Source organism: Schistocerca nitens, unplaced genomic scaffold (genome assembly GCF_023898315.1).
Source record: "Schistocerca nitens isolate TAMUIC-IGC-003100 unplaced genomic scaffold, iqSchNite1.1 HiC_scaffold_375, whole genome shotgun sequence".
Taxonomy (NCBI): Eukaryota; Metazoa; Arthropoda; class Insecta; order Orthoptera; family Acrididae; genus Schistocerca; species Schistocerca nitens.
Window position 1 is genome coordinate 2,618,127 of NW_026045909.1, and position 72,089 is coordinate 2,690,215.

Here is a 72,089-nt window from a genome sequence, read left to right on the forward strand (position 1 = left end):
TCAAGAAACTCACCATTCTTAAGGGGAGAAATTAGAAATGTGGGTAAGTACGGGCCAACATGTGCAACACACTACTTCAGTATTCTGTGAGATACTCCCACCATATCATGAGAGTCCTTAGTCTTCAGTGATTGAAACAATAATTAATCTCTCCCTTGTCAGTACTACAGAGGAATATTTTAGACAATAGTCTCGGAAAGGCATTTTCCAAGCTAGTTATATGACTCTCTTAGAAACAAAGTTTTTATTAAAATTCATTAGCAATGCTCAGAAAGTGATTATTAAATACTGTACATATATCTGAGTTAACAGTGACAGAAATATTTTTACTACGAACTGACTTTTTACAGTCGACCTTTTGCTGCTGACCAGACACTTTCTTTGAGACTGGTCGTATAGTTTTAATTTCATCGTATGAATTAGCTGTTCTATCTGCGTACCACATACTATTTGCCTTCCTAATAACATTTTAAGCACCTTACAGTACTGTTTGTAATGTGATACTGTAGATTGCTTGTGACTACTTCTAACATTTTCATATCAATCCCACTTTGTTCTACATGATATCCTCATCCCACTAGTCAGCCATCCAGACTGCCTATTACTGCTAGTACCTCGTTTAGAACTTTCTAATGGAAATCAACACTCAAAGAGCGTGACAAATGTGTTAAGGAAAGCATTATATTTGTCATCTTTGTTATCAGCACTACAACATCAGGCCACTCTTGTTCCTTGACGAGGTTTAAAAAACTGTCTATTGCCATTGGATCAAATTTATTACATAGTTTGTAATTACATGTTACATTTGTTTGGGTTCACAAACCGTTTGTGTTAAAATTTATGCATCGTGGTCTTTTACTAACAGAATGCCCATCTAGTAATGAAAAATGAATAAAAATATTATCTATGGCTGTGCTACGGTTCCCGTGCTCCCTGGTTGGAGAAAACATAGCTGCATCAGATCATGTGAATTTAGATCTTCCAATATCCTTTTTCTTGCACATTCACATACAAAATTAATACTGAAGTCACTACATGTAAATAAGTTCTGGTGCTTCCCATAAAGTGAAATAAGAAGCCTCTCTAGCTTGAGAAGGACTGCTCTGAAGTCAGAACTATGGGACCTATGAATAACAACAATTACAAGTTTAGTTTCATTAAATTCAACCTTCTGATATCGCCTCGTAGATCATATAATGGCGTGGACCAACAAGTCTGTAGAATTACTGAATGGGGGACTCGATTTATTTGCCGAAAATTAAACATAAGTAGTTGTCACAGTCTTTTTTGCAGACTGATTGTATTTTTCCACTATCGCCTCAATGAAACGACGTCTACCGTCTGCTGTACCTACGACGGAGCCTTTGCGATGATTCAATTTCATGTACCTACAAATTATTTCAGCCATATATTTGTATGGGTTTATTGACTTATTTTAGTCAAACGAATGTGCACCTTATGTAAAGAGCAGAATTACACGTTTATAAATATTTTAAGTAAGTTTTCAGTCTGTGTACCACTTTGAAATCTCATTAAAACCTAGGTCAATAGTTGTGTTTTTTCAGATCGTAATCAACTGTAGCAAAATCCTGCAAGTTCATAGCAGTATCTGATTCATGCTCTTCTTAATGAATGTCAGACTTACATTAGGATAACGATATCATTAGTTGCAATACTTTTGATTTCTTATGGTGCAAGTTCGTTATCGATATTTACTGAATACTTCTAGTTTCACTTTCGTAATTTTAGACACAGCAACTACAGCTCTGTCTTGTTACTTTCGGAATAATATTTGCGCAATTATATATTCGCTCACTAAAAGACTATGGTAATTGATTTTATCCTGTGATAATGGGACACACATGATTAATAATTAAAGTGAAACAATATTCATGAAGTTTTAACCCTTGTAATCGATACCCGCTTCCAATGTACTTTACCGAAATACAGTTTTAACGATTTGATTAATTGCATGTCATCTGGGTTCAACATTTGTACCGAGCGAGGTGGCGCAGTAGTTAGCACATCCGGGATGATGACTCTTCAATCCGCGTTCTGCCATCCTGATTTAGATCTTCCGTGATTTCCCTGAATCTCTTCAGGCAAGTGCCAGGATGGTTCTTTGAAAGGGCACGGCCGATTTCCTTCCCCTTCCTTCGGTAATACGATGGGACTGATGACCTCGCTGTTTGGTCCCCTTCCGCAAATCAACCAGCCAACCAACTGGCAGGCGGACCAACATTTGTGCATGCAACCTTCGTAGAACACTGACAGTGACAGTAAAAAATTTGTGCGATATCAACGAAAGTTGGTAGGCGTGTTTCTGCATCCGAAAAATAATGTGTATGGAAATTTCGCTCCAGTCGCACCAGAGTGGTGCTGGTGGCGCCACTATGAGGATGTGAATCAGGTTTAATACACGCTGTAACGTTCCTGAGCGTTAGTTACCTTTGAAATTTGACGTTCTGGGTTGATGTTAGTCAAGTATGCCTTCAAGGCGACAAAGACGCGATTTTCAGCAACTCACTGAGTGTGAACGAGGTCGTGTAATAGGGCTACGAGAAGCTGGCTGTTCCTTCTGCGATTCTGCAGACAGACTTGACAGTAATGTAGCTACTGTACATGATCGCTGGCAGCGGTGGTCGCGTGAATGTGCGGTCGCAGGAAAATCGTGTTCGGCGTATGGCCCTGGCGCGTCGTACTGCAGCTGCAGCAGCAGCAGCCAGAGCACATTTGACACCACAGTGGCACAACGAACTATTCCAAATCGATTACTTCAGGGTCAGATCCGAGCCAGAAGGCCTGTAGCGTGCATTTTATTGGCCCCAAACAATCGCCGTTTGCGACTTTAGTGGTATCAAGTGGGAACTCTTTGGAGGGCACGGTGGAGGTCTGTTGTGTCTTCTGAGGAAATCTCGTTCCGCTTCGGTGACAGTGACGGCCGTGCTTTGGCTAGAAGGAGAACAGTTGAGGGCCTGCACCCAACCTATCGGCATGCTATAAACACTGGACATACACCTGGAGTTGTGTTCTGGTAATGCGATTTCGTATGACAGCATAAGCACTTTTGTCGTTATCCCACGCACCCTGACCCCAAATTTGTACGTCGTTCTTGTGATTTGACATATTGTGCCGACAGTCACGAACAGCATTTCAGTGATCGTTTTCCAAGAGAATAACACTCGCCCGCATACCGCCGTTGTAATCCAATATGCTCTGCACAGTGCCGACATGTTGGTTTGACCTGTTCGATCACTATATCTGTCTCTAAAGAAGCACATATGGGGCTTCCTGAGACAACGACATCAGCGTCACCCACAAACAGTATCAGCCGTCCCTGTATTGACCGACTAAGTGCGAGAGGTTTTAAACTGACATCCGGCACCTAAACAACATAATGCCAGAACGTTTGCATACTTGCATTCAACATTCTGGCGGTCACAGTGGTTATTAATGGACCAAAACTTCACCTTTTCAATGGCTTATCTCATGTTTACATAAACCTGTGATCTTGCAACGTTAATCATTTAAATATATTATCAGAACAAGTGTATTCCCGAAATTTCATTACTCTACATTGATTACTTTTTGATTTGGCATTTTTTCCGTCAGTATGTAAGAAACTACTAGTTGAGTTATAACCTAGTATTGCCATGTCAGTTTATCAGGAAACATTTCAAATCTGGGATAATTAGTCATGTGTTAAATCACATTCAAAATTATTTTTGAAAATAGTCATTTCTTCGCTTTTCGTATCACTTAGTTGCTGGAAATTCTTGGAATGATTCTTAAAAATGTTCATCGCTGTTCGAATTACATAATCTTTATTGGATAAACTTATTAATTTTGCTGATGCGTCCCTGCATTTCCAGAGGTTATTTCGGTCATGCGACTACAAATCTACGAAAAATGTTTGTATTTCGTATTTAATTGCATGCGCGGCTGATTACGGCTTAGTTATTTAACTGTTCTAAAACTGGGAAACAGAGAGGTTAAACATATTTCCTTTTGAAGTCTTTATATTATATCGGATTTAATGTTGTTACACAATGCGATGACATTATCAACTGCGTGGCACAGCGCAGAATGCAGAGAAATGCTGGAGGCCGCATTTCCGCTTTAAACGTAATGAAAAAACTTTAAAATACCTCGTACGGTTGTCGACATATAACGTTATAAAAACAAAACGCATGTAGTACCATTACGCAGATACGTCTCACTTCCACCGGCAGGTAGAAATGTCATTGCCGTTGAAACCAAAGCGTTTCACATTTACGATGAAATGCAGTTCGGTACGAGCACTGAAAACTGCAGGTGTTTAGAAGTAACGGTAAATGCTTCTGTGCACTACGCTTGCATCACTCGTCTATTTGACCACGGCAGTGGCTCATATGCCCATTTGTGACAGTTGCAGCCAGATACGGTATGACTACCATAGGTATGTCAACTTAATCGACTCCTTAGTATTCAAGTACCCAACGCTTCACATCGTATTAGAAGTACCTTTCATCTCATCATAATTGCAACACTAGGTCTCATTTATCTAGGATTCTAGGTGTGCTCATCCATAAAACAAAAACGTTAAAAAAAAGGCGTATGGCCAGTCTTCTCTGTATTAACAGCAATGAACTTGCGTCCATATCTCCCAGACTCGCCTCTTTCTCTTCTCGTTTCTGACTGTCGCATCAGTTTATTTCCTCTCTTCCTTTTTTCGTGTTCTCATTACGTCCGTCTCGAGCTCCCATATCCTCTCTCACGTCCATTACTGCTAGTGCCTTCAGCATAAGCCCACCTGAATGTAATCTGCTTTTGTTGTTCTATTTTTCATGACAAGCAAACTCTTTCGCTTTTTCTTTTTATTACTAGACTACTAGACCTACTACTGCTTTCCCCTCTTTATGTCATAGTTACTTCTGAACTTTATTTCACATATTGTGGATAAGTTTCTTTATAGCACATGTGTCGTTATGTGAAGACAGTGTAAAATATTTAGAAAGTATATTTAAATGTAAGAATAGGCCTATGGCACTAATATTTCCAGGTTAATCAAATAAATAAACACATAAATGTACAGGAAATTGAGTAAATGTTTTCCAGTCGGAATAGTAAATGGTAAAACATAAAAAATATAAAAGCAATTCTGGTGCACCACACTTATGATGTTAACCACCCTCAAATCTGATCGCATTAAAACTGATTCATTTCGAAAAAATGGCTTCCGTCCTCAGACACATGCCATCTCAAGAATCAGAAAAACTTAACAAATAAGAAAGACAACTTGGTCTGAAAATTTAAAGCTCTTATGTACTGATTACTCTTTTTATTCCTTGAGGTATTCCACTTCTTGTGGCGGTCTGAGATGGTGGACGCTTTTTCAGCCCAAGTCAGTTTTAATGTGGTCGAGTTTTAAGGGAATATAAACTTATATGTGTGGCTCAGACAAATTATTCTGTTAAACTGTTAAATTACAACGGCGAATTCTCTTCCACCGACATGTCTACAAAAGTAACTAAATTAAAGTTTCCTTTCTTTTTCCTGTTGACAAATAGCTGTTTGAGTCAGTTCAGAGGTACACTTTGTTGTCAGTCAAAATAAAAAAAAAAGAAGCTGCGCACTTACGTTGTGTAGTAGGTAACCACGAACACTCGTAGTAGGAGTCATATAAACTACCCTCTGAAATTTGGTAACGCCCCGTGGGTGGAAAAGTCTTCAAAGAGACAACAAACCGATATAAAATCCTGGCATGCCTTAAACTATAAATGCAAGACAATCTAGGCCACGAAGTAAGTACTGTGCATACCAAAGGCACTTCGTACCGTCATACATCAACAAGACACATGAGAATTAATAGTGCGTATTTTCCACGCGGCCTTCTGGACGGCGAATGTTCATTAGAAAAGCAAGATAACGCATTAAAATCCTGTGGCAACCGGTGACGTGACTAGCTGTAACCCTTTTGTCCTCTGCACCTTTGGCAAACAGGCGGTGGATGTGGGGCATTTGTAACGAATACATATAGGTAGTATTTACTTTTGACCTAGCCATTACACGCATTACGTCTCGATAAATGGTTTATGGACCGTCATTAACATTTGAATGATTAGGAATAATGGAAAACTAAGAACGGTTTACTGAAACTCAACTGAACCGTTTTCTGGAACATTGCATGGTTTAAATGATGTTCTCACATCGATTATCTAAATATCACTCTGCAAGATAAATAAAGCTTTACATACTTTCAGAATTTTCAGTTACGAAATATTTATGAGAAACAGTGTAAGTCCTCCTAGTACTAACGTTCTTTCTTGTCAGAAGGGTGGCAGAGTGTGGAATAACGTTCTTCTTCCTAAATCAAACGCAAGAGAGAGGAGGAGAGACTGTCACGGATATGATAATCAAGCTGGAACGGCAATCAGTAAAACGTGTATTTCTTCTATGAATGCGAAAATATTTTATAGTCGTCAGCCTACAGAGGAAATAATGATCATGTTAATAAAATAAGAGAAATCAGAGCTCGTGCAGAGTAATTTAAGTGTTCATTTTTCTCACATGCTGTTACAGAATGGAGCGGCAGAGAAATAGTCTGAAGATGGTTCGAAGAACCCTCCGCCAGACACTTATGTGTGTTTTGCAGAGTAGTCATGTAGATGTAATCTTTTAAGAGCAACACTCCCCGATTTTGACCCGCGATTTGTTTTAATGGCCACGAATTATTTCTCACAGTTACTGAACTAAGCGATGACTTAAGGCACCGCTCTACTTTATCCTCTGTATTAATCGCACCTCGTCATGGTCAAGACAGACGAGCAACACCCAACGGTAAGTTATTAAAGCTTTTTCTCTCGTGGCGTAACTATACTTCCTCAGGGTTCCTCCAATGAATTTCGCCTACCATCTGCTTTCCCGACAATTACTTTTACGTGGTCGTTTCCTTTTAGATCGATCCTGACAGTAGGTCCCACATATTTTACGGTTGTTACTATTTCCCTTGATATCGGATATGGTGTAATCTACAAACAATCATACTTTCCACCTGTTCACGCGAACTTGCTACAGGACTTAGACAATACTTCTATATGATATGAAAAAAGGCAATTGCTCTAAATAAAGCAATGTGTACTATAAGAAATATGTTAAGTTTTGGTTACACTACAAATCATAGAAATTTAAAGGTTCTCGATTCAACTAAATACCAAAAGATTACAATTAAGAGCAACTTCAATTGAAACCATCACATAGAAAATGCTGTGGGGTAGGCAAATGAAAGATTGCGTTTTTGGCAGAACACTTAAGTTATGGAACAGAGATACTATGTCAGCTTTCAACAACACCCTTGTCAGTCACTTCTGGAGTGTTGCCGCATGGCATAGAATCCTTGTCAAATAGAACTGTGGGAAGACATCGATAAAGTTCAAAGAAGGGCTGCTCTTAGTTTTTAATATTGCGAAATAGGGTATACAGCGTATCATGGGTTTGATACGCGATTTGGTGTGGCTGTCATTAAATCAAAGTAGTTTTTCGTTGTGGCGAGAAATTTTCACAGAGCTTCAATCAGCAACTTTCTTCTCCGAATACGAATATACTTGATTGATCCCCACCTACAAGTTGAGAAATGACCATCATGATAAAACAACAAACATTAGATTAGTCTCAGGGTGGCTCTATGAAGTCTACCAAACACTTAAGTGGGGATTTCCGGGCAGAGATAGAAGTAGATACTTTACCTTTATCCAAGTGGTTCTCAACAGCTAGTCTCTGTGTCCAACGTCGGTCTTGCACATTGCTACAATTTGGCAGAGCTCCGACTTCAGCGAACAGTGTTGCTTAGCTTCCAACCAAACAAACCAAATATCATGTATGTAGTCAAATGGTACAGCCTTATGAAACTTTGCTGGGGTACTCCAAAAGATACGTATTACAGATTCGTTCGATAAAGGTGGACGTGCTGAATTTTATGTAAGTCTGCAGGCTTTCGTGGCCGTTGTCACTGAAGTTAAAATTTTCTGGGTTATTAGGTCACGTTATATTTCCTCTAAGATAATCGACGTTTCGACCTCTCTGCTGGGATCTTCCTCAGGATCTTCCGGTGTCCACTACTGCTAGAACACTGTATTCTATCAGTAGTTCTAGCAGTAGTTATCTCCCTCCGTATCTCATATACGAACACAGCAATTTCCTCTAAGATAATCGACGTTTCGACCTCTCTGCTGGGATCTTCCTCAGGATCTTCCGGTGTCCACTACTGCTAGAACACTGTATTCTATCAGTAGTTCTAGCAGTAGTTATCTCCCTCCGTATCTCATATACGAACACAGCAATGTGAATTTCACAAGACTTCTATTTGAGTACTCCATGCTCAGAGCGGTAGAAATAATTAAATTTTTGTCCATAATAATACGAAATATTGACATTAGCAATATATACCTGTAGTTACGTACAAACTTTTGAGAACCCTTCGTGACTGCGGAATCGACCCGCCCCTATTTCCACTCGCTTGTAACCATCCGTTGCTCCAGCGACCCACGATAAACTGCTACTAGAAGGGAAGGAAAACCTTTCACACAATTCGTATAGCATCATATAACAGCTGCGGATTTCGGGTGATGTAGGAAACAACAACTAGTCATTCACAAAGCTCATACACACGAGACAACAAACTCAATGGATCCCTCCAAATAGCCTGTTGGACCTCCTTTGCCCAACGTAGTGCAGAAACTCGACGTGGCATGGACTCAACAGTTCGTTGGAAGCCCTCTGCACAAATGCTAAACCACTCTGCCTCTATAGGCATCCGTTATTGCGAAAGTGTTGTACGAATTGATATCTCGATTATGTTGTTGTTCACTGACATGCGCGTTATCATCCATAAGAATTTGGCTGAAAATGATCTTCAGGTAGCCGAACATAAGCATTTCTGGTCGATGATCGGTTCAGTTGATGCCGGCACGGTAGCTCAGCGTGTTCGGTCAGAGGGTTAGCTGCCCCCTGTAATAAAAAAAAATGAGTAAAAAAAAGTGGTCAGCGCGATGGACTGTCAATCCTAACGGTCCGGGTTCGATTCCCGGATGGGTCGGAGATTTTCTCCGCTCAGGGACTGGGTGTTGTGTTGTCCTAATCATAATCATTTCATCCCCATCGAAGCGCAAGTCGCCGAAGTGGCGTCAAATCGAAAGACTTGCACCAGGCGAGCGGTCTACCCAACGGGAGGCCCTCGTCACACGCCATCATCACCCACGTAAATACATCCCAAACGATTATGGAGCCACCATCAGCTTGCACAGTACCTTCTGGACAACTTGGGTCCATGGCTGCGTGGGGTCTGCACCACACTCAAACCATATTATCAGCTCTTACCAACTGAAATCGAAACTCATCTGAGCAGGCCACGGTTCTCCAGTCGTCTAGGGTCCAACCGATACGGTCACGAACCCAGAAGAGGCGCGTCATGCGATGTCGTCTGCTGCCGTAGACCATAAACGCCAAATTTCGCCACATGTTCATATTTTTCCATTCCGCAAAACTTATCTCTGTTGTTGCTGCTGTGGTCTCCAGCTTGAAGACTGGTTTTGATGTAGCTCTCATTGCTAGATTTTCCTTGCAATATTCGATCTCGCCATAACTACTGCAGACTGCATCTAGTTTGTCTTGCTTACTATAATAAAGGATTAGTACTCCTTCCCCACTTCCCTCCATGACCAAACTGACGATTCCTTGATGCACACGATGCATACCATCAGCCCGTGAGGTAACGGGCGAGCTGTGGCGCCCTGGAAATATTCTGAGTTGGCGGCCACCGCTCGGGCTGTTCGGCAAACCGCGGCTCGTTAGCAACAGCTTGGTGCCGAACGTTAGCCGTGGTCCAGGCCTACCACGTGGCTGGGAATTGCTTGGTGATGCTGTGTGGATGAAGGCGACATCCTGCGAGTGCCAAAGATGGCGGACTTTGTGAAACCTTAATGGCAGACATTTCACAGTTCGTATAGAAATTAATAGTAGCCAGATGAATCATGATACCTCAAACAGAAACATGTACATTGCCATTATTTGCACTACGATTCTGATGGTGTAACCAGATTTTCAATATCTTTATTAGTTTAAAGTTTAGTATTCGACGATAAATTATACAAGTAACATCCAGCAACGAATTTCTAAAATCTAAACGGTTCATCCGATTTTATCGATCGACGTGTCTTTAGAAAGATATTAGTGTAAAACTAAATTGGTATAAATTATAGCCATGTAGCTTCAGTAGTACATGAGTTATTGGAGGTCAAAGTGGCCGATTATTATCGATCGCGTCAGGCCATAAGTACTCCACAGTTACACGAAAAAACGGTAGCAGCATGCTTATAAATATATTTATTCGTCTATGTATTTGTTTATATCCGATATATACTATTCATGAAAAAATTGGTCAGTTACTTACTGTGTGTTAGAAAGCACAGAGACAATAGCCTACTGGCTTACTTCTGTTCTATTCTTTTTATATATATTTATTTAATTTATTTATGCATTTAACATGTGTGTTAGAGCGTGTTTATGGTCCAACCATAGGAATATTTATTTAATTCCTATTTAAATGTGAATCCAATATTTCAGATGTGTTTCATTATGTTTGAGAGGTGCGTTGATCTGGAGACAGAGTGGGAGAGATCTAGCCAATCACAGCGCTCGTTAATGAGAGTGCGGCGCGAGGGCAGTACAGGATAGGACACGGGGGATTTCTGAACAGTGCAGCGCAGAGGATGGCCGCACGGGACACAGGGAGTTCTGGACAGTACGGCGCGACGGACGTACAGTCGCGGGAAAGACTTGGAGAGTGGAGCAGTTTTGCGCGTGGTAGCGGGAGATAGAAATATTTTGTATTGCCGACTTGCGCACTTGTGAGATTTCCGTGGCTTCTGCAGTGAAGACGTAGTATGCGTTTAGAAATTAAATCTCGCGAGCTATGTTGTTGTTCATAACTAATTACGTGAAGCAGGAATCTATTGTTTCCCTGTTATTCAGCTTATATTTTATTTAATTGCTGGACTATCGACACTATAAGTGTTTTGTAGTGATAAACGGCATTCTTGTAGGTACGTCTACTATTGTACTCATCACTTGAAGTCGTTAAGAATAGCACCTCCAGATTTTATTCAGTTGCAATCTTTCATTTATGAATTTCCATATAACATTTAAAATTCGCAATTGCCAAGTGATAGGAACCTTCGACCATTCGATTTATGCGTGTATTCATGTTCTATACTGTAGACTCAGCAGTATTTATCTTGTAATGCGGCAACTACGTATTCCAGCCCCTAGACAACGAAACCAGCCAAAACGTCTAATCTTTCATCTATGAGTAAGAGGGTACCTAGTTGAGGGCCACACCACATTCATCATCACCATTTCATTTATTATTTCAAAGCACATAAGCCGCTCTCTTCTTTTATTCACAGACTGCAATAACATTCATTTTTATCAGTTTGACTCATTGCCTCCTCATTAGTTACTCGATCTACCCATTTAATCCTAAGCATTCGCCTGTAATACCACATGCCACATGCTGCTGTTTTCCACCAGTTCATACTTCTCACTTCTGTATGAGGCTACACTCCAATGAAATACCTCCAGGAAAGCCTATATAATACTTAAACGAATATTAGGTATTACAAAATTCTCTTTTTCAGAAACGTTATTATTGTCTGACATCCTCTCGGATTTGGTCGTCGTCATTCATTCTTCTTCATAAATGGTAAAACTCTTCTAAGACTTTTAGCTTCTCATTTCATCATCTAATACCATCAGCATTGCTGATTTGGCCGGCCGAAGTGGCCGTGCGGTTAAAGGCGCTGCAGTCTGGAACCGCAAGACCGCTACGGTCGCAGGTTCGAATCCTGCCTCGGGCATGGATGTTTGTGATGTCCTTAGGTTAGTTAGGTTTAACTAGTTCTAAGTTCTAGGGGACTAATGACCTCAGCAGTTGAGTCCCATAGTGCTCAGAGCCATTTGAACCATTTTTTGCTTGATTTAGTTCGACTAAATTCTACCCTTATTTTAAATTTGTTTACACACATTTTATAACATGTATTCACGCTGTTAAGCTTACTACCCAAGCCCTTTGTAGTCTCTGACGAACCCATAGGCAAATATTTACGGTTTTATATCCTGTCCCTGAAATAAAACTCCTTTTCTTAATTTCTCTTTATTTTTCTTTATCCATCTTTACCTTCATGCTTTAAATATTATACTCTAATCCATATTATAAAAGTGTTCTCTAAAACTAGGCGCAGCATGACTTCATTACCAGCAAAGTTTCAGTGTCAGTTAACCGACGTGTTACTATGAATAAGAGGGCGAGTAAGGGTCAGACAAATATTGATGTTAAGTTAATTAGTACTGTTAAGTCTAAACTGAAAGAGCAACAAGCATTAATTGGGAAAACTGATAAGGGAAGTACCCTGGTAATATTACGTATCACTGAATATAGTGATAAAGTTAAACAGGTTTTTGAAAACAATACTATTTCACAACTAGACCAATATCCAAACAAACAGTTTGTTAAGCAAGTGAAAACTCAATTAGAGAGACGTCTCTCTTATTTGAAGACAAAATCTGCATGTTCCTCTAAGTAATGAACCCACATCCCACCTCTTTATGGGCACAACTAAACATTCATAAACCAAATGCCCCGATGAGCCCCATTGTTAATTATATAGGCAGTTCTAATTATAGACTGTGCAGTAAGTTAAATTTGATTTATGTCACTATGTGATACAGCGACAATTCTCGTCAAGAATAGTTGTGAGCTGTTTGGGGAATTGAGTATATTCAGATGTTAATTACATATGGGTGTCGCTAACCGCTGTAAATTTGTGCGTAAATGTTCCTGTAAATAAAGTTATTTATCTTGTAACACTGAATTTTGTTAAGTACAGATGTATGCCCATAGGTGAGACCTCACCTTGAAAGGAGAGTTTTTCAAGCAGCATTATGGGTTAGCAATGGGGTGTCGTCTGTTGGAAACGCTAGCTAATATTTTTATTAATCATTTGAAACAAACTTTTTTTACACAGCAGTAGCAGTTAAAGGATTTAATTATGTATTATTTTCACTATGTTGATGATACATTAATATTATTTACTGACAATGAAGAGCTAAAGAGAATTTTTGAGGCATTCAACAATCTACAACCCAATGAGCAGCTTACATATGAAAGTGAAGGAAACAATAAAATTAATTTTCTAGATATTACGTTACGAATAATAATGGAAATCACAAATTTGCAATTTATACGAAGGCAATAGCTACAGATGCAATTATTCCATATGATTCTGTTCATAATGACAGATATAAAACTTCTTTCTTTTACAGTTCTGTCAGAAGACTGACAAAGATTCCATTAGAAGTTGTCGAAAGAGAATGGGAAATCATGATTTAAGGATGTAGGGATCGATATTGAATTTCAGCCTGAATTAATTCAAATACACCCAAAGATCATTAAGAAACGTTCTGATTTACTACATCAGATTTCAATAGAGTGCTATTGAAAGAGACAGAAAATTTTTACCAGTATTACGTTGGTCCACTGTCAAATGATGCAGCACGTATTTCTAGCAAAATTAATGTCATTGTAGGATTTAGAAACAACACATCCACTGGGACAGTTCTATCCCTTACAGAAATGAGATACGTACAAAATAACCTGTGCCGACTGTGAATTCGTACATATAGGCCAAACTGGTAGAATTTTTAGAGAAAGATATAGAGAACGTATTTTCTTACATACTAGTAAACATTCGACGTCAAAGAATATTTAAAGGGAATGAAACGTACTGTCATAGGTATAGACGAGAATGTAAACATTCTGCTCTTCGTAGATAAATAAGGTAACACAGACATCATACAAGATTTTTAAATATGTATCCGTTCATACAAAAAACCTAACCTTTTTTCAACGAACAAACTATGTCTAAGAACATGCTGTTCTTTGACTGTTTTCGTAATTTCTTATTCACATACACCATAGTTTGTGCCTTGCAAGTTAGAATTACCCCGACATTGTAATCAGTACATATCGTTATTAATAATGTACAGGCAGACTGTAATCTCGATGTGTTGATCCAAACAGTATTGATGCGAACTATAACGAATTTCCACTTACTACTTTCCGTTGTTGGTTTGAGTTCTCCCCTTTTTGTCTTTCGTTCTTTTATCTAAATATTTCAGTTACGATATTCCCTGTACACGTTTTTGTTTTCGACTACTGATATCGATTGTGACATCTAAATTTACATCTACGTGATTACTCTGCTATTCAAAATAAAGTGCCTGGCAGAGGGTTCAATGAACCACCTTCAAGCTGTCTCTCTACCGTTCCACTCTCGAAGGTCACGCGGGAAAAACGAGCTCTTAAATTTTTCTGTACGAGCCCTGATTTCTGCTATTTTATCGTGATGATCATTTCTCCCTATGTAGGTGGGTGACAAAAGAATGTTTTCGCAATCGGAGAAGAAAACTGGTGATTGAAGTTTCACAAGAAGATTCCGTCTCAACTAAAAAAGGCTTCATTTTAATTATTGCCACTCCAATTCACGTATCATGTTCAAATGGTTCAAATGGCTCTGAGCACTTAACATCTGAGGTTATCAGTCCCCTAGAACTTAGAACTACTTAAACCCAACTAACCTAAGGACATCACACTCATCCATGCCCGAGGCAGGATTCGAACCTGCGACCGTAGCGGTCAGGCGGTTGCAGTCTGAAGCGCCTAGAACCGCCTAGAACCGCTCGGCCACACCGGCCGGGCACGTATCATGTCTGTGACACTATCTCCCCTATTTCGCGATAATAGAAAACGAGCTGCCCTTCTTTACACTTTTTCGATGTCATCCATCAGTCACACCTGGTGCGGATCCCACACCGCGCAGCAGTACTCCAGAATAGGGCGGACAAGCATGGTGTAAGCAGTCTCTTTGGTAGACCTGTTGCACCTTTTAAGTGTTATGCCAATGAATTGCAGTCTTTTGTTTGCTCTACCCACAATATTATCTATGTGATCGTTCCAATTTAGGTTATTTGTAATTGTAATCCACAAGTATTTAGCAGACTTTACAGCCTTCAGATTTGTGTGACTTATCGCGTAATCGAAATTCAGCTGATTTCTTTTAGTACTCGTGTGAATAACTTCACACTTTTCTTTATTCTGGGTCGGTTGCCACTTTTCGAACCTGAACCATACAGATATCTTCACTAAACTATTTTGAAAGTCGTTTTGATCATTTGATGTTTTTACAAGACAGCATCATCTGCAAACAATCTAAGACGGATACTCAGATTGTCTCCTATGTCGTTAATATAGATCACGAACAATAGAGGGACTATAACACTTCCTTGGGGAACCTCGAATATTACTTCCGTTTCACTCGATGACTTTCCGTCTATTATTACGGACTGTGACCTTTCTGACAGGAAATCATAAATCTAGTCGCACAACTGAGGCGATACTGCGTAGGCACGCAGTTACGTTAGAAGACGCTTGTGAGGAACGGTGTCAAAAGCCTTCTGGAAATCTAAAAACATGGAATCAATTTGACATCCCCTGTCGATAGCACCTATTACTTCGTCAGTATAAAGAGCTAGTTGTGTTTCACAAGAGTGATATTTTCTGAATCCGTGCTATGTGTCAATAAATCGATTTCTTCGAGGTACTTCATAATGTACGAATACAGTGTATGTTCCAAAACCATACTGCAAATCGACGTTAGTGATGTAGGCCTGTAATTCAGCAGATTACTCCTACTTCCCTTTTTGGGTATTGGTCTGACTTGAGCAATTTTCCAGTCTTTAGGTACAGATCTTTCTGTGAGCGAGTGGTTGTATACAATTGCTAAATATGGAGCTATTTTATCAGCATACTATGAGAGGAACCGGACTGGTATACAATCTGGACCGGAGGCCTTGCCTTTATTAAGTGATTTAAGCTGCTTTGTTACACCAGGGATATCTACTATGTATCTCATCTTGGCAGTTGTTCTTGATTGGAATTCAGAAATATTTACGTCATCTTCTTTGGTGAAGGAGTTTCGGAAAACCGTGTTTAATAACTCTGCTTTAGTGGCACTGTCATCAGTGACTTCACCGTTGTTATCGTGCAGTGAAGGTATTGATCGCGTCTTGCCACTGCTGTGCTTTATGAATTACCAGAATCTCTTTGGGTTTTGTGCCAGATTTCTAGACAGAATTTCATTGCAGAAATTATTAAAAGCATCTCCCATTGAAGTACGCACTATATTTCAAACTTCTGTAAAACTTTGCCAATCTTGGGGATTTTGCGTTCTTTTAAATTTGGCATGCTTTTTTCGTTGCTTCTGCAACAACGATCTGACCCGTTTTGTGTACCATGGGGGAACAGTACCATCAATAATTTATGTGGTATATATCTCTCAATTGCTGTCGATACTATCTCTTTGAATACATTCCACAACTTTTCTACACTTACATGATCGGAAGGAGTGAGGATTGTCTCTTAAAAAGGCGTTAAGAGCATTTTACTACTGTTACACTAATAGTTTTGATGCCGACCAACTTCTTTGAGTATTCGCTGACCCAAATTTTTGAACGTTCAATTTTGAATGTTTTTCCAGTCAGTTGATTGTTGATGGTTGGAGACAACGTTTTTTAGGTTACAGATACTTTCGGAATTATTCAGTGGTGGTTATTTGAGTTGCAACTTCTGGTATTTGTTTGGTCTGTGCCGTTCTGAAGGCAATCTGCGAAAACCAGTTATAGACGTCGGTCACTGACACATCGTATATATGGATGGTATTAACCCTCTTGGGGTCAGCTAACGTGCATTGCTCTGGGTTCTCGGTGTTTCTGTGGGCAATTTGCGTATGGGTGGGGAGGGCTTTCCTGTTTTGGCGTATGCTTTCTGGATGAAGCGTCGTAATTAATGGGGTTTCGGCTTTTTTCATCTTAGATGTACGTCGTTTGCAATTGTGGGTGTTGGGTGTCTACTACAATCTCTCTTGTGACTATGCGCTGCTGTAACCCTCACTATTCTCCGTTCCTCCTTCCGCCAACTACCTATTACAGGTCACGTTCCCGCCATTTTGCAACTGTTATAACATCGACTACCTACGTGCCTCTTACTCAATGTCATTGGTAGTTGGTTATTTCATGATACAATTGTTACTGGACTTGGTTTGGATTACCTGATTACGCTCGGTTTCGTACATGATAAATAGTTTGTAGCGTACTTTAGAGAGTTTTTCGGGTAATGATGTATGCTGACATGTACGTTGTTGGCACTGGCTTCTAGTTAGGTGGTAGGTCGAAGAACTGTGTGTGTTTGCCTTACAATTGTAACTGGGTAACTCTGAATGTCTCCTCTTTTACGTGTAATTATATTAGTCGTATGTGACACATTTAGTGGTTATGCTCCCATCTTCAATTTTGCATGGGTTTGCATTTACCCTCACTTACGTTCTGCTAGACATGACTTGTGGCACTGCCAGTGTTTCGTTGTAATATTGTATGTATTTTCAACTTATAAGATTGTTGTCACGTGTTCATAGTCATTACATTTTATTATGATTTAATTACTAGCATGTTGTTTGGCCGCCTCACTAGGCAATTAATAATGTGGTTTGTCTTTTACATGACATGTGTGACCAGTACGTTTCTTTTGAAGTTTTGATTGAGTGGATGTAATGGCTTATGGTTTTAATGTGTTTGAATGATTACGGTATGTTCTGATTACAGTAACTTATTCATAACCGTCTATAATAATTTTAAATTTTATTTCATTTTTGTTTCCATTTGTGTTTAATACATACATATGAGTACTTTTTGAGTGGTTTGCTAGTCAGGAAGCTTTTCTGATGCTTCATGAATATGAATAGATTGAAAAGAATCAGCCAGCCAGTTGCAAAACAAAGCCGTCAGATAATGTAATGTTCTACCATGCGATGTAACAATGTTCGGCGATAGCGATTGGGTCAGTACAAAGTGTACCCCGAAGAGGAAGGCAAGGGACAGACGCATGAGGGCGAAAGCCAAAAATGCGAAGAACCCCGCGACCACTCCTGAGATGGGGAGGTGCGAGAACCTATGGTGGCAACATATCGTTCCCAGCAGTCCCGTTTGCTCCGCCGGATTAACCGCCGAGCCCGGGCCCGCAGCCGTTTAAGGGCTTCCAGATCCTCTAGGGAAGGATGACGCCGGTTCGGTCCTGGATAGCTTCTGTAATCTCTGTTGTCCACCAAAAGACTGACTTACGCCTTAAGGTACTTGAAAAGCAGGGGACAGTGGCCTCGGCAGCAGAAACAGTGGCCATAGTGACCTCGTCCACTGACAAATCAATGTCACAAGGAAGCGGAGCAATGGCCATAGTAGCTGAGTTGTAGACTGCCCAATCAGCTCTACAAAGAGACCATTGTCGCAGCTGGTCAGGGGGTTGGGATTGAAGAAGAGAAACCAGGGTAGGAAAGTGGTCGCTGCCACAGAGGTCATCGTGGACCCTCCAACTGAGGTATGGAAGAAGACCTGGGCTACTAAGAGAGCGGTCAATGGCCGAGTATGTGCCATGAGTCAAGCGAAAATATGTGGGAGCACCAGTGTTAAGGAGGCAAATGTCCTGCTGTGCCAAGAGAGCCTCAACGTTCCTACACTGGCCCGAGATCTGGGCACCACCCCATAAAGGGTGGTGGGCATTTAAGTCCCCCAAAAGGAGGAATGGCGGGGGGAGTTGGGCGAACAGGGCAGCTAGGTCGGCAAGAGGGACAACTTCATCTGGTGGAAGGTAGAGGGAACAGATGGTAGGCTCCAGTCCTGCCCAGATTCTAACAGCCACAGCCTCGAGAGTTGTGTGAGGTGGCACTGGGGCACTAGGAACAGTTGCAAGAACATAAACACAGACACCGCCAGACACCCTGTCATTCTACACGGTTCTTTTAGTAACGCTGGTAGCCACAGAGAGAGGGCGTCCGCCGAACTGGAAACCAGGTTTCCTGTGGGGCCAGACAAGTGGCAGGAAAGCGGCACAAAAGCTGTTTCAACTCAGCAAGGTGGCGGAGAAAACCATGGCATTTCCATTGAAGGATAATGGTATCTGACTGTGAAGACATGAAAGAACCTGGGGGGGCGGGGGGGGGGGTAGGTTATGCCTTAGAAGCGCTCGCTGCCACTGATTGCGAAGTAGCCTGATCAACTTCCATAGGAGCTGCAGGTCGAGCAACATCTAGCTCCTGAGGGGACGCTAGATGCTCCACATCATCTTCAGGTGCAGTGGTGAACTCCATGTCTGTCTCTATGTGCTTCTCATTTTCTTCTATTTGGTAGGGTCCCATTTGTCCCTCAGTTTATCAGGCTGGGTGGGCTTTTCTGACCCAGGTTCAAGGACCGAGGAAGACCTGGAAGCCCTATGGCCCTCAGGTGGTGGCTTCTTCAGTTGGTGGCTTCTTCAGCCACTGGCTGACAACTGGAGGGGCAGTAACCGTGGAATGGAGGGCACCAAGCGATCCCTTCCACGCGAGGGGAGCCTGGCTGGCACTTCTCTGGCTCAGAGGTGGGAACTGAAGTCCTCAAAGAAGTAGGGGTTGTTACTCCCAATGTTGATAACAGGGAAGCAATGGAAGAGGGTGTTCCCCCAACTACCTGGGGGTCCAGGAATAGACGGCCGGGCTGGACGGCCCACAAAAAGCGGCTGAAATTGGGGGCGATGGCGACATCGAAGCTGCTGCAAGAAACGTCGATGAAATGTGCACAGTCAGTCGTACTTGCGTTTAGCCTCTGTGTAAGTGAGCCTGTTCAAGGTCTTATACCCCATAATCTCCCATTCTTTTCGATAAACCGCGCAGTCTGACGAGCAAGGTGAATGTTTCTGTCCGCAGTTTACACAAACAGGGGGTGGCTAACATGGGACGTTGGAGTGGGAGGCACGTCCACAATCCCGACAGGTGGGGTTGGCGTCACATCTCGATGACATATGCCCCAACCTCCAGCACTTAAAGCAGCGCATGGGAGGAGGGACGTAAGGCGCATCGATATATCATCACCTTGACCTTCCCAGGCATGGTGTCTCCCTCGAAACCCAAGATGAAGGCGGTGGTGGCGACCCTACTGTCTAAGTCCCCTGAAGACACGTCGTACAAAGTGGACACCGCGGCGTTCAAGATTTGCACGGAGCTCGTCGTCAGACTGCAACAACAGGTCATGATGAAAAATAAGTCCCTGAACCATACTGAGGCTCTTACGAGGCGTAATGGAGACTGCAACATCACCGAGCTCGTCACATGCAAGCAATGCCCGTGACTGTGCGGGGGATGCTGTCTGTATGAGGACTGCTCCAGACCTCATTTTAGACATGCCCTCAACTTCTCCAAACTTGTCCTCTAAATTTACCACAAAAACTGAGGCTTTGTGGTCAGAAATGAGTCCCCATCTGTTCGGCTGCAAACCAGGAATCGAGGAGAATACATCGCACTAGGCCATTTAGACCGCCGTTCCTCCCCTGGTGTGGACAGGGAAGGGAACGATTGAGTGTCATACTGTAAAGCACTGATCATTCCTTTCTTAGAGACTCGTGCTTGCACACTATTCGTATTTCGTTTCATGGTGGTACCACGAGCAGCTAAGGGAAGGAATGTCCACCCAGACAGAGCCCCGCTTGCCTGGGTAAGCCTAATACAACCGGCGGGGGGGGGGGGGGGGGGGGGCTGCAGGCTCCCCAGAGGTCGCCTGCTAGCAACTGTTCTACCTTAACAGCCATGCGTCTCCTCGGCATGCAGCACACCTTGAGATTGAGGTTTTTTTTATAGAGGTTTATTCCATCCTCGCGACCCAGGCAGTTAAGCCAAGATCCCCAGGCTCTGTACTGTACAACGTTCCACCATCGCGCCTTACAGTGGTCGTTGAAGCATGCTCAGAGCTTACGGTATTGAGGACTGGTGGCGCTTCCCATTCCCCAGCTCAACGACCCTGGGGTCGCCAAGCCCGTACCCAGCAACTAAATGCTGAGGCCCTGAGGGGGTAGTGGGGAGGCATAGTGTCGTGGCAAGAAGCCGACGCAACAACGGTTGATGATTCTATGAGTTGCCGATTGGACTGATGCTCCAGTGAACCTGGCCTGACGGACAGTATTTATAAGAGAGGTCGTCGCAACCTATAAAGACACGTATCCCCATACCACAATGTCGCTGCTTAAGGTAATTGTCTCATCAGGCTGATAGCGAAGTCCAGTGAACGCAATGATGGATCGTTGCGTAGCAACAACTGGCCCACTTTATAGAATCAGGCCCATCTAGCTAGACCTTGGTTTTCCTCTTCGAAAAATTCGGCCCACTGAATCCTCCGTTTTGCTGCATCTGAAACTACTTACTTAGTTCATTTCAGTTCACTGCAGATAGATCGGGTTAATCTTTGCCCCACTACATCTATAACGGTCCGTCTGTGACGCTTCATCAGCTAAAATAGATACAATTATAATCTCTACAGCTTATAAGGTTTCAGTCACTGACTGCACCTCTAAACAAGCACTGTATCTGCTACCAGAGATGCATTAACACACTTTGCACGTTTAAATATCTTTTCGTGGTTCACCCGCTACATTTCAAGCTGTCTGACTGAGTCCGTAACTGTCGTAGTTTCTTTTATGTGGCAGCAGTGTGAAATCATCTTGTAGGAAAATGGGCGTGGGAATCTGGTAGACATCCTATAACAGTACTCCTGCTACCGTTATGAGCTACATACCAACTCTTCTCCACGTTTTACTCTCCTGAACTGTATGCTTAATGCCAACGACGGATCTTGGACATACTTATTCCATCCTTCACATGACACACTATGCCAATGACCGATTACGCCTTATCACTATGTCACAAAAAATAAGAACAAGTTTGGGAAGAAGGGCTTAGTATATATTGTTCACGGAAGAAATCCGTGATCATTCACTGTAGTTGCGGTTCTGATGACAATGATCTGAGACTATGACTTACATCTACATCTACATGATTTGTTAAAACTAGCCTAGTCGTCAAATATATGGGGTGTAGGAAGCCTGCCTTATCGGTTTGTTAGACAAACAATTCAAAAAATCGTACTACTCAGTTTTATTACAAAATGATAAGATTACAATATTTAACTTTGATTATTACACGGAAGTGTCGCAAACGAAGGGCGACATGCGAAATAAGCAATGTCCTTCTGCATAAACTATCATAAGTCGCTGCTACACAAGTGTCTAATCTTGAAGCTACTCTTTAACTCACCGCGACCAGTCGGGTGCGGCGCTTACGTCCTCTTCACCTAGGGGCCACTCCTGTCGCGTTGTTGTCCTAGAGAGGAATCGGTGCTATGGAATGACTTCACACCATCTCTGCTCTCTCGTTCCCGACTAGCGTGCCGCCGCTTGACTTTACACCGTAACATGATTAATCTGAAATTCACAATCAAGTGCCTGGTAGATTGTTCAACGAACGACTTTCAAGCTACTTCTCTACCGTTTCACTCTCGAACAGCGCCTCGTAGACACGAACAGTTAAGCTTTCCCGCGTGAACTCTGATTTCTCGTATTTCATAGTGATGATCATTTCTCCTCGCCAACAAAATACTTTCACACTCTGAGCAGAAAACTGATGATTGAAATCTCATGAGAAGGTCCCGCTGCTGCGAAAAACACCTTCGTTTTAATGATTGCCACCCTAAACTTCACCTCTAAGGTATTTGTTTCATGGAATATGCAACACCAGAAACGTACCTACTGAACCACAGGCACTTTACAGCCTACAGCCTTAGCCCCTTAATACAACTCTGTCACACTCCCTAATTCTCTCCCCATCATGATCCTCTGATACTTGATACTTTCTCCCGATATGCAATACACTAGTTCAGTTTTATTTTTATACTGAATTTATTGGCGTTTAGCTTATTATCATAGTCAGTGCATATAGATATCGACAGAATACAAGTTGTATGTATAACATACAGATCACCACTGTATGATCAATGTAAAATCAGATGCAGTGACTAACCTATCTCTCTCTCTCTCTCTCTCCAGTATACAGGTCGACCAGTTATTATTAATACTTGCATCAGATATTCTTCTGCTTCCCGGAGACAGTGATTGTTCCCTGCTGACAGTGTTTTAGAGTGGTCACTACAGAGCACAGACATCGAATGATCCCTACTGGACTTTTGGAGCTTGATTCCCATTAGCAGACAACTGCATTTGGATGTAGAATGATGCCTACTGATTGACCTCCCACTCTGCTCCCCTCCCCTTCTCTGCCTGGGGGTTGACATAGACACTTGTCATCAGTGACCTTGAATATGACATGCACCGTTGTTTCAGCTGTAATACGATACCAAAGGTCGTTTGAAGCTTATATAGCGCTCTCGTTAATACCCCACTTACAAAATTTACCCCTCACTGACAAACAGAGGCACTGGATTAGAGCATTTAACATCCCATCCAAACATCAAAGCAAACAGATGCTCAACAAAAACAAATTAACACTCTTATGCAAAATAACCTCCCAAATGTGAGGACCTATTTGTAAATCACTTGAGTTTACAGATGGTGAAGTCAGAAACGATACCGGTCACCACATGATCTGATGAGATCATAAACGAGAAAAAAAGGCATAACATTTTCCACGACAAGCGCAAATACCAGATTCAGTACGGAAAGAATACAATTTTGCATAACTCTAAAACACTTGAGTTCTCCATTGAATGAATTCGAACTAAATGCTTGCAGCTTAGTACAATCTTACTACTATGATGATAGCTGCTGGTCTTACTGTCCCATATGAAATATACAAGAGTGTTAATAGTTTCTGATCAGTGTGCTGCCGAGGAAGAGAATGCTCCTCGTCTAGCGCTCTGATTGGCCTCCACCGGTAAAAGCTTTTGCGTTCCACAAGAGATACCTGCACTTTCCTGATTGCAAAGACGTACCTCTCCTGCGGACAAAAGTAGTCAGTAACCGATAGTCTTTGAGTTGACAAGTGACTTAACACGTGGCGTGCGGGTTCGCGACGTATTAAATGCACCCGCGACAGAGAGGCCACAGCCGGCCGGAGTGGCCGAGCGGTTCTAGGCGCTACAGTCTGGAACCGCGCGGCCGCTACGGTCGCAGGTTCGAATCCTGCCTCGGGCATGGATGTGTGTGATGTCCTTAGGTTAGTTAGGTTTAAGTAGTTCTAAGTTCTAGGGGACTGATGACCTCAGAAGTGAAGCCCCATAGTGCTCAGAGCCACTTTTTAGAGAGGCCACATTTCAAGCTCTCAGAGTTCCTCTCAGAAATGGAGTATAACCTGGTGCTCCATTCAGCAGAAATTTAAATATGAGGCGGGCATTCTCAGAAAACAAACTGACTGCCTGAGGCACTGGCCGTCAATGATTCTCAGAAAAAAAAAAATATTGCTTTGTTTGCAGAAAGTCGTGTTGTCCCCTACTTTACTGTAAGATGCTCAACAAAATCAACTTCTATGTTCTTTGAGATTTCGATACATGTATTTCCATGGTTAACTACAGAGCTAAAAATGTATGACCTGTATAATGCACGCCCATGATCGCGACATTGTCATTGAAGTGATGACTCTCAGTTAGTTGGTTAGTTTGTTAATTAGTAACATGTCCCATAGACGATTTGAGCGATTCTTTAATCGAAATGATGTGGAATAAGTCAGTTTACACATTATCTCTAGTCCTATACTCATGCTACAAAACTAGCCTTTTTTCTGCCTACCAGCTTTTAAGTAGAAATTCCTCAATAGAGCGGAAGGAGTTGTCCAGCAGAAGTGACTTTCAATTAGATTTAAAACTCACTTTGCTACCTGTCAGACATTTTTATGATTCTGGGTAAATGATCAAAAATTTTTGTTGCTGCATACTGAACTCCTTTCTGAGATATTGACAGTTTTAACAACGGATAATAAGAGTCATTTGTCCCTCTAGTGTTGTAGGTATAGAATCACTGTTCTCAAATTGTGATGGATGATTTATGAGAATTTCACTAGCGAAGAGACTTATTTTGGCAGTGCAGTTAAAGTGCCTAGCCCCTTGGAGAGGTACCTACATGACGTCCGTGGCTGAACACTACATATTCTTATTGCTCCCTTTTGTGCATTCAATACTTTCTTTCTAAGTGATGAGATACCACAGAAAATTATTTCATAAGACATTATCAAGACGAAAATATGCAGAATATGTCAGGAGAGTGATTAGTTTTTTCCCAATTATACGAAGAGAAAAAGTAGTCGAAGTTAGCTGCTTGATATGTACATCCAAAAATTTGGATCGTTCTACACGTATTCACTTACTTCTGCTCATGAGTTATATCAGTGGTTGGTATGACTACTTTTTGTGCGTAAATGAATGTAGGAAAGTTAATAATTATAATTAGCAAGCCCTGTGACACACATTGATGAACAATCACTAACCACCGTTACAATTAAGCAACCTGGTAGGGCTGGAGCCATCAGAGATGAATGAGGGATCATCATCGCGACGATACGGGCCACATCAGGAAAATCCACTGATGTAAACGACTTCGATATATGCCATATTGCTATTGCCGAAAGGCTGGAAACGAGCACATCAGAAACGACGAAGTTGGTTGTCTGTTGGTGTGCTTCCGTTGCAAGTACCTACTGAATGTGATTGCAGGAAGATGAAACCACGAGTAGACGACTAGATGCTGGACAGCAACGCTTCATCACAAAACGTGGAGGCTCGCTTGCTCTGTAAAGCAGGTTAGGTGGCGATTATCGCAGATCTGTCGAAAGGGTACAATTCTGTGTAGAGCATAGTATCAAACCATTTAGTACACATTGTTGAACATGATAATTCACAGAAGACGACTCGTATGTGTTCTCACATTGCCTGAAAGTAAGGTCCTATCGGTCGCAAAATGGAAACCACTGTAAAATCAAAAATGTTTTATTTCCAACAATTAGCTGCACCTTCCAGCTACTTCTCTACATAGTCGCCGCTCCGATTTAGACTTTTCTCGTAGCGTTGTACCAGCTTTCCAACACCCTCGTCATAGAAGGTAGCTGCCTGTCCTTCCTTCCAATTCTCTACGCTGATCTATAGATCGTTGTGTGTGCCAGAACATTGTCTTCATAGCCAGCGGTTCACGTGAGCAGAGATGAAACTCAGGAAGAGTCAATAGGGGCTCCATTGTTGGCGATCAAACACATCCCATCGAAAACGCTACAAGAGCATCTTCGTTGCCTCTGCACAGTGCGGCCAAGAATTGTCATGCAGAAGGAAACGCATGACTGCTATATTATGTGACCTGCATGACATCAGACGAAATCTTACACAGGCCCTCATACTTCGCGGGAGGCACTATTGTCCCAAGCACCTTTAAGTGCTCACTGTGTGCTCAGAACTCAGGTTCGGTGGACAGCTGAATATCAGTGTGGGTAGGTTGGAAAGGACAGTGGGCAGGACATCCTTCCCACCCTTGCCACAGTGGTATTCAGCTGCCCACCGAACCTACACAACATACTCGTCCATCCTTACACAGCCCCTGCTCCCAATCCCCTACCTCACGGCTCATACCCCTGAAATAGACCTAGATGCAAGACCTGTCCCTCACATCCTTCCACCCCCACCTACTCCAGTCCAGTCACTAACACCACCTATCCCATTAGAGGCAGGTCTACCTGTGAACCCAGTCATGAGGTCTACAAACTAAGCTGCAACAACTGTGCTGCATTCTGTGTACGCATGACAACGAACAAGCTGTCTGTCCACATGAACGGCCACTGACAAACTGTGGCCAAGAAACAAGTGCACCACCCTGTTGCTGAACATGCTGCCAAACATGACATCCTTCACATCAATTACTGCTTCACAGCCTGTAGGTCCTTCCCACCAACACCAGATATTCTGAAATGCACAGGTGGTAACTTCCCTGCAATACATCCTACGTTCCCATAACCCTCTTGACCTCAACCTTCGTTAGTCACTGTCCTCACCCATCCAGCCCTTTCCCTATTCCCATTTCACCACTACACAACTGTCATTCCACCACCACACCCAGTCCTTTCATTTCTTTCCTTTTCCACTTCTCCCCCCCCCCTCCCCACCTCTCCCCTACCACCAACCTCACATACAGCACTTCACTATCCGCCACCCCTACCATACCATCCCCCATCATGCACTGGTTCTGCTGCTAGCAGTGCGGTTTCAGTTGCCTGAGACTGCAGTCGTCTGTGTGAGTTGCACTTGTGTGTGTGTGTGTGTGTGTGTGTGTGTGTGTGTGTGTGTGTGTGTGTGTACTGTTGACGAAGGCCTTAGCGGCTGAAAGTTATAATTGTGAGAGTCTTTTTGTTGTGCGTATCTGCGACCCAGCATCTCCGCTATATGGTGAGTAACAACTTTCATTGTCATAATATTGTTCCATTCCGTCTTGGATTTTGTTTCATTTAAACAATGGTAAAAGATACACATAAATATAAATAAGTAAAAGAAGTGGTTAAAAGCCTGTTATAAAAGTAAACATGTTGTAGCCCCTTAAACTGATCGGGCCTAGTACTGATTTTGTAATTACTGTATACGTTCAACACTTTAAATTCGATAAATTTGGAAATTTGTGGTAAGTTCTATGGGACCAAACTGCTGAGGTCATCGGTCCCTAAGCTTACACACTACTTAACCTAACTTAAACTAACTTACGCTAAGGACAACACACATACCCATGTCCGAGGGAGGACTAGATCCTCCGACGGGGATAGCCACGCGACCCGTGCAAGTCGCCCTAGACCACGCGGCTAACCTGCGCGGTATTTGCGCAATCGAAATAGGTCCTGAAAGATTAGTGATTGCAGGATAAATCAAGATTCGTGACATACAGTTGTGATTAAGCATGTGAAAACTTTAGCAAACAGGGTTCCATGCAATAAAATTCACAACTAAACATTACCTTGCCTGAAGGTGAATTCCGTATGGCGAATCGTGGCTCTTGACGTAGACTGCACTTGTTGAATACCTCCAACGAAAGCAAACACATACAGTATGCTACAGCGTGGAATTAATTATGATGACTATTACTTCACGCAGTAAACTTTCTGGCTTTAATTCTGACGCCAGCTCGCTACGTGTTGTTTCTCTGATCGGATGCATCCGACGTTTAATAACAGGATAGCTGGACAACACATTGATACCTACTGCGTTCATAAATGGTCTGTAAGACCGAAACTGGCCAGTCGTACAGAATGTAATACATTGATTTCTTGGCAAAAGGAGCCGAAACAGAACGCTACAAAATGTTCCTTGACCACGTTCTCTTTAGTTCATATTTCGACATTTTTCCAGTGATTTTGTGGTTGTTTTTAGCCTGCGTATCCTCGTGTCAACATCGCTCAATCAGTGTAATTATAAGCATGAACAGCAGAACAACTTAACCGGCAGCTGAATTGAGTGCACCACTCTGAAAGTGGATCTTCAGTGTCATTTGAAATTGTGGAAATGATAATTGTGTTCATAAGGAAGACACATTTGACGTAAGGCTTGGTTGGAGCCGTAAGAATGGGCAGATAAGGCATGAGTGAAGCGATTTAGGGAAATCACGGAAAACCTAAATCAGGATCGCCGAACGCTGGTTCGAACCGTCGTCCTACCGAATGCGAGTCCAGTGTGCTAACCACATCGCTCGGTAAGAATGGAGTCACCGAGCACCTTCATAAAGCAGCTGTCTCAGCTGAAAATGGGAAGTTTTCATTGCGGCTACGACAGTCAGTAGCAGAGAGACGGGAGCAGATGGTGGCGGTTCGGTTTGATAGCCTGAAAGGAGGCTGCTTTCATCTACATTGATTTTAGATTAACAGGAGGGGAGACACCTGCTTCCTTCTGTAGGGCAACGGTACAACGGAATAAGATCCCGAATTTCGTAAAGTGGTGACGCCACAGAGAGCAGTAGCAGAGAGTGAGCAGGCAATAAGCAGCCACACGGAGAGAACTTCAGCTTGAACAGCACTGCAGAAATACTCGTTCTCAATAATAATAATAATAATAATAATAATAATAATAATAATAATAATAATAATAAGGAAGTCAAAGACATGTGGCATCAGGATAAAGTTGACATCATACCAATTATAGTATCAACTACAGGAGTCATACCACACAATATCCACCAGTACATCAATGCAATACAGCTACATCCAAACACATATATACAACTACAGAAATCCGTAATTATTGATACATGTTCAATTACCCGAAAGTTCCTAAATGCAATATAACACATACCGTACAGTTAATAGGAAGTGACGCTTGATCAAGGTCCGCGACACTTTCCATTCTCAACCAGACTTAACGTCTGAGAAAGTAAAGAAATAATAATAATCTCTCTGTACCATCATATAGCACTGCCATATTCATTAAATTATTTTCTGTGTCAGGAACCCGACTTTGGGATATTCTTATTCAAAATATCAGAAACTAAGTTCGTTCCAAACTTCAAAAGACAGCTAGTGTTCCAATATACTATCACAATAGCCACCTCTCACACATTCTGCGCAGCTCATTCTCGTGAGTCCCCCTCCCCAAGAATTCGTCCCTAGCACTTGTCGGCTGAGTTATATCCTGTTCTTTCGTAACAGCCACTGTCACTGCCATTCTTTTCTTCCTTTATCTATTTCGCTTCTGATTACACTAAACATGAGTCAGATATGCTAAGATAATGTATATCAGTGTAAATGTCTTTTATAATTACAATAATAATAATTATTATTATTAATATTCGTATTAGTACCAGTTATTATTAATATTATCATTATTACTATTATTAATATTGGGTAATTTTGTAATATCTTTTGTATGAGTTGCCCCTGGTCAGATGTAAGAGAGGGCCTTAAGACCATAATCTAGTCATGCTAAATAAGTAATAAATAAATATTTTTTGGCATGACTGAAAATGGTTCAAATGTCTTTGAGCACTATGGGACTTCTGAGCTCATCAGTCCCCTAGAACTTAGAATTACTTAAACCTAACTAACCTAAGGACATCACAGACATCCATGCCCGAGGCAGGATTCGAACCTGCGACCAGACTGTAGTGCCTAGAACCGCTCGGCCATCCCGGCCGGCTGGCATGACTGAAGGTGGGCGAGTTTCACTACGTGTGTAGTGAAAGACGATTACATTCTTGCTTATTCATAGGAGCCTGACGCATGTTTCCAATCACTCCACTGAACAATGAATCTCGGGTGTGGGTATGAAATAGTAGAGCAAAAAAATGGCTCTGAGCACTATGGGACTCAACTGCTGAGGTCATTAGTCCCCTAGAACTTAGAACTAGTTAAACCTAACTAACCTAAGGACATCACAAACATCCATGCCCGAGGCAGGATTCGAACCTGCGACCGTAGCGGTCTTGCGGTTCCAGACTGCAGCGCCTTTAACCGCACGGCCACTTCGGCCGGCGAAATAGTAGAGCGAATTGTCTGTGTGTGCCTGAAATTTCATAGACGCCCTAGTAAATCCTGTGGAACACCAACCCCCCTCCCCCTTTCCCCTCTTTTTGAAATTAAAATGATTTTTCCTACAATTATTCAATTATAATTTTAATTTTTTCAGCCGTATCACGCTCACTTTCGAATAACCAATAAATATATAAATAAAATAAGTGCGCCTTGTCTTGACAAATCTGTTCATCATCATTTTATCGTCTTCGACGAAAAGAATCAGTTACCGCCTGACAATGGCGCAGAGACCAGAAATTACATCGAAACGTTATGAAATATTGTAAAATATTTACAGCATGTGTTTTCATCGTCAAACATAATTTTGACGTATCCGTAGGGGTGCCAATATAACCTTAAATAAATTCGAATTATTACCATTAGATGAAAAACTTCCTATTTGAAGTCCATAAATATGGGAATTTTCTTGTTTTTGCCATAGCTCTTCGACGTCTCACAAATGCGTATTGTCAGACGTTCGAATCTACCTTGGAAATGGATGTGTGTGATGTCCTTAGGTTAGTTAGGTTTAAGTAGTTCTAAGTCTAAGGCACTGATGACCTCGGATGTTGAGTCCCATAGTGCTTAGAGTGATTTGAACAAATGCGTATTGACAACTTATTTGTTTTGAAACAAATATCATTTAATGCTGCACGTATCAATACATTCCCATGTATGCCATAAATGCGAATGTTTGTGTGTACACATAGAACGTGGTGGTCTTTTAGTGAGGCTAGACCTGAGTATGATATGCGAGCATATCCGCTAGTAACAGGCACACACGCGAGGGCCACGAAGTTGTTACAACTACAAATATTACAAATTTGGACTGCTCGGAAATAGAGATTTACCTATACGGTGATTTAACACGTAGGCTTATTTTCATACCGAAAAAAAATCGCTGTTCTCGTGGAATTTATAAAGTCATTAATAAAAAATAATTCATGAAAGTTAACTAAATGAATGAGTTACGTTTGACTTAGAGAGTTTTTAAGTCTTTTGACAAATGAAGTAAGCACGTACACAAATCAGCGACAGCAGAAATTTTCGTCTAGGATAAACTCCGTAACAACGTAAATAAGAGTGTTTTGGTACTATGCTGGATTGTGATATTAACGGGGTCGCTATAAATAAGAGTCCAGGACAGACGTTAAAAGTGGCACGTATTCATCGGGACACACCACGATTTTCGTACGGATAGCTCTACGTTGACCTCTCGCGGCGTCTACACACAGGGAGCAGGAAGTCCTGGAACGTTGTTTACAGAGACCTATTACGGAACATTTCTGCTTCTGAGCATGTCGTAAACAGTCGTGACATTATTTACTCCCTTCCCTGATACTAACTCGCGTATTTTCTTTTTCCTTAGATAAACGACGTTGTGAGCGAATTGTATTTTTTTCCGATGTCGCGCCGTTTGCTGTATTGCAGGTGGCTCCCACTCAGCATCTCCAAGAGATAACTTTTATGCTGGCGCATGCGTGCGGACAGTAAGTTTCGGCATTGACATTTCTTTATAAATGACCATTTAACCGCGGCTAATACAGCGGGGAGCAACTAGTTAGAGATAAAACGAGCAGATGTATGTAAAAGTTATAGTTTGGCTTCTACAAAGGAAGTGCCCTGATGAAGCGATGACATACGGACTCCACCTCTCCTCGTAATATATCCAATAAAAAAAACCCTCTTCCGTATCCTACGGAAAATTTCAGGTCATTCGTCTGTCATCAGACATCGGAAAAACAGTTTTACATGACGTCGCCTCCTAGGAACAATACGTTCTTGACCACTTTGTTTCATTACTGGTATATGAGACTACGATTAGCAGTTGTTGTCTCCTGCATATTAATACATACAATCACAATTTTCCAAATGTTTTTAGCGACTTTGCGTTAGAGTTTAACGGCAGAAATTCCTGAACAATGTACCCGTGCCCCTCCCCCTGTATCATAACTAATATTCCTTTCCCGTCCTCTAAAATTGAGTTTCTAATTTCTAGCATTTTCTGTTTTTTTTAATTGAATATTATAATAATATTAGAAATAATAACACGTATCCCTTTAGCCTTTAGTCAATAATGTAGAGAACGCAAATAATCATTCTGAAAAGGTATATAAATTGACAGAAAAGACGCACACATAGTATAACTACAAAAATGCAAGAGCATCAATGAATAAAAGAAAAACAATCTTGTTTTCGGAGCGTGCCGTTCATCGCATTTGTTCGAAAGAGTGTCAAGCACACACACACACACACACACACACACACACAACTGCACGGCACTCCTCTCCACTCAGAATTGGTGTACCTCTGTTACTGTGAACAATTTATATATATTTCTCAGTGATGAATGCACAATGCCATATTTTCAGTTATATCTTAATATGACCTAATGTATTGTTCATCTATTCGGAAGCATTATCAAGTTGCATTAACGGCAGAGACCAAATAGATTCAAAGAAGAGCTTCCACGACACTTCATCGATTTCTTTAATGAAGGTACTACAGAAGTGCTCAACAGTTTGCAGAGGTAGACGTTACAAGAAAGATCCTGCTCATCATGTAGATCCTTCCTCACTTAGCAAAAACACCCAAACAGTCGTTTCTGGAAGCGTCTAGTCGAGAAACATATAGCGTCCTCCATCATATATCTCGCGTAATGATCACGACACTGCAATTAAAATTGGGAGTCATAAAAGGAGTTATCGACAATTTTTCATCATGCGTACCATCCATGAATCGAACAGAACAGGGACATTAGGTATTGGGGGGCGAGAGGGGGAGGGAAAAGGGTTATAAATCTGGTCGTACTTTCCGCTATACACTGTAAGGTGTCTTGGAGTGTACAGAATTGTTACTTGTATAACGTTTTCATAGCGAGTCTTTACGATAACTATAGCAACATATCTTGTTATATTCAAGCTTTTAATCCTAGAAGTGGTTAGCGTGTGAGTTTGTGGAAGCTTTGTATAATTGTACAACCTTGAAGGACAGTGTATCGTCTTGCAGAAGGGAGTCAGTAGAAGAGCGGCGAGGGTTATTTGGTTAGTGGGCCTAGGTGGCAGAGCATGCTGAAGCGGGAGGTCGTCCGATGAGGAACTTCTTGGCAAGCAATCTCGTCTCTCAAGATTGAATTCCGTTTAATTTACGTCGGAGGCCAATGCCTCCTCTGGAAGTACGGAATTGAGTTGCTGCTGGAATGGCGGGCGCACAGTTGGTGGGACGTCTGTCTCCATTAGTGTATGCAACGCGCTGTTTCATTCAGTGAGTGAGGACGTTGACTCTTAAGACTGTGGGTTTCCTCAGAAGCAATTTGTCGTCGTAAAATGTCCAGTGCACGACCACTCAGCAATTACCTGTGCTGGTAACAGTGTATACTGCTATTCACATAGAACCGAAAGGTTATCCACTACGTTTCGAAACATATTACAGGAATTTATGTCCGCGGCTCGTGGTCTTGCGGTAGCGTTCTTGCTTCCCGCGCACGGTGTCCCGGGTTCGATTCCCGGCGGGGTCAGGGATTTGCTCTGCCTCGAGATGACTGGGTGTTGTGTGTCTTTCATCATCGTTTCATGCTCATTCACACGCAAGTCGCCGTAGTGGCGTTAAAGAACTTGTGGAGCGGCGGCCGAACCGCCCCTCGAGGGGTCTCCCGGCCACCAATGCCGTACGCTCATTATTACAGGAATTTATCATGTACTATGTGGTTATATGTGTTTTTAAGGGGCTCCGGAACGCCCTATACTTGCAATGTTAAAATAACGCTTATAAATTACATCTTTCCTCACAAAATATTTGAGGTAGGAAGTTGAACTTTTTACAGATTATTTATTGGAATATGGGCTACAACTTAGCACAGGGATTTTACAAAATTTTTGTTCAGTTATTAAAGATGATTTTTTTTCAATTGTGATGAAAATTCACAACATTTTTTTGCAATTTTTTATTTATATATTCAAAAATATACAGTTTTTTGGAAAAAAAGGCTGTGTTAAATTATGCAGGAGGTACTGTGTGACATTTACTGAAAGTTTGAAACAAATATGTTTGGAAGATCCTTAGAAAACATGTAATTAGTATGAGAAAATAAAAGTTTTGGGAATCGAGCGACAAAGATTGGATTAACTTTTTAGTGCATTCCAGGTCCATAAGATGGATTATCTTCATCCTCTGCAAACTCCTCCTCCAGCTTCCTCTTGTTCCTCCTCCTGTTTACTCTTGCTTGTATTTCTAGACTCTTTACAGCCCTGTCTGCAGCCCGAAGGCGTTCCTTGTCTAAAGCAAGCATCGCTCGTACCATGTTAGAACCTATCTTCATTCCCATATTTCTAAATACCTTGGCTTTCCAACATTTCTCCTTTTCTTAAAACCCTTCAGAGGATTTCTAATAACCTTACTTTTACTCATTATTATACTTCAACAAAACAGAGGCTCAAGAAACAGAATTAATTACGAATATTTTCGAGATAACGACAAAGTAAATAAACATGAAACAATCGACAATCACACCAGCGATATATATTGAACCATCACAGGTTAGCCACTACACATACTTTATCTCACATCACTAAAATGTACCTGATGAACACGGAAGTTAATAATAACACCATTTGACAGCAGTTTAACAGCGCCACAGTGGGTCACGCCCATGTAGAACACATTTCAAAAAAAATTTAAAAATAGTTGTAGTCTTCGGAATTGAATAAGTTATATATCTATTAAAAGGTAATAGTCTGCAGATTCAGAAAACGCAAAAAAGTAAAAATTGAACTTTTCATGATTTTGAGCCTTTCCGGAGCCCCTTAAACAGTTGTGATAGTAGTATATCGGCTGTAACAAAATGAAACTTGGGAACTTCGAGGTACTTTCGTTTTAATGAATCCAGTAAAGCTTCGATTCCATAAACGAGTTGAAACCCCATGCAGACATGTCTTGAAATGTCCGTTTAGTTTACAAATATGTTAAATATTTGAATGAGCCTTGTAAGCGAAAAAAACTGTAGAAACGATCTGAAATTTTGTTTAAAGTTTGTTGGAAGTCGCTAACTGTTCTCATTATAAAACATTGCACGAAGGTAGTCTGGATAATTTGCGCTGTATTTTAAGGAAAAGCTAGTTTTTCACGCATTTCAATGTTTACTACGTTATATCTCCTGTAATATGTGTCTTATAAGGACATAATTTTGCAGGTACATACAGTGGTGTATTCGAATAACATCTGAAACATGTTTTTCGAATAATTTTTGTAGCGAATGAGAAATAAATTAAAACCTCAGACCTGATGATAGAGTTTTACAGCAAGAACAGTGGAAATGTAGTAACTGATTAATTTATCCTTTTGTAAATTTGCGATAGATATGAGGAGAAGTTTCATCAGGGTTTGAAATTATGTTAAAGTTTGCTCGATGTAGGTAAGTGCTCTAATTCTGAAATACACTAAGGACACACTGTCAGACACATTAATGTGACCGTCACCTCTATTCGACCTCATCGTCGCAATGCGGAAAAGGTGCCATTAATCTGACGTCCAAAAGGGCATGATCATTAGCTTTCGGGTCAAGGGTGGAAAAGCATTTCTGAAGCGGATAAGTCTATAAACTGTCCGCACGCCGTCTTGGATAAAGTATACCGTACATGGCAAAATGGCGGTACCCGAAGCCGGCGTCAACTGTGGTACATTTCGAGCCATAAATGACAGGTGTGAACAACGGCTGTGGAGATGTATATGGGCGAACAGAGTGCAACTGTTGTGCAGCTGACCTGTCAGATGAATCAAGTGTTACCAGAAGTGTCTCCTCAATGACCGTTTAGTGAAAGTTGCTGACTAAGGGCCTGCGCAACAGGTGCCTGGTTGATACATCGAAGATGACTGCTGTTCATCGATGACGAAAGCTGGAATTTGTACACCAATTCCGTAACTGACGTCCACTTTTAAAATGAATCACCTTTTGTGCTCCATCGGATGTACGACTTGAAAGATCTGAAAACAAATAAGGAGGGAGCGTTATGATCTGGGTAATGTTTTCGTGGCGTTCCCTGGGTGATCTCGTCATTCTTGAAGGCACAGTGGATCACCGCTAGTATGCATCTATTTTTGGGCAACATGTCCGCCCCTACATGCAGTTTCCTTCTCCGCTGCCCGATGGCATGTTCGAGCAGAACGATGAAACGTGTCACACAGCTGGCTAGCATGGTTCGAAGAGCACCAGGATTAGGTTACCGTTCTCACCTGGCCGTCACTGCCCGGATTTAAACTCAGTCGAGAATTTTTGTGACCGCGTCGGTCTGGCTGTTCGCACCGTGGATCCTCAACCGAAAAACAGAGCTCAACTTGCCACGGAACTGGCGTCGACATGGCTCCACATCCCAGTGAAGTGCCTTCCTGAACCTCATTCCCGCACGTCTTGCAGCGGTGCGCGCTGCAGAAGGTGGTTATTCAGGCTTTAGACAGGTGGTCACGTTAATGTGACTAGACAGTGTGTATGAGGGTTGTCCAAAAAGCAAGTTCCGATCGGTCGCTAAATAGAAACCACAGTGAAAATCACAAACATTTTATTTGCAAGAGTTAGCTACACTTTCCAGATACTTCTCTACATAGTCGCCGCTGCAACACCATTTGTCGGAGCGTTATACCAAATTTCCAACTCCATCGTCATAGAATGCAGCCGCCTGTGCTTTCCAATAATTCTCTACCCTGGTCTATAGCTGCGCCCAAGTGTTGTCTTCATATCAAGCGTTTCATGTGAACAGAGATGATAGTAAGAGCCAATAAGGGCTGTGTTGTGGGTGATCGAACACTTCGCATCGAAAAGCCTGCAGGAGCGTCTTCATGCCCCTGCAGATTGCGGCTGGGAATTTCCATGCGTGGCAGTTGTGTTAGGCGGGCTGCATTCATTAAGGCGAAGCCTCGCAGCGGGCCCTCCTACTTCGCGGGAGACATCGTTGTTCTAGGCACCTTTACTCGCTCACAGTGCGCTCGCAACTGAATAGAGTGTCTTGATGCGATCGACGGTCATACTAGAGACACATCTGTGCAAAGCTTAATCAGATTTTCACTGTGGTGTCCATTTCACGACCGATAGGAATTTTCTTTCTGGACAACCCTCGTATAATGATGAGAACCATCTCTTTTGACCCTTAATCTAGTTATTTGCGTTATGTGAGATACTGCCTCAGGACATACACACAATTTCTAATTATAGTAACAGTATCATTGTAGTACACCTTTAACCCTCCTACCACAAGGTGGGGTGGAAAACCATCCACCCACCCTATTTGCCTTACTGCACATACACGATGCAGTTCAAGTCGTCGTCTCCCCCCCCCCCCCCCAAGGCAGCTTCTGGCCTAGGGGTCACCTGCTCCATGCCACGTACTGCCCGAGTGGTGGAATTCCACTCGTTAACGTCCTTACAATCCGCCTTGTGGGCAGAGATTTAACATTAGATTATACCTCTTAATGAGTATGTTATGACAGGGATTTAAATTTTTAAATTCGGCAAATAACTCTGTAAAATATTGGAAACAAATTTTTGTGGCCCTTAGAAGCCGTTAGATATACCACCTGCTACTGGAAATGTGAACCATGAATCATGAGCTTGAATAGCCATTCAGTAACATAGATTCTAAAATTCTTTTGGGTGTGTGAGTGCATCATAATACCAGGCAATCCTCATCAGGATATCATATGGTCTCCCTGATAAGGCGCCAGCCATAAAGCAGGTCAACCATAATATTGGTATTTTAGATTTGGAGGTATTTTTATAGTAATTTATTTGTCTTGATTCTAAATATGAAGCCTATATAGTCGTATCACATCATTTTATTCAGAGTTACTATCTTCAGTTTTTGTTTATTTAACTATCATTTTTGTGCACATAGATCATTACACCACTACAACAATGTCATATTTTAATAACTCCACTTAAAGGGACAGAATAATCTGTTTTAATGTAATAGCAGTACATCTTAAATGTCTTAACCCATTTTGTATTACGAATTTTCTATACAGGTCGTAATAGTTGTGCCATAAAGTAGTAAATTACCATATAACAAGTTCCATTTTGTTATTCTTATATGTAATTCAGTACTGAATAATTGAAAGGAGAGATTGTAGAAATAACTCAAATTCATTTTGCTATGTATGCAGTAGTTTTATTGTGAAGAAAAAGAGGAGAAACCTCATTTGAAACACATACGAGGTGTACTTTGGAATCAAAATAGAAGATCAAGTGAGAATTTGGACTGCAAATACTGTGTGCAGCGTTTGTGTTGTAGACTAACGAAATTGGACAAAGGGGAAGAAAATCTCTATGTTTTGGAATACGAATGGTGTGGCTTGAACCTGCCTAGATTATAGTATGAGCTGCCCAAGTTTATATTTTTAAGGAGGTATCTCGAACTGAATGATATGCTCCATGCCAACCAGTGAGCCTTTCGGAAGTAAGAGAGGTAGATGTATTTCTTGACTTCCAAAATTCATTTCTCTCAATACAAGTTTACAATAAATACGATCGTATGGGGTATCAAGTGAAATCTGTAGCTGGATTCAGGATTTCTTGGGAGGGGTGCCGCAGTACAGTATCTTTGATAGAGAGTTGTCGGCTGATCTAGAAGTTACATCAGGTGTACTGGGACCATTGCTGTTCGTGTTCTGTGGTAATGACCATGCACAAAAATATTAATAGTAACCTCAGACTTTTTGCAGATGATTCAGTTATCTGTATAATGTGTCAGCACAGCATGGAATTCAACCTTTTAAACATCGACACTAGCTCAGCACAATAGGCTGTGGGGTAGCACAACTGGAGCAAGTTACATCAGGCAATCACCATCGACAGTTGCGCTGAACATTTGGCACATTTACAAAACAAATAACAAATAAAACCATCAACACATTTTTAAAATTACCACACATCTTTAAGTTTACCATTTAGATGAGAGTAAGTTACTTCAAAATTTAAACATTCTTAAACCACTGCACTTATGGCCTATTACACATTTACTGAAATGAGCCAAAATTATTAACTCAAAAACTCTGATCAAGCTGAACAAAAATTTACTAAAATTTAAAGAGAAAATGTAGTCTTTCGTTACTGCAGTGATTGGTATTACCAAAGTAATTCAGAGCACAGGCAACAACAAATCAGATACCATGGCACACAACCACGTTACTTAAATGGCAGGCACCCTACAATGTAGGATATAAAATAAAAATAAATTCATGTGACCAAGTAACCTTGTGGGATTCAACGAACTACGCTCAGAAGCGGACGCCCGCTCACTCAGCTGTTTCCAATACAGGCTCGGCGTGGTCCCCCAAACGGGTGCAGCAACCGTCACGAATAGGCACGAAAAATCCCAGAACTAGTGGGTATCTACAACAGACTGACATCTGCCTTAAGTAGTTAGAAACACAGTACTTCATTACTGCACATCATCTGTAGAATTAATCAACCTATTAATGAACATCAGCTAAGCAGTGCAAATCTATTATCTTACGTGCGTAAGGCCAATTATACATTAAGCTGCGAGCGAACTGGATACACGGCCAGCCGGCACGCGCGGGCAACGGAGGCGGAAGATACACAACAGCACAAGGAGGACGCAACCCAGGACCCCGCAACCACTACCAAGAGAAAAAAGAGAAACAGCAGAAGTCCCGATAAAACGAAATCAAAATGCAAGTAACTAGCGTGTAGGCTAACGATATATCGAGTTCTCCCCCGCCCGACGCAAAGTTACAGCAGTGGCCAATATCCACATACTGTCGTTGAAGGAATACTTGTACGTTCATTAATTGAATCAGTTTCAAACTATTTAAATGGACAATGCCAACTGGCCTCTCAGTAACTTGTAAGAATTTGTGAAACTACTCATTTAGAATTAGGCACGTGTCTCAGACACACTATTACTTCAGATAGAAACTTAACAGTAATGTTATTGCAATTCACGGCAAAATATATGCCGGGAAACTTTTATCCATGTATATCTACAGCAATTGGCCAGCTTAGCTCCGTCGTGTGACATAAATGCAATAACCAGGCGGCACTTAGACAAGGACCAGTCGAACTGTTTTCAATGGCGGTTAACAATGACAGTTTTTTTGTGGTTTTAGGGCGCACAACTACAATGGTCATTAGCGCCCAGACTAAGTTAGGAATGCACCACGATGCACAAGGTTAAAACAGCAACTAAAAGGACTACACTATAAAAGACATTAACAGGCATAGGATTAAAAAAACAGCATAATCAAATGTCCTGAGACAGGATTGTCAAGTGGATAAAACGAAGAACGCGAGAAGCTGCTTCTGCGTCATCCGCTAAAATGGCATCCAGAGTACATGGCAGGCCAAGATCAACGCGCAGTGTATTAAAATTCGGACAGGACGTTAAAATGTGGCGTACTGTTAGCAATTGCCAACATGGGCAGAACGGCGCCAGCGCAGCCGTCAGCAGATGGCGATGGCTGAACCGGCAGTGTCCAATTCGTAACCGGGCCAAAACGACCTCCTCCCGCCGAGAAGGGCGTGAAGAGGTCGTCCAAGCCGTGGGAAGAGGTTTCAAGGCCCGAAGCTTGTTTTCCGTAAGTGTAACCCAAACGGCATGCCACAGCGATAAAGTGCGCTGACAAATGACCCTGCTACAATCTGATGAAGGGACACAACAAGAAGCTGTCCGAGGATGGAGGACCGCAGCCTTGGCCGCGTCATCTGCAGCTTCGTTCCCAGGGATACCGACATGGCCCGGAACCCACATAAAGGTAACCGGAGAACTGTCGTCCGCCAGCTGCTGAAGAGAGCGTTGGATCCGGTGCACGAAAGGGTGAACCGGATACGGATCACGGAGGCTCTGGATGGCGCTCAGGGAATCAGAGCAGATGACATAAGCAGAATGTCGGTGGCGGCAGATGTAAAGAACAGCCTGGTAGAGGGCAAATAGCTCAGCTGTGAAGACCGAACAACAGCCATGGAGCCGGTATTTGAAACTGTGTGCCCCGACAATAAAAGAACACCCGACCCCGTCATTGGTCTTAGAGCCATCAGTATAAATGACGATCATATTAATGAACTTCGAACGAAGTTCGACAAAACGGGAGCGCTATACCGAAGCTGGGGTAACCTCCTTTTGGAGCGAGCTGAGGTCAAGGTGAACGCGAACCTGAGCCTGGAGCCAAGGTGGCGTTTGGCCCTCGCCCACTCGAAAGGTTGCAGGGAGTGAAAAATCAAGATGCTGAAGGAGGCGACGAAAGCGAACTCCAGGGGGTTGCAGGGTAGAGACATACAACCCGTATTGACGGTCGAGAGAGTCGTCAAAAAAGGAACGATGAGACGGATGGTCGGGCATCGACGATAGCCGACAGGCATACCGACAAAGCAGTATATCGCGCCGATAGGTTAGTGGCAATTCACCGGCTTCAGCATGAAGACTCTCGACGGGACTATTATAGAACGCTCCGATCTCAAGACGTAAACCCCGATGTTGTATAGAGTTGAGGCGGCGTAAGATGGACGGCCGTGCAGAGGAGTATACGAAGCTCCCATAATCCAGCTTTGAGCGGACGATCGACCGATATAGGCGAAGTAGGACGGTTCGATCCGCTCCCCACGACATACCGCTGAGAACACGGACATTTGGAGAACGGGTACAACGGGCAGCCAAATATGACACATGTGGAGACCAGCTAAGTTTCCTGTCGAAGGTAAGACCTAAAAATGTTGTTGTCTCCATGAATGGGAGAGCAACGGGACCAAGTCGTAATGATGGTGGGAGAAACTCTTTGTAGCGCCAGAAGTTAATACAAACCGTCTTCTCGGCAGAAAAACGGAAGCCATTGGCGACACTCCAGGAGTAAAGACGGTCAAGACAACGCTGAAGACAGCGCTCCAGGAAACATGTACGCTGCGTGCTGCAATAGATGGTAAAATCGTCCGCGAAAAGGGAGCCTGATACATCAGCTGGGAGGCAATCCATTATTGGATTGATCGCGATGGCGAAGAGAGCGACGCTCATAACTGAGCCCTGTGGCACCCCATTCTCCTGGTGAAAGGCGTCGGACAAGACAGAACCCACACGTACCCGGAATTGTCGATCCATTAAAAAGGCACGAATAAAAAGAGGGAGGCGACCGCGAAGGCCCCATGTTTACATGGTGCGGAGAATGCCCGCCCTCCAACAGGTGTCGTAAGCCTTCTCCAAATCAAAGAACGCAGCCGCGGTCGGGCGCTTCCGCAAGAAGTTATTCATAATGAAGGTCGACAAGGTAACCAGATGGTCAACAGCAGAGCGGCGCCTACTAAATCCACATTGTACATTGGTAAGTAGGCGCCGAGATTCGAGCAGCCAAACCAAACGAGAGTTAACCATTCGCTCCATCACCTTACAGACACAGCTGGTAAGGGAGATGGGTCGATAACTGGAAGGCAAGTGCTTGTCCTTCCCCGGCTTAGGAATCGGGACAGCAATAGACTCGCGCCAGCATGTGGGAACATGACCCTCAATCCAGATGCGATTATAAGTACGAAGAAGAAAACCTTTACCCGCAGGAGAAAGGTTCTTCAGCATCTGAATGTGAATAGAATCAGGCCCTGGAGCGGATGACCGTGACCGGGCAAGTGCATTTTCGAGCTCCCGCATGGTGAATGGGGAAATATAACTTTCACGATTCGAGGAGCGGAAGTTGGGTGGCCTTGCCTCCTCTGCCTTGGGGGAGGAAGGCAGGGTGGTAATGAGCGGAACTCGAAACCTCGGCGAAAAAGCGGCCGAAGGCATTATCCTCAGGGGCCACAAGGACGTCATTCGCGACCGTAAAGCCAGAAGCTGGTGAGTGGACCTTAGTGCCAGATAGCCGGCGCAGGCTACCCCAGACAACAGAAGAAGGAGTAAAACTGTTGAAGGTGCTTGTGAAAGCAGCGCAGCTGGCTTTCTTGCTTCCTTTAATAACACGTGGACATTGCGCACGTCATCGTAGGGTGGCGTTGAAAGGTGCGTGAAGCACGTCGACGAGCACGTAAAGTATCTCTACATGCTGCGGTCCACCAGGAGACCGGAACGCGACGTGGAGAAGAAGTAGTGTGAGGGATGGAATATTCAGCAGCAGTGAGAATGACTTCCGTGAGGTGTGCGACCTGACTATCGCAGCTTGCGAAGGTTTGATCCAGAAAGGTCGCCCTGGAAGAGAAGAGCCCCCAGTCCTCTTTGGAGATGTTCCAACTAGTTGAGCACGGAGAGGGGGTATGCTGCAGGAGATGGATAACACAAGGGAAGTGGTCGCTCGAATACGTATCAGAAAGTGAGTACCACTCAAACCGGCGTGCAAGTTGGGTAGTACATATAGAGAGGTCTAAATGGGAATAGGTGTGAGTTGTGTCCGAAAGAAGAAAAGTAGGGGCGCCAGTATTGAGGCAGACAACATTGAGGTGGTTGAAAAGGTCTGCTAACAGGGAGCCTCTCTGGCAGGATGCTGGAGAGCCCAAAAGGGGATGGTGGGCATTGAAGTCTCCAGTTAACAAAAATGGTGCAGGTAGCTGAGCAATAATTTGCATTGTGTCTACCCTGGTAAAGGCAGACGACGATGGAGTGTAAATGGTACAAATGTAAAATGTAAAAGTGGGGAGAGTAATTCGGACGGCAACTGCCTGCAGGCCGGTGTGCAATGGGATCGTAGTAAACATCATCCCGGACCAGCAACATAACCCCTCCATGAGCCGGAATACCTGCCACATGGGGTAGGTCAAAACGCACAGAGGCATAGTGTGCCAAGTCAATTTAATCGCATTGGCGGAGCTTCGTTTCCTGGAGAGCTACGACGAGCGGACAGTGCAAGCGTAGCAGCAACTTTAAGTCCTCTCAGTTGGAGCGAATGGCGCGAATATTCCAATGAAGAAGTGTCATCGTGATAAGAAAAAGGAGAAGCAAGAAGGGGTGACCTCGAAGGTCGCTGAGGGCCCGGCTTCGAGCGAGCACTGCCGACGCTATCAATAGGCGGAGGGTCATCGGTAATCGTCCATTGGTTCAATAGGTTTGTCGGCCATCTTGTTAAGATGGCCGGGAGGGTGAGCTTCCTCCGCCGGTGAACGGTCAGATGTTCGGCTACCAGCGGTGCGGCCAGGCGAAACGGATGACGGCCTGGGGCGGCAACCGCTGGGTGGCGCAGAAGAAGAAACGCGCCGTGGAGGAGAAGGAGAACTTTGCTTCCTATGAGCCTTCTTGGAAGGTCGTTTAGTGGAAGTACTGGTCGATGGCTGGGTGTTCGAGGTACGTAGGAAGTCTGCATAGGACGGTTCCTTCTTCAAGGGCCGTGCATCTGGGTCTTAGTCTTGGCAGAAGCTGATGAAGGTGCTTGTGTCTTAGGGGTGACGGGAGGAAGAGTGTAACCTCCCCCTCTCTTATCGACCTTAATGACAGTGAAAAATGAAACCGCGTGTACCTAATGGGAAATTTGGGAAAGCAATCGTCACCGAAGTTAATCTGTCGGTAAAGAGGGAGGAAAGGGTTACATCTAAATGAAAGGAAAAATGCAAATGAAACTGGTGGAAATTAATTTTGAAAAGGGGTAAAGTTAATAAAGAAAGTAAATGTGCGGCCGTTACGTCAACAATTAACTAGCGGTAATTAGATATTTGAGATTTGGGGGAAATCACGGTCGCCAGTCCTAAGGACAATTACTATAGTAACTGAAAAAGAAAGGTTATTACACATATAATTAGCACCAGAAGCGTGGCAACTGAAGGTTGACACGTGTAGTGTGAAAACTGAAAGTTTGTCAGAAGTAATAAATTTCGCTACACTCTGACTTAATTTAGCAAAAGAATTAATAAAACCGGAAAATCGAAAGTTAATTTAGTGACTGAAGTTAATAGTGAGCTTTCTTTCTGAAGCACATCGAAATCCAGCAGAATACGGTTAGTCTTGGACTACCTCAACAATCATTTCAAAAGCAACTTGACTCTACGCAATTTAGAAACAAGAGATTTAACTTTGAACTTGAATTAAATGATTCTGAGTAATTAACAATAGTAAAATTTAGTACGTACCAAGCTGAGCTGCAGTCACAGGTAAGCTAAAATATGCTAACAAAACTCGCACTCTTAATTTGTGCTTGTGTAATCTGACTATTGTAGCCAGGTATGAATACTTAAAGTTAACTTTGAAATTAAAGCAGTGAAATGGAATTATGCTGGCGTTTGAATTTCAACGACACTCGGGTTCATTTCGGAAAAGGAAGGGACCCTGCTTGGTAATGCAATTGGGACAATGAGCAACAAAGGTTCATGCTAAGTTGCTGTAATTTTGCGAGGCAAATGGAACAATTTGAAAAGCTGAGGTCTGCCATACAGTTCTGAAACTTTACGTGCTTTTAGTCTTCCTTGTTAATTGATTGAAGATTTGAAGCCGTCGATCGAGGAGGTGGCGACAGTCACTCATTGTCGGCCGTCGCTGTTGCAGAAGCTGGATGTTGGCGCGCCTTCTTCTCAACACGGTCACCAGACGAAACGGGCTCTTGATGTGCGCCAGCTAATGCTTCCCGTCCGCGACACCATGTCAGAAACTATCGTCGCAAGTCGAGCGCAATTACATGCTGCTAAACCCCGAAAGCGCGGCAACTCGCGGGAGCGTCACAACACACACCTGCTCCACTCGCTACTCCAGCCAGACTCCCACTGCCCTGCCCGCGCTCCACGCGGCAGAGTTAACACTACCAAAGATCCTACACACTTTGCTTCTTCACACGACCTATCGATGTAATCGTTCGATAGCAGTTTTCCCTAGGCAAGACCCAGCGTAAAAATACAAATAATATTTACGAAACAAACCAATTATACTTCGACATAAATGCATAAATAAATAAATAAATAAATAAATATTATATATATATATATATATATATATATATATATATATATATATATATACACAAATAGTAAAACAATTACAATATATAAAGGCACAGAAATGTCATATATTCAGGTAACAAAATAAGGAAAAAACTTACAGTACAATAGATGGAAATAGGAGGATATGCATTTCCGGCGTTACACGTGCCCCACATTGTCTGAGGATGTTCGTGTAACCTAAACAGACTCAGAAAATGTCCCAAAAAATAAACAGCGGAAATGCATATGCTCAAAACATCATCAAAATTTAGCATTCGTCTAACTAAGCATAAATCAATTTTTTAAACCATAAAAATTGAGTGGAGACAGTCCTAATCTTATTCCACTCTGTCATCTTGCACAAAATAAAACAGGTTGACAACATATTAAAATTCATAGAAAGCATAGAAAATGGTTTAGCTATTCCAAAATCATTAAAATTCGTAACACTATAAGAAATGGAATACTATTTGCAGAATTAATTAGAGTACATGGTCATAAAAACAGGTAGATCAAAATACGCAAATTAATTATTAATTACATAGAATACACATTTTATATAACCTTTTCCTAATTATTACCTCGTCATGAGAGTCCACTTAACGCTAAACAAAAAAATAATATACAGTAGATCGACAAAACTATAAATATTGACAGCAGAATTCTTTCACATCAGCTGTCCGGGAAGAAAAACAACTCCGCCTTCCGTACTCGCAAGTACAAAGAATGCCGACAGCGGCACAAGAGCCGACAGCGACCCAAGAGCCGACAGCGGCTCCACCTTGCCAGTATTGTTGCGCCCGCCTGTGCGGCACGCTTGATCTCACTCGCCTGTGTAGCGGCATTCCAGAACGTCCGTTTCACTGAATTCTTTAGGAAAACTCACTCCCGAGTAATCTCAAGGAGTCCCTTAATACTATCACAGTGGATAACTCAACACTGTCCATCATCACACGCATGTACTAGCCCGAAACTTAAAACAGCGTCTAAGTACATCGGCAATGACTAGTAAAACACACATTCATGCATTCATGAAATCTGACAGCTAGTTACAAAAGCATATTTACATTCCTTAATCTACTGTGACTCAGCTGAAAACTTAAACTAGCAGCTTGGATTTTTCAATTGGTTAAAACGTCTAATCAAAAATTAATTACTTGTTAATTACAAGTTCTTTAATGACCTCTAGGTCAGGCAAAAGCATCGCAACATGGCACATCCTTAAATCTTACACTCTATATTACACACTGTACAAATTACCCATTCTGTGGTATTAATCAATCCTAGGTTGGTACAATTTCAAGTCTACAATATTCCGTATACCTAATCGTTTTCCAGAGCTTGGATACTCTAAGCAATAAGCATTTGTGTGAGGTATACAAATGACTTTATATGGTCCATTATAAACAAACTTAAATTTAGAGATTTCATTGCCTATCTCGCTCGATTTCTCATGAGCTTTTACAAGTACTAAGTCTCCGATTGCAAACTTAGCAAAACGCGCTTTAGCGTCATGACGACGTATGCGGGCATCAGCTTTTAGCTTAATTACTTCTCGCAAACGATCTTTTTTCACACCAATACTAATGTCAATCCGTGGAGGGAATTTGATTATCTCTTCCAATTCACTTTCTACACTTTTGTCAATGCCGAAATTCCTCACGTTACGGCAGTTCAAATTCATTCCTACATCAATGTCATCCGGCCAGTTAACAATGTGTATAGGCTGGTATTGCCTATGCACACCGTCTCCTGCCTCGTCAAAACTAACTACTATTATTTTATCTTGGGACGTACATGTCAAAGTTTTGCTTTCGCAGTTAATCACTGCACGGTACTTTAATAGCCAATCTAACCCGATAATTACTTCCGTAGTTAAGTCTGGCACGACGACAAACTCTTGTTCAAATCGTGCCCCACATATCTCGAACTTGACAAATATCTGTTCTGTGACCGGTTTACTGGCCTTCCCAGTAGCACCGATAATTTTCACCCCTATTACTGGCATAACTACGATGCCGGGTCTGTCTTTCAGTAACTCAAATATTTTCCCAGATACAGCACTCAATTCTGCACCGGTGTCAATCAACACGTTTAGTTGTAGGTCGTGCATATTAACAGACACTACTATCTGTCTACACTTGTCCTCGACTGTTTCTTTATTTTCCCACAGTAAATCCTCGTCTATATCCAGGTCATTCCAGAAAAAACCATCCGGCTTTGATCCTAAATCCGGTTTATCTGGCGGCTTTTTCAGCCTCTGTTCACATACAGTTTTAATTTCAACACGTTTGTCCTGAGGCTTAGTCTGTAGCTTCGCCTCCAATACCGAAACCTTTTCCTGTAACTCGTCAACTAGTGAGTGTTGCTTTGCTATCAATTCACTAATTGTCACCTTCGTTGATTCCTCTTTAATCAGATTGATCTCATCTGCCAATCTACCTGGAGAAATGTGCCCAGTAGTATCTGCAATTACTTCCTCTAGATCTGTGCAACCCACACTGTTATATTCTGACCGTATAATGTCAGCTCTAACCTCAAACACGCTGTAATCCACATGCTTTTCTACCAATCGTGTCCGGTTATCACTAAAATTCTCGTAATCTTTCTCCTCAATACTTTCGCAATGTTTAAACTGGAGTTTTGCGTCGGATGGGTCGGTCACTTCTAACACTATAACTTTCGGTAAAGTCTGCCGGTCAGGGCCAGAACTTTCCGTTACTGCTTCAACATCCAACTCCTGCGGGACGAAACACGACGAATCTTGGTCGTGCTCCCCATTAACATCAACTATTTCTGGTAAAGTCTGCCGGTTAGGGCCAGAACTTTCTATCACTTCACAAACACTATCTACCTGCGGGACGAGACGCGGCAAATCCTGCCCGCGCTCCCCATAAACGCTTCTCCCATACAGACCCCTATAATCTCTTAGTTCGTCGTATAATCGACCGAACTGCCTTAACCAGACCTCATCCCTCTCTGCATCCCCTCGCTCGATGACGGACGTTTTATCCGACATCTGATCTTCTCTCAACACTTGCGAATCATTCTTAAACTCAATCTCCAGTTCCGCTGTGGGTATTACAGCTGCCACTTTATAATCGATTTCCGGAACACTACTTAAATTGTTCTCACTGACAGTGAATGTATTTTCTACTGCCGTGTCTACAGCTGATCTACTACTAGTGGGCGCACTCCTTTCTCCTAACACTGGCACACTCTCCCGCCGTTGATTATTCCATACGGAATTCTCATAACGACTACACCTCGGTTTTCTACTGTTATTGGGCCGCCAAAATTTCTCCACGCCCGGTCGGCCCCTCACCGGCGCGGCTAATGGTTTCCCTGGTTCGTCCCAGCAGATACGCTCCCCGGAAGCTGCTGAGGCGGCTGATCACACACTCTGGCGTTATTACTATTCTGCGAAGCCCGTATCACGCTAGTATGATACTGGTTTCCGTCATTCCTGTTATTATTTGCATTGTATCGATTGTCCTTACGGCCCGAACCACTATTGTTACTGCTGCCAAGATTGCGGTATGCATTATTCCCATAGTTATGATTGTTGTGATTGCTGTGGTACCCGTTGTTGTTACCACGACCTCTACCAGTATCGCGATTATTGCGCCAATTGTCCTCGTCCTCAACTCTTTCCAGGAAATCATTGATTGTCCTGTAATTGCTTCCTACGTAGCGTTTTGTATCATCTGGAAGCTTCTTGTAGAGTTCCCAAACTATTTCGGATTCCGTGCGGCGATCACGCAAATATTCCAACTTGCGGATCCAGCCCTCACAAAACTCCTTCATCGAGCCGCACGAATTCGCATCGAAAGGCCTCGATACGACAAATTCGCGCCAGACACTTTGCTGTTTTTGCTCTGACCAGTATTCAGCCAGAAACAAATTTTTAAACTCGTCAAAGGTCAGGTTCGTAATGTTGAGGTTTAAGCCCCAACGCTTGGCATCACCAGCCAACACATCAATAACCGCATTAATTTTTTTCTCATTAGTCCCTGATCTGGGTAAAACTCTTTCACAGTTTTTAATGAAATCCGTCGCGTGTATACCGCCTTTTTTCAAGGGGTCGAACCGCTCCTCTTTCGTCAACAATTCCGAACTATGTGCACAGATTGGCACATAGCTCTGTTTTTCGTCAAGTTTCTTTTCTAATTCCGACACTCTCGTAATCACTTGGCAAGTGGTTGTCGCAAGCGTTTCCACTTCCCTCTTTTTCTCTTCGCAGGTATTAGCCTGCTTCCTCACTTTGGTATCTACTTCGGATACTAAAACCTTTAAAGTTTCCACCTTCTGTTGATCGTCTTTTCTCACTAATTGAATTTGTTCCGTCACCTTATTCTCGATGATCGGAGCAACTGCGTCTCCTACACTTTTCTCGATTCTGCTAATTTCGGAATTAAAACGCGTATTTATGCTCGCAATTTCCGCCTGAACGCCTATCATTTCCTGTTTAAGATTACCGATTTCGGTATTAATCACAACAATATCTTATTTGATTTTATCAACTTTTGTGTTAACAACTCCAACATTGTTGTTAACAACATTAATAGCTTTGTTCTGATTGTCTAGCTTCCTGTCAATTTTTTCAGACTGAGCTTCTTGCTTGGCAGCCTGAGCTTTAATTTCTGCCGATTGAGTTTCTATCTTGCTAGACTGAGCCTTGATTTCGTTAATCAAAACATTCAATAAATCAGTTAAATTCCCGGAAACTACCGGTTTTACTTCCGTAGCGGCTTCCTCTTTAATTGTCCCCCCGTATTCGTCATCAAGGGATTCCGATTTGATTTTCACTTCCGATTCCGAAACATTTTCTAATGTTTGGAATTCCATTTCTGCTCTTTGTTGCGTCTCGGCGGTCGCGTCTTTCATGCTAGCCGCCTGCCCCTGAACAATGGGTACCGCGGTGCGCGTTTCCCACTGTTCGACCGATTGTTCCGTACCCAAGTCTACCAAATTTTGGTAATTGTTGCCTTCACTCATTTTAATAATTTTCAATATAAATAACAAATCTCAAATCTAATTAGGATTCCTCAGACTAATATTCTCGCTGACGTATCGACCATTTCGTAACCAGTACTTTGTTACGAGATTTGCACAATGCAAAATTCGTGTCCAGAACAACCTCAAATTTGAAGATTGTCCTGTCACCAGGTCGCCACGTGTAACCTCCCCCTCTCTTATCGACCTTAATGACAGTGAAAAATGAAACCGCGTGTACCTAATGGGAAATTTGGGAAAGCAATCGTCACCGAAGTTAATCTGTCGGTAAAGAGGGAGGAAAGGGTTACATCTAAATGAAAGGAAAAATGCAAATGAAACTGGTGGAAATTAATTTTGAAAAGGGGTAAAGTTAATAAAGAAAGTAAATGTGCGGCCGTTACGTCAACAATTAACTAGCGGTAATTAGATATTTGAGATTTGGGGGAAATCACGGTCGCCAGTCCTAAGGACAATTACTATAGTAACTGAAAAAGAAAGGTTATTACACATATAATTAGCACCAGAAGCGTGGCAACTGAAGGTTGACACGTGTAGTGTGAAAACTGAAAGTTTGTCAGAAGTAATAAATTTCGCTACACTCTGACTTAATTTAGCAAAAGAATTAATAAAACCGGAAAATCGAAAGTTAATTTAGTGACTGAAGTTAATAGTGAGCTTTCTTTCTGAAGCACATCGAAATCCAGCAGAATACGGTTAGTCTTGGACTACCTCAACAATCATTTCAAAAGCAACTTGACTCTACGCAATTTAGAAACAAGAGATTTAACTTTGAACTTGAATTAAATGATTCTGAGTAATTAACAATAGTAAAATTTAGTACGTACCAAGCTGAGCTGCAGTCACAGGTAAGCTAAAATATGCTAACAAAACTCGCACTCTTAATTTGTGCTTGTGTAATCTGACTATTGTAGCCAGGTATGAATACTTAAAGTTAACTTTGAAATTAAAGCAGTGAAATGGAATTATGCTGGCGTTTGAATTTCAACGACACTCGGGTTCATTTCGGAAAAGGAAGGGACCCTGCTTGGTAATGCAATTGGGACAATGAGCAACAAAGGTTCATGCTAAGTTGCTGTAATTTTGCGAGGCAAATGGAACAATTTGAAAAGCTGAGGTCTGCCATACAGTTCTGAAACTTTACGTGCTTTTAGTCTTCCTTGTTAATTGATTGAAGATTTGAAGCCGTCGATCGAGGAGGTGGCGACAGTCACTCATTGTCGGCCGTCGCTGTTGCAGAAGCTGGATGTTGGCGCGCCTTCTTCTCAACACGGTCACCAGACGAAACGGGCTCTTGATGTGCGCCAGCTAATGCTTCCCGTCCGCGACACCATGTCAGAAACTATCGTCGCAAGTCGAGCGCAATTACATGCTGCTAAACCCCGAAAGCGCGGCAACTCGCGGGAGCGTCACAACACACACCTGCTCCACTCGCTACTCCAGCCAGACTCCCACTGCCCTGCCCGCGCTCCACGCGGCAGAGTTAACACTACCAAAGATCCTACACACTTTGCTTCTTCACACGACCTATCGATGTAATCGTTCGATAGCAGTTTTCCCTAGGCAAGACCCAGCGTAAAAATACAAATAATATTTACGAAACAAACCAATTATACTTCGACATAAATGCATATATATATATATATATATATATATATATATATATATATATATATATATACAAATAGTAAAACAATTACAATATATAAAGGCACAGAAATGTCATATATTCAGGTAACAAAATAAGGAAAAAACTTACAGTACAATAGATGGAATTAGGAGGATATGCATTTCCGGCGTTACAAGAGGACACGTTCAGCGCGCGATCTCAGCACTGGCCGAACGGAAGACCGTAGTGCTGAAGGTCAGATCGCATGTCTGCGTCGCCACCTCCCTGGTATTCCGAGGAGAGGCGAGGACAGTACTGTATTTCCCCGCTGGGAGCAGCGTGGGTTTCCTACTAGCAAATAGCTTGCGAGCAGCCGAGGTGGACACTTTCTCTTTGACCCGAATTTCCTGTATACAGCGTTCATCCTTGTAGATGGGACAGTCATGGGAGGACGCTGCAAGGTCACCCTGACAGTGCACGCAACGGGGAGACGGAGGTGGACAGTCACCCTCATGGGCGTCCCTGCCACAAGTGACATATTTAGCCGCATTAGAACAAGACTGGTGAGTGTGATTAAAACGCTGACACTGGTAGCAGCGCGTAGGTGTCGGGACATAGGGGAGAACGGAAATAACCTCGTAGCCCGCTTTGATGCGCGACGGCAGCTGAACACTATCAAAGGTGAAGAAGTGCGTCCGGGTCGGTACAAGGTCATTGTTGACCCTATGGACAGCCGTCACGCCCTGCTCAGCGACGAAAGACTGAATCTCCTCGTCAGTCAATCCGTCGAGTGATCTAGTATATACCACACCATGCGACGAATTCAAAGTGCGGTGAGCCTCCACCCGGACAAGGAACGTGTACAGGCGTGTGGCCCGAAGCTGTTTTTGTGCCTGAAAGGCGCTCTCAGTTTCTAACAACAAGGTACCATTACGCATCCTGGTACAAGACTTGACAGATCCGGCTATGGCATCTACGCCCTTCTTGATAACGAAGGGGTTGACAGATGAAAAATCCTTTCCGTTCTCAGATAGAGAAACTACGAGGAACTTTGGGGCAGGCGATAGTACTTTTGTCACTGATGGCTGGTCGAGTTTCCGTTTTTGGGCAGAAGTCTAGAGAGAAGAAGAAGAAGAGAAATCCATTGCGGAGGAATCTCCTATGATTGCCAGCGCCTCCGATGGCGCGCTCCTTCCTTGTGGGGACCCCCTCAGAGGGCACTCCCACCTTAGGTGAATGTTTACACCTCAGGTCACACCTCCCGAGAAACGGACGGAGGGGCCAATCAGGATGGTCGGAAGGTGTCAGCCCAGGCAATCACCCCTCCCTGGGCCTGGCCTTTACCAGGGGGTACGTGCGTGCCTTACTTGTCTACCCAGGACGGGGAATTACGCGTTAGCTCGTCCCCGTCTACGCGTGCAAACGCGAGGGTCGGCCTTCAGGCACGCACAGGGAGGAAAGAAGAAGAGAAGAAAAAAGGGAGAGAGGGAGAGAAAGGACAGACTGTCTCAAACGCCGACGTGGAGACCAGAGGGTGGACAAGAAGGCAAGGAGAAGAAGGCAAGGGGAAGAAGGCAAGGGAAAAAGTAAGGAAGAGAGTGAGAGGGAGAAGGACAAAGAAAGGAACCAAACAAAGGAAGGAAGAAACCAGAATAAGTGAAAAACCAAAATGACCACAAATATAAGTCGTGGAACCGTCCGTCTCCGGACGCAGTTGCAAACTACCCCCTTGAGGGGGAGGAACTCCTTTTAGTCGCCTCTTAGGGCAGGCAGGAATACCTCGGGCCTATTCTAACCCCCGGACTCGCAGGGGGGGGGGGGGGGGAGACAGACAGTAGCAATCTACAAATCTACAAACAGAATGTATCAGCACTCCAGGCTCTAGTAAATGTTAATCATCACATCTCATGCAGCTCTCACTAGAACCCTGCGTACTAAGCAAGATGAAATTGGTTTTATGGACATACTCAGTATGAGTAGGAAAGGCTGGCCAAGAAAATGAAGCCAACAGCACAGAACCCAGTAGTCGATTCCGGCCGCAATTTACAGCACAAGCAAGGCCCTTACCCTCTTGTTTGTTCGACGAAGCCAGCCGCCGCAGATCCCGGTGCCAGGAGACATGGAGGAAGCGAAATACACCAACGGCTTTCCCAGTAACGTGACTGCTTCCACGCCGGCGATATTTGCTACGGCGCAGTCACCCGGGTAAACAGCCCCTTTTAGATGTGCTCTTCCTGCTGCCTCGCACGGCGCCTATACTGTCCGCCAGACTTCCCAAACGACCGTTCTGCTATGCACCCCAAAGCAAATGCGCCCGGTAGGTGGCGCCACCGAGCGCTCTGCGCACACCACCGGACAGATGACCCATACCGGCGGCGGGAATATCGCTGATCGAGCGACACGGCTAAGAAGTATTGTCTAGAAAAAGCTTTACAACATTTAGTCGCATCTTGTTAAGATTTCAAAGTGGTGCAAAGGAAGACAACTTGCTTTAAGTGTTCAGAAATGTGAAATTATACATTTCACAAAACATAGTAAACCATGACTACAGTATCAGCGAGTCACAATTAGTACAAGTCAACAAATACAAATAGTTGAGTGTAACACTGTATAGGGATACGAGATGGAACGCTCACATAGGTTTAGTCGTTTTTGTAGCTTGTGGCAGACATAGTTTCATTGGTAAAATGTAAAGGAAATGTTATCAGTCTACAGAGGGGACTGCTTACAAAATACTTGAGCAACCACTCCTAGAAAATGCTCAAGTGTATGGCACCCATGACAGATATGACTCGCAGAGGATACTGAATATACAGGGTGAGTCACCTAACATTACCGCTGGATATATTTCGTAAACCACATCAAATACTGACGAATCGATTCCACTGACAGAACGTGAGGAGAGGGGCTAGTGTAATTGGCTAATACAAACCATAAAAAATGCACGGAAGTATGTTTTTTAGCACAAACCAACGTTTTTTTTAAATGGAACCCCGTTAGTTTTGTTAGCACATCGGAACATATAAACAAATACGTAATCATTGCCGTTTGTTGCATTGTAAAATGTTAATTACATCCGGACATATTGTAACCTAAAGTTGACGCTTGATTAACACTCCTCCGCTGTTCGATCGTGTGTATCGGAGAGCACCGAATTACGTAGGGATCCAAAGGGAACGGTGATGGAACTTAGGTACGGAAGAGACTGGAACAGTACATTACGTCCACATGCTAACACCTTTTTATTAGTCTTTTTCATTGACGCTCATGTACATTACCATGAGGGGTGAGGTACACGTACACACGTGGTTTCCGTTTTTAATTGCGGAGTGGAATAGAGTGTGTCCCGACATGTCAGGCCAATAGATGTTCAATGTGGTGGCCATCATTTGCTGCACACAATTGCAATCTCTCGCGTAATGAACGTCGTACACGCCGCACTACATCTGGTGTAATGTCGCCGCAGGCTGCCACAATACGTTGTTTCATATCCTCTGGGGTTGTAGGCACATCACGGTACACATTCTCCTTTAACGTACCCCAAAGAAAGAAGTCCAGAGGTATAAGATCAGGAGAACGGGTTGGCCAATTTATGCGTCCTCCACGTCCTATGAAACGCCCGTCGAACATCCTGTCAAGGGTCAGCCTAGTGTTAATTGCGGAATGTGCAGGTGCGCCGGCCGGTGTGGCCAAGCGGATAAAGGCGCTACAGTCTGGAACCGCGTAACCGCTACGGTCGCAGGTTCGAATCCTGCCTCGGGCATGGATGTGTGTGATGTCCTTAGGTTAGTTAGGTTTGAGTAGTTCTACGTTCTAGGGGACTGATGACCTTAGAAGTTAAGTCCCATAGTGCTCAGAGCCATTTTTTTTTGTGCAGGTGCACCATCATGCTGATACCACATACGTCGACGCGTTTCCAGTGGGACATTTTCGAGCAACGTTGGCAGATCATTCTGTAGAAACGCGATGTATGTTGCAGCTGTTTGGGCCCCTGCAATGAAGTGAGGACCAATGAGGTGGTCGCCTATGATTCCGCACCATACATTTACAGTCCACGGTCGCTGTCGCTCTACCTATCTGTGCCAGCGAGGATTGTCCACGGACCAGTAATGCATGTTCCGTAGATTCACTGCCCCGTGGTTTGTGAAACCCGCTTCATCGGTAAACAGGTAGAACTGCAAAGCATTCTCTGTTAATGCCCATTGACAGAATTGCACTCGATGATTAAAGTTATCACCATGTAATTGCTGATGTAGCGACACATGAAACGGGTGAAAGCGGTAACGATGCAGTATGCGCATGACACTACTTTGCTCAGTCCACCGGCTCTCGTAATGTCCCGTGTACTCATGTATGGGTTCATGGCAACAGCAGCTAACACACCAGCTGCACCCGCTTCTCCTGTGACGGGCCTGTTACGGACCCGTTTGCGTGCTACGACCATACCTGTTGCATACAGTTGGCGGTAGATGTTTTGCAATGTGCGGCACGTTGGATGCTCTCTGTCCGGGCACCGTTCTGCATACACCCTGCAGGCTTCAGCTGCATTTCGTCGACACTCGCCATAGATGAGTATCATCTCCGCGTTTTCAGAGTTCGAATACACCATGGTCACAGTTCCTTCAACACTACACTATCACAGACGTCTGGTAACACGGTGTACTACAGTTGGTCTGCGTGCGGAGACGAATGCAGAATAACAATAGCAGGAAGCGCTACATGCGGACACTGCGACAGCTAGACCAAACCACAACAGTGCACTACAGCCACACTCGTAAACACGGTCGTCATCGTAAACATGTCCCTACAGATGCTGCTCGCCGACCGTGGCCCGTGTTTGTTACAACACGCAACTGAACGTCGGAGGTTTCAAGCGTCAGCTTTAGGTTACAATATCTCCGGATGTAATTAACATTTTACAATGCAACAAACGGCACTGATTACGTATTTGTTTATATGTTCAGATGTGCTAACAAAACTAACGTGGTTCCATTTAAAAAAACATAGGTTAGTGTTAAAATACATACTTCCGTGCATTTTTGTATAGTTTGTATTAATTACACTAGCCCCTCTCCTCACGTTCGGTCTGTGGAATCGGTTCGTCAGTATTTGATGTGGTTTACGAAATATATCCAGCGGTAACGTTAGGTGTCTCACCCTGTATACAGAGAAGAGCAGCACTAATAGTCACATGTTTGTCTGATCCGTGTCAGAGTCAGAAAACTGCTGGCGAGACTGAATTCGCAGACACTTGAAAATAGATGCAAACTATCCCGAGGAAGCCCATTCGCGAGATTAAGATTGGATTAATGACAGCACGTGCAGAGACATTTAAACAGTGATTTTTCTTACGCGTATGGGTCGGAAAAAGGTCCTAATAAATCGTACAGCGGGAAGTAAATTCTGCCACACACTTCACAGTGATATATCGGCTATAGATATACACGCGCAGCATGTGGTTACGAGCCGCTGTCGATTTCGGTAAGAAATTCTGTTTAAATTACAATGTAGGCTTTTCAATTAGGTCCCCATTTAATTGCGTTTTAAATTCACCCATGACCTACCTTAACAATACGTGATATACCACTTCAGCATATTATATACTACAATTTACAACACCCTCGTGGTTCTTAAGCAAGGAGTTCCACGTACCGCCCTAGCATGTGATTGTGATACCTCTTTCGTTTGTGTTGCTAGTTACGGACTCTTTCAAACACCCGCGGATCATTTCGCAAAGTATTTTGAGACTTTACAATTATCTCCTTCAGTTCATCCATCGCATCAGGAGGAGTGCTGTCCACACGGTTTTTGAGATGACTCCAAGCACAAAAATCTAAAGTCAGGTAACGATAGGCCATTGTAGAGGCTGTGATCGATCTGTTTTGGACAATACTGGTGCGGCTGGTGTCGCCTTTCGTCAGTAGTTAGATAGGTGGTGCCACATCATGAATACACTACATTCGCCAACCTTGCCCATGGGGGAATTTCGTCCCGACTACATGGGGATATACGAGTACGTTTCTACTAATTACAACAATGTTCAATACTGTAGCGTCGCAGCAGTTACGCGACTGCAGGTTTTTGCAGTAAGTTTTTAACGTTATGGCAAGTTGTTTTCGAAGCCTGCAGTACAGTAGCGTACGGTGGCGGCCAGCATGTGGCCTGCCATATGCGTCATAGCCCCACCTGTCGCTAAAGAGGACCGTGAGAATGCTCACTGTGGCACGTACTAAAATCACTTATTAACCTCACCTAAGAAACTAAGTAACTGCGTTAAATATTAGCTATTTTATTCCAAATTTGGTACATGACCTTTTGTTATTCAGGCGAGCTTTGTGTCGAAATTTGATACCGCTACCTTTAATAGTTTCAGAGATATAAAAAAACATATTAAAAACTAATTAACCGACACTTAAAAAAATAAATTCAGATAGTAATAATAACAGTTTATATTTCTTTTGTTATTTGGAAACAGTAGTAGCATTCTGAGTGTGCAGATTTGTTTTATAAAGATTTTCAGTTCTAAACTTTCGATCATTTTTCATTCGTAAAGGAAATAACAGTTTAAAAGTTAATATTTATATTTTGTATTAGGGTGAGAGTAACTGAGAGTGAATGCGAGTGTGTATGTGGGACATACGTCAAATTTCAATTCTATATTGTATTACACCTTACCTAACTAGCAAGTGTTACAACACCTGGAGGCCATGGAAAACTGTGAATCCCCCTAACTGGCAGATTACATATGTCTATGAGCGTTTGCTTTTGTAATAAGGCAGCCAGAAAGGTAGTAAGAGGATAATCAGTTCTAAAGTATATTGCAAGTATAGTTTCTGTTAGTTTCCGTTTTGTTTGGTTCGGTGGAACATTTAGTGAATACTTGCATCTGCCAATGTTTATTGGAGTAAAGTAGTTTGAGCGCGAATATGATCATGAAAGATTAATCTGATTGGCTGTTCGTTTTGATCAACCAATGAGAGTAAAGTCTTTCCCGCGCATTGGAATGAGGTATACGCCCTGAAGGAACGGCATTCAGTCAGTCGTGGACTAGCTGCCGGACGAGAAGGTCATGTTAGACGTTGTTGTTGTTGTTGTTGTGGTCTTCAGTCCTGAGACTGGTTTGATGCAGCTCTCCATGCTACTCTATCCTGTGCAAGCTTCTTCATCTCCCAGTACCTACTGCAACCTACATCCTTCTGAATCTGCTTAGTGTATTGATCTCTTGGTCTCCCTCTACGATTTTTACCCTCCACGCTGCCCTCCAGTGCTAAATTTGTGATCCCTTGATGCCTCAAAACATGTCCTACCAATCGATCCCTTCTTCTAGTCAAGTTGTGCCACAAACTTCTCTTCTCCCCAATCCTATTCAATACCTCCTCATTAGTTACGTGATCTACCCACCTTATCTTCAGCATTCTTCTGTAGCACCACATTTCGAAAGCTTCTATTCTCTTCTTGTCCAAACTGGTTATCGTCCATGTTTCACTTCCATACATGGCTACACTCCATACAAATACTTTCAGAAACGACTTCCTGACACTTAAATCTATACTCGATGTTAACAAATTTCTCTTCTTCAGAAACGATTTCCTTGCCATTGCCAGTCTACATTTTATATCCTCTCTACTTCGACCATCATCAGTTATTTTACTCCATAAATAGCAAAACTCCTTTACTACTTTAAGTGTCTCATTTCCTAATCTAATCCCCTCAGCATCACCCGATTTAATTTGACTACATTCCATTATCCTCGTTTTGCTTTTGTTGATGTTCATCTTATATCCTCCTTTCAAGACACTGTCCATTCCGTTCAACTGCTCTTCCAAGTCCTTTGCTGTCTCTGACAGAATTACAATGTCATCGGCGAACCTCAAAGTTTTTACTTCTTCTCCATGAATTTTAATACCTACTCCGAATTTTTCTTTTGTTTCCTTTACTGCTTGCTCAATATACAGATTGAATAACATCGGGGAGAGGCTACAACCCTGTCTCACTCCTTTCCCAACCACTGCTTCCCTTTCATGCCCCTCGACTCTTATAACTGCCATCTGGTTTCTGTACAAATTGTAAATAGCCTTTCGCTCCCTGTATTTTACCCCTGCCATCTTCAGAATTTGAAAGAGAGTATTCCAGTTAACGTTGTCAAAAGCTTTCTCTAAGTCTACAAATGCTAGAAACGTGTTAGACGTGTCAGGAAAAATTAATTGTAAAATGAAGAAAAGACTGTTATATCGCGTTCGGTTTGTATCTCCGTGCAAGCAGTTGCATTTACAGACAGTCTGTGAAGTTTTGGAGATTTTGGAGTGTTTGTTATAGAGAAAACCGCTTGTGAAACTGTCAGCCTTTGTGATGAAGTCTGCGTGGCGAGTTCAGTATGCATTTACAGAACATTTTTGGCGACCATCTTCATTTGAAGAATCCACTGAAAAAGACCGAGTGTGAAACTCATTTCGTAGGAGAGTACTAATTGTATTAATCTCGTAATATTTCGGGTTGGACTTAGTACATTTCTGGCTGTCTTGCGTGTGACATAAGTTGCACGAACTAGTAGAGGATGTGTTATCAACGTAAATGTGGGCTTGTTGACACAATAGCTAAAAGACAATAAAAAACATTAGTATCCATAAACGTACATTTTCAATGAAGGAATGAAGCATTCCCTTATGCCCGTTATTACTAGAGATTTGCAGGTTTATTTTGTTACCTGAGTTACCGGACTATGCACTCGTTAAGTATGGCCGGTTGTTTTCTTCAACACTGCTTTTAACATCATCTGCATAGTACCTACAAATACAGAGCAATGGACGGTGAACTAACGTTATACTGAGGTAAGTGGACATTAATTTTGCAGCTTGCCTCACTCAGTGTTAGCGAATATTTAAAAACCGCCCCGCCGTAGTACTGAAGTCATAAGCACACATTCGCCAATATAACGCAAACTGCTCCTTTCTGGACCCGAGATTCCTGTAAAGCTTTTGCTTCTGTTACCGTATACTTTAATTGGTTTCAGTTGTCACTGTTACTTACGATACACGCTGTACACAGGCTGATTTAACTTTGTTATTCTTAAGTTTTACCGGAGTTGTTGAAGATATCGCAATTCTGTTTTCAACTAAATGATTTATGTGTAGTAACCAACAAAACAACTTATAGTCTTTTAGCCTAACTATATTAACTGTTGAGATATTGAGGTCAGATTAGCTTTGTGCAATGGGACGGTAGTATTGTAAGGGTACTGACATCTGTCCACTTTACTTCCCGCTCGAAATGTACTTCCCCAATATTCAAGACAAAAAAAAATGGCTCTGAGCACTATGGGACTTCACATCTGAGGTCATCAGTCCCCTAGAACTTAGAACTACTTAAACCTAACTAACACAGTAGCCGGCCACAAGGGGCAAGCAAAAGCAATCGATATTATAATAATCAGTAGTTCAGTATTCAGAGGGCCTGGGTGGCAATGCTAAAAATCAAACAGCAGGCAAAGAATGTATTCATTGCTCATATGACGCATTTCTGAATTTATCCATCATCAGAGATCGAGGACCGACTGCTGCACACAGATACGGCGCTTCAAATTATATGTGAAACAAACATACTAATCTGCGAATGTTTGTTTCACATAAAACTGCAGTAATCGCTCCTAGGTAGCTGATGGTGGATAAATTCCGAAAAGTGTCGTGTAAGCACTGAAGTCATTCCGTACCTGATGCTTACTTTTACGTTTCTCAATTAGCGATCATGAATGCCACAATTGCCGACTTCAGATGGCTCTGAGCACTATGGGACTTAACATCTGAGGTCATCAGTCCCCTAGAACTTAGAACTACTTAAACCTAACTAACCTAAGGACATCGCACACATCCATGCCCGAGGCGGGATTCGAACCTTCGACCTAGCAGCTGCGCGGTTCCGGACTGAGCGCCTAGAACCGCTCGGCCACCGCGGCCGGCTAATTGCAGACTCTTTTGATTTCAATTTCGAGGTCGGATAACATATGACAAAAGAAATATTCTTTTCGTGCGAAATAAATATAAATTTAAAGGTTTTGGATTTTCCATTCGGTTGTACTGTGAAACGATGCTTCTTGCAGATGACACGATTCTAGGCCAACGGAAAGTACGCTGTACCTGTAGGTTTTGATGGGTGACTTCGTATCAAAATATATGACATAAATAGCCGTAACTTTTGACTACACTGATTTAGAAGTATCAGCCTTTTAAGCGGCCTAGGGACAGTAGATTTAGATAAGATTAGATTAGATTAGATTAGTACTTGTTCCATGGATCATGAATATGACACATCATAATGATGTGGAACGTGTCAGGTTAATAAAAGGTGTTTATACAAGATATTACATTACACAAAATATTATATGACTCTCAATATTTTTTTTTTTTTTTTTGGTTGGGATTTGGAAATTACCCACTTACTATATCCAAAAATTCATCTAATGAGTAGAAGGAGTTGCCATTAAGAAATTATTTTAATTTCCTTTTCAGTGCTACATGGCTATCTGTCAGACTTTTGATGCTGTTAGGTAAGTGACCAAAGACTTTTGTGGCAACAAAATTTACCCGCTTCAGAGCTAAAGTTAGATTTAACCTTGAGTAGTGAAGTGCATTCATTCTCCTAGTGTAGTAGACATGTACACTGCTATTACTTTTGAATTCGTTCGGATTGTTAACAATAAATTTCATATGTGAATATATATATTGTGAGGCCACAGTGAAGATTTCTAGCTCTTTAAATAAGTGTCTGCAGGATGAACTTGGATGAGCTCCAGCAATTATCCTGATTACACGCTTTTGCGCAATGAACACTCTTTTACTCAATGATGAGTTACCCCAGAATATGATGCCATACGAAAGCAATGAATGAAAATAGCCATGGTAAGCTAATTTACTCAGATGTATATCGCCAAAACTTGCAATGACCCTAATAGCATAAGTAGCTGAACTCAACCGTTTCAGCAGATCCACAGTGTGTTTTTCCCAGTTCAACCCCTCATCAATGCATACACCTAGAAATTTTGAATATTCTACCTTAGCTACCGATTTCTGATCGAAGTCTATTATTTATTAGTGGTGTCATTCCATTTACTGTGTGGAACTGTATATACCGTGTTTTGTCAAAGTGTAAAGAGAGCCCATTTGCAGAGAACGACTTAATAATTTCTGAAAAACATCATTCACAATTTCACCAGTTAATTCATGACTGTTGGGTGTGATAGCTATACTTGTGTCATCGGCAAAAAGTACCAGCTTTGCATCTTCGTGAATATAGAATGGCAAGTCATTAATGTTGTTGTTGTTGTGGTCTTCAGTCCTGAGACTAGTTTGATGCAGCTCTCCATGCTACTCTATCATGTGCAAGCTTCTTCATCTCCCAGTACCTACTGCAACCTACATCCTTCTGAATCTGCTTAGTGTATTAATCTCTTGGTCTCCCCCTACGATTTTTACCCTCCACGCTGCCCTCCAATACTAAATTGGTGATCCCTTGATGCCTCAGAACATGTCCTACCAACCGATCCCGTCTTCTGGTCAAGTTGTGCCACAAACTCCTCTTCTCCCCAATCCTATCCAGTACCTCCTCATTAGCTATGTGATCTACCCATCTAATCTTTAGCATTCTTCTGTAGCACCACATTTCGAAAGCTTCTATTCTCTTCTTGTCCAAAGTATTTACCGTCCATGTTTCACTTCCATACATGGCTACACTCCATACAAATACTTTCAGAAATGACTTCCTGACACTTAAATCTATACTCGATATTAACAAATTTCTCTTCTTCAGAAACGCTTTCCTTGCCATTGCCAGTCTACATTTTATATCCTTATATCATTAATATATATTAAGAATTGCAGAGGACCCAAGACCGAACCTTGCGGCATCCCATTCTTGATTTTTCCCCAGTTTGAGAAATCACTAGTTTTGTGCATATTATGTGAACTGTTTAATTCAACTTTCTGCACTCTTCCAGTTAGATATGATTTAAACCATTTGAGCACTGTCCCATTCATACCATAGTACTTGAGCTTATCTAGAAGTATTCCATGATTTACACAATCAAAAGCCTTTGACAGATCTAAAAAAAAAAAAAAAGAACGGGTGACTTCCGGTTACTCAGAGCATTTAATATTTCATTAGTGAAAATATATAAATCATTTTCCGTTGAAAAACCCTTCTGGAAACCAAAGTGACATATTGTTAAAACTTTATTTTTACAAAGGTGTGAAGCTACTCTACAATACATTACTTTTCCCTGAATTTTGGATAAGGCAGTCAGAAGAGAGATTGTGCTGTAGTTGTTGACATCAGACGTATCCCCTTTTTTATGCAATGGTTTAACAATGGCATACTTCAGTCTATCTGGGAAAATACCCTGCTTCAGAGAGCTATTACATATGTGACTAAGAATCCCACTTATTTCTTGGGAACAAGCTTTTATCATCCTGCTGGAAATGCCATCAATTCCATATGAGCTTTTATTTTTGAGAGAGTTTATTATATTTCTAATTTCAGAAGGAGAGGTGAGAGGAATTTCAGTTGTATGAAATGGTGTGGGTAAGGCCTCTTCCATTAACTGCGTTGCTTCTTCTAATGAACATTTAGATCCCATTTTGTCTACAACATTTAAAAAATGATTATTCAAAATATTTTCGACTCCTGGCTTGTTGTTTATCAAGTTCCCATTCTGTTTGATGGTGATGCCGTCATCCTGTGTATGAGATAAACTTCAACTTGATACACCTATCTGTTACTGAGAAACCGGGTTACTAACAGAGGGACAGATCCTCTGGACGGGTGAGAAAACGAACTGTGGTTCTCTTTTCCAGTCGAGGTACCGAATTCTAAAATGAATTACTAACTTTGTTAGAGTGATGATTAAAACTTTGTGGCTACCCCTAGTATTTCTGTTGCGTCACCCAGTCGGCCTGTAGAGCAGAGACGCGCCGCGATCGCAGGCACCCACAGCGTATCGCCTACTGAAGGCCACAGTAAAGTCTCGGCAGTTGGCAACGGGAGTGGCGTCGCAGGCGCCCCGGCTTGTACACTCTCCGCGGCTGCCTACCCAGTATTGCCGCACGGCGTCCGTCCGCTATTTGCATGCATAGGCGCCTGCTGTGGGCGTCGCTTATTTGGGATTCTGCGAAGGCAGCTGCGCCGCTCGCAAAGGCGACAGCGGCAGCGCTGCTGTCCCCAGAGTCCTGCCGTTTGCTGCGATCACTTCCCGCCCTCCTCCAGCCCCCTCATCGCCTACTGCCCGATATCTGTGACACAAAAAGACCCCCGATTCTCGTCTGCACCGATTCAAAGGGAGCCACAGCTAGCTGCGCTATTACATTTACAAAGGTGTAGAGGTGGTTCATCACTTTGCGTTACTGTGTTTCGTAAAAGTAAACAACAGAGCCTTGTGGGACATGGCGACTCTAGTTCTACGAAGTTCCGTAAAACATTTCGGCTTGATTAAGCACAAAGAAATCGAAAAAAGAAGTACACTTGCTTTTTCAAGTTTACCGAGAAATAGACGCCAGTGGAATTTCTGTTTAGATTTAATTCTTGAACTCGTGAGGGATCACTTGTTCATTGCATCTGGGCATACTTGTAAGACTTGTCTTATTTTGCAGTTTCTTTTTATTTTCTGTGCTATTACTCTTCTGACTTCAGTTTCATTCATTTTATTTGTCGATTTCCGTGGTTCCATGCTCGCCGAAGCTACTTGGACATGTAACGAGTCAGTAAGTGGTTTACAGAATGCTGATTAGAAAATTTATAAATAAAAGTACAGAATTAACCCCTTGCTGTACACTGATGAGCCCCACTCATGGGAAGAAATGTGGACCAAATGCCAATAACACTCGTCGCACACGGAATGAAAGACGGGCCATACATTTTTTATGTGACAAATACGTACATGAGCCAAAGAACAGTACATGGTCAGAGAAATAAGAACTCTTTCAACAATTCTGTACATTTATGCATATGATAGACAAATTTTTATTTGATATAAATTTGAATAAAGATGACAGTAACGCACTTGGAAAAATTTTGTTTCACAGGAACCTGTATTATAGTATTTACAAAGTGTGTAGCAAAAAATGGCTCTGAGCACTATGGGACTAAACATCTGAGGTGATCAGTCCCCTAGAACTACTTAAACCTATCTAACCTAAGAACATCACACACATCCATGCCCGATGCAGGATTCGAACCTGCGACCGTAGCAGTGCCGCGGTTCCGGACTGTAGCACCTAGAACCGCTCGGCCACAGCGGCCAGCAAAGTTTGTAGCACATTTCACCTCTTGCATCTGCAATGGTTCAGCAGAAAATGTTTCTTATTCAATGTAATATGAAATTGTGAGAAATGCAGGAAAAAATATTATTATCATTTAGGCCAGGGAACAAGTATCTTAATATTGGCCATAACCATACATTTCGTCTTTTTGGTTTTCATGTAGTTCATTGCTTCTATTCTGATCCTTCTGGCGTGCTCTTCAGGGAATATCCTTCACTGAAACTGCAGAACTAACAATTTCACAACAATAATCTTCTTTAGCCGATTTCCAGTTAAGCAACCTGCAGTCCCAGTCTCATAAAGGTCCTGATTCTTTCAGTGTTACCATCACCTAAGCAAGCATCATTTGACGAAATTTTAACAATACTAGAGGTCGTCTTTTCTAGATGTGGTTATTAAATCTATCGTTCGGGGTTTTGTTCTGCCATGTAAGCTTTTCTATAACAAATCGTGGTTAGTCGCGTCGTAAATGAGCTCACAGCCTCACATGCTCTACAGATGCCTTCTCTGATGGCAGGAAGTAATAAAATATCGCAAACATGGACAGAGTGATGTAGAAAAACACACGTGGCGCTGCGAATTGGTTGAAACACGACTGCTTTTACATCATTTGTAGCACGAATTAAAGAAAAGAAATCAATATTTTTGACCAGTTTTACATACACAGCTGGTATCACAACCATAGTTTCCTTGTTGCCTCTGGCCAATACAATGATGGATGCAAAATGCTGAGGTTGGTTATCTCCAAAATTGTATCTTGTAGACGGAAAGTTATCCCCACTAATTCAAAAAGTGTTCCGCTTATTAATAATCCACTTTCATACATCTCCAACATTCCCGCTGTATTGGGCTTCCCCTGTTCGAACCAACTGGCTACTACTATCACTTTATCGAAAGTCGAGCACAACGAATGTATCTCAACCTGTTGCAAGCACAACACAGGTCTAATCATCTCGTTTTTGCAGTCCTTTTCGGTTTCTTGACCCAGCAGTAACTACAGTGTTCAAGAGCTCTGACTTCCTCTCGCTACCCTTTTCGGACGAACCATAACATCACCCCTGCAACACTTCCGCATCTCTGGTACTTCCATTTCTCCATGCCTGCTGTTATCCTCTGCAATTAATAACAGCTGCTGCACTTGTACGCTGACAATCTTCTTCAGCATCCCTCACTGCATGAGATACTTATTGGCTGCATAACATTAGTACGAGGACTGTTTCTTTGCTGCTGGAAAAAAATGGAAATGTACATACACATCCTTCCATCGGTCCTTCTTTTGTCGTGGCTAGATTGGAATAGAAAGTAAAGTTTTCGTGGCTGGATTCCAAGACTATCTTTAATTCTGATGGTAGCTGTTTTGCACTTTCCACAGCGGCTTCAAGCACTTATATGGTAATAGGTATACTCCGAGTCGTCCTTGTCAGCAACTGAATCTTAACGTTTACTGGTGATGTTGTTTCCACAGCTTGATATGGTCCTTGACATTTGGAAAAATTGTTTTCGTCTCCCCGTTATTGTATAAGATGATGATGATGATCTTTGGATTGTGGGACCCTCAACTGCGCGGTTATCAGCGTCCGTACTAATTCCCAATCTTTGCTCAGTCCAATCTCGCCACTTGCATGAATGATGATGAAATGGTGAGGACAACACAAACACCCAATCATCTCGAGGCAGGTGAAAATCCCTGATCCAGCCGGGAATCAAACCCGGGGCCCTCTGCTTGGGAAGCGAGAACGCGACTGCGAGTACACGAGCTGCGGACTTTTATATAAGAGATCAATAACATTACCTATTGGCCAACGTTGCATTGCACCATTCTTATTATATGGCTCACTGTCTCTTCTTGGTTTTCTAGCAACCTGGTGTTAGTCTTGCTCATCCTGTTCCATATTTCCTTTATTACTCTCATGAACTCTTCAACAGATTATCCGGACTTACCCATCTTGTATTTTAACATCTCAAACGGCGATGACACCTTACAACCATATACTATCTCATATGGTGACAATCCCGTATTTATGCCCTGCCTTGAGTTATACATTGAGACCACGTCCTTCGAATGTTCCATTAACTTAAGTATGTAAAGGATTCGTTCCCAGTTTTATCACACACAAAAACTAACGCAATTCCTTGAACATTTGATTCCCTGGTCAGTCAGTATTATCTCTGCTACTCCGAACTTCAGTATCCAACTGTTTACTAGTGCTTGCGCCTTTGTTGCTGCTAGATGGTTGAGCACCGCGACCATTTCCACTTATCTCGAAATATAGTCTATAGTAGTAAGTATGTATTTATTCCCTGCAGGTGTCTTGTTGAAAGGACCTAACACATCAGTCCCGAGCAACCTAAATTGTGCAAATGCTTCAGATAACCTCTGGAATGGTACCATCATCTGATACAAACCTGCTCTTTGTGCAGGTACGTATTGGTCTATGAGCGACTTCCTATTCTTCCATCAGTATCTCCCCACTACTCTCCTGTTTGTAGATCTTTATCTCCAGTGACCTGCTGATATATGATCTAGTGTTTCCTTTAATACTCTATCTCTCAGTTTTTTTGGCCCCACCCCTAGAGCCATGGCCGCATGGCCGCATGGGGTAGCCGCACGGTCTGAGGTGCCTTGCCACAGTTCCCACAGCTCCCCTTGTCGGAGGTTCGAGTCCTCCCTTGGGCATTAGTGCGTGTATTGTCCTTGGCGTAAGTTAGTTTAAGTTAGATTAAGGTCTGTGTAAGCCTAGAGACTGATGACCTCAGCAGTTTGGTCCCACAGTAACTTACCACCACCTAGAGCTCTGCAACCGCGTGGCCTATCCACATGTCCCGCACGCGCCTGTGGTGTTCCAGTGACAGCGCTAATACGCTTCGCTTCGTGAACGTTGGCGGAAGTTGCCGAACATTACCGATGGTAATGGCACCCGCATTAGCGCATGTACACGCGACTGGCATAGCCGCGTAACCGACGCGGATTTTACTCTCCTGCACTCATTTCCCGACAGGGTGCTAATTTACAGTTGCACATGCGCGATCAGCTTCGCTTCGCACCAGACTTGGGCGAAATTTATGCGAATGGCAAATAACGAATGCAGATGTAAGTTACTATTCATTACTCTTGAATAACAAATATTATTCGAAAGATTATTCACTGACACGAATAAAAAGTGTTATAATGGGTATATATTAAATCCAATTGTATTTATGGCTCCAATTCTTCGTCATTCATTAAACTATTGTACCTTTCGTTACTTTTCAATTAGTTTTCAGAACCATTCTCTTTAAATGTAAATGCGAGAGACATCTCAATTTTGATCTTCCATTAATTTCAAAGTTAAAGACAGTAGCGATAAATTTCATTTACTAAAATCCACAGCACTGAATGAGTTCAGTATGTTTCATTTTGGCAGCCTAAGGGCAGATGAGATTCTCTCCAGTTTTTCCTTGCAAATAATGAACAATAAATATTGAAAATCATTACATTCCGCAATATCTCAGTGAATCTTTATGTAGTTTGGTACATAAATAACCAGTAGTCCTTGAAACCCATATTAATAATTACAGTTTGCCTAAGAAAACGTATATTTCCTTCTCTAAATAGCAGCGCTCAGGAAAACTATTTATTACAAGGCGGTGAGTCGCGCGATGTGTTTAAAAAATATTATATCGTACGTTCTTTGGGGCAGCCGATGTCCGTACGTGTGTTATCGCGGTATAAGTTAACTAAAAGTCTCATGTTAGCCCACATTATTGAAAGCCACCCCAACCAAAATCATAAAATATAATTATAAAAATAAAAATATATAACTGTCCCGTGATAAGTTGCCACACACACATCCCCATATATAGCTCTACCGTGATAATACCTCATTTGCAGCTCACAGTCTCAGGAATACTTGCCTCAGGCATTCTATATGCTGCTCCGTATCACTGGCAAACACGATTATATCATGGATATACATCAAGCATTGATCTAGTTTTGTTTATTTCAAAATTCAATCCAACAGCCTCTGAAACGGCACAGGTGCAGCCTTCAATCCAGAAGCCATCCAGATGAACTGATAATGTCTCCAAGACAAGAAAATGCTGATGATTTTCACGGGTTTGCAGCCGGGTTCCATCGTCATGACGACAACACGATATTTCGGCGGACCATCTGGCCGCCATCTTCAGGTGAGATTGAGTACACAATCACGCCGGAACTGAAGAAACCTCAGATTCGGCGGCTCCTTTATACCGCGGGTACTGGCCGTTGCGCGCGCGCGAGCAACGGAAGAGCTGCCCTCTGTGTGGCGCAGAATTGCAGCAGCGCCAGAGGTGAAAACTTCTTGCAGAAATCGTCTCTTTGATATGATGTAATCTACGTTATCACAAAGAAAATGCTGTTTATGGTCGGTCCTCCTGAGAACCTGAAGGTAATGGTAGCAGCTCCCTAAGACCATGGTTGAAAAATACTTGCAGTGGCCTAAACAGTGTATGTAATGAAATGGAACATCTGAAGATGTCCTTTCGATGTCATTTATTACATAGCTACCAGTTTAACTGATTCAGTACATCACCCTTAAGCCTTAACTGACACTGAGGGCGTGGGCTCCAGTTGTATACACTATCTCAACAGTGGCTAACAGCTATAAGCTGGTTTCCATAGACAACTGTAAAAGCGATGTTGCGTCTCTGATGACTGCAGACCTAAACAGGCTATTTCCCTATGAAGTAGGTGGTCCACAATAATGTTCCCATAGTCCACAGCTGTTATGGGTAATTCAGTTACTTCATGGGTCTCATGGAAGCACAGGTGAATAACTCCAAAAGCATAATAGAGCTCA